At 38.3% G+C, this 72089-nt stretch overlaps 3 protein-coding genes across 3 annotated transcripts; 1 reads left to right on the top strand and 2 right to left on the bottom strand.

The window, feature by feature from the left end:
• Positions 1–38488: 38488 nt before the first annotated feature.
• Positions 38489–39691, bottom strand: LOC127130282 (uncharacterized). The gene has a single exon (XM_051059319.1). It carries the CDS (start codon positions 39689–39691, stop codon positions 38489–38491), a length of 1203 nt encoding a protein of 400 aa, XP_050915276.1.
• Positions 39692–47109: 7418 nt separating this feature from the next.
• LOC127126076 (cytochrome P450 94A1) lies at positions 47110–49128 on the bottom strand. Its single transcript, XM_051054925.1, has one exon. It carries the CDS (start codon positions 49019–49021, stop codon positions 47492–47494), a length of 1530 nt encoding a protein of 509 aa, XP_050910882.1. The 5' UTR covers positions 49022–49128; the 3' UTR covers positions 47110–47491.
• Positions 49129–54889: 5761 nt separating this feature from the next.
• Positions 54890–55617, top strand: LOC127130281 (uncharacterized). Its single transcript, XM_051059317.1, has 2 exons — positions 54890–55332; positions 55428–55617. Exons 1-2 carry the CDS (start codon positions 54890–54892, stop codon positions 55615–55617), a joined length of 633 nt encoding a protein of 210 aa, XP_050915274.1.
• Positions 55618–72089: the final 16472 nt, after the last annotated feature.

The following is a 72089-nucleotide window of genomic DNA, read 5'->3' as shown; positions in this document are numbered from 1 at the left end:
CCAATAGCATATGATGCACAATGGGATTCTCTCACAACTTCTATGGTATTAGTTCTTCAAAGTCTAAAGTACCTCTCCTAAGAATTTGTTGCTTCTTCCATTTAGAGGCAAGAGCATTTAGAAACAAAGTTGGATTTTGTTTCCAGTACTCAGGAAGTCATGGCTACTAAGAAAAAGGAGATGGATGATCATATGAATACTGTGATTGCTAGACAAGGTGACATGTGTGCTGATCTAAAAGCAATCCTGGAGCTCTTGAAGCAAAAACCTTAGGCTCTAGGATTTAGTCGCCTTTTGTTTTATCTTTTCTAAAGATGTACTTTGCATCAAACTTTTTAGCTAATGAAATTGTTTCTTTACTCTCTTTTCTTTTCCTTTTCACATATCTTTTTGTTGATGACAAAAGGGGGAGAAAGATAATGGGTATCTAAGCACATCTAAGCACCTGAATTTGATGACTACTCTTACTGCTGATTAAATGATTTATGAATATTAATGATATTGTTCCTTGAAAGGAATATAATTAACCTGGATGTGACTTATGGGGAGCTTACAAACCTCACCCTCTAGACTATTAGACTCAGGGGGAGCTTACGAACCTCAGACCCTGAAGTCGGCATGTTAATTAAATTAACAACCATTGTTCTTAAATACTTATGTTTGTCATCATAAAAAAAGGGAGATTATTGGAACAAAATTTGTTGATACCATATCCCTTAGGTTTTGATGAAAACAAAGTATTTTAAGAACAATTGGGTATTCTAACATCTTTCAAGTATGCAAGATTATATGACAAAGAACAAATGAAGAGAAGCTTGAACATTCTGAATCTGAAGTTCAGACTCTGGCTTTGAAGATCACTTTTGAAGACTCTGGCTCTAATTGAAGATCCAGACTCTGAAGAAGCCAACATCTGAAGAAAGTCAGCCTCTGGTGATCCAAACTTTGAAGCTTCAGAAGCCAAGTAGTAGACTCTAAAGACATCAGTCTCTGAAGAGTGATGTATGAAGAAAGTCAACCTCTGAAGGATCAAAACTTGAGACCTTTTTGTTAACGTGAATACTTAAGGAAAAATCTCTTCATAGTTGTCTGAGCTTCAAAGGATATTTCCCCTTGCATAAAGGTGATTTCTTGATGTGTCCAAAAAAGTACAAAGGTTATCCAACCTTAACGTCTCTTTTATTTATACCTATATAATGATCATATGTGCTTGAAGATGAATACTAATACATTGCAATACAAGACTCTGATCCTTGACATTTTAAAGAGAACTCACTTTGTAAAAATAGCTAGACTTAGAACCTCTTAACACTTTGTACATTTTAGAAGCTATTAAGTCTTAGAGTCTTTCTAAGTTGTATTTTCTCTACACCTCTGATTGTATATCAAGTGTAGTTGTTACCCAAAATCTCTTAACAGTTTGTTATAGAGTCAAAAGTCTCTTAATTGAGGGTTTGAGAATTTGCAGTCTCTTGCTTGTGTGCTTGGGCATAGTGTCGCATACGCGAAAAAACAACCGGCGGGAAAAGACACAGAGCCTCCACCGTGCGTTATTTATCCCAAAGGAGGGAAAGGAAACGCTCGAAGTAAACCTGGAAAAGGAAAGGAATGGTCTTACAACCAGAGATTGCAAGGATCGGGAGTCGGTTACGCAAGGGGAAGGTATTAGCACCCCTCACGTCCGTCGTACTCGACGGGATCCACGCTCAAGAGAATAGAATAAGGTTGTTGAATAACTGCTCAAAAAGAATGCACACACACTGGAATAAAACACAGATGGAAGGAGACGGAATCGGACTCGACAGGATGTCGCATCCTGGGCCTACGTAGTTTGTCAAAAACAAACATCAGAGTCGACGTAGTTCGGGGAAACGGGAAACGTGCTCGCTAGGACATCGCATCCTATGCATATGTATCTTCTCTAACCAGAGGAAGAATCAGAGCACTCGTAGCTCGGCTAACGCACGCCGAAACAAAACACTGAAACAAGACGCAGAGACGTCAGAGCAGACACACAACCGGAAATGGAATGCCAATCACTGGTCTTACATCCAACTCCACAAAAGAAACAGGAAACAGATAGCCAATCAATGGTCTTACACCCGACTCCGAACAAAGAAACACAAACAGGAAACCGAATGCCAATCGCTGGACTTACATCAGACTCCAAACAAACAACAAACAAACGGGAAACCGAATGCCAATCGCTGGACTTACTTCAGACTCCAGACGAACACACACGAAAAGAAGAAGGGTCTCGATTGCAACTAGGGCAAGAGAAAAGGAAGGTCTCAATCGCAACGAGGGCGAGAGACAAGGATCAAAGTTAGTTGTCAGTCAAACTCGACAAGACATCGCATCTCGTGCCTACGTATCTCATCTGGACATGAGAATCAGAGTTGCCGTAGTTCGGCTAAACTATTTCTATTTGTTTTATGTTTTTTAGGTGAACGACATTACTATGTAATCTACCGGATGCTCGACCTTGGGAGACTTACTCACCTGTAGTAGAAGGAGTTAACGTGTCCTTAAGAGGGGATAAAGTTGGTTTGTGTTTTAGGAAAGCTCACGCAAGAAAGGAAGTCCTAGACGAAGGAACCGTGCTACCTTAATTGACATGCAAACGAGAGACTATGCGAAGTCTAGCAAACCTATGGGGATACAATCACACCACACAAACACATACAGCATGAAGTAAACACACCAATAGGGGGCTCAAACATCAAGGGTGAGGCTTTAGTCAAGGGGTCATATCAACCTCGACAAACAAGCCGGCACTGGAAGGGTATCTGAGGGCTCTTAACCACTGACATTGACCGTCATGGTGAGCAGATGAAAGGTAATGAGGATAAGACCTCATAGCTCTTAACCCGGGCCTGGGTGAGCTTCAATCAATGAAAACGTGGGAGTCTAGAATGTGGGACTCTACTCCACTTGACTGACTCTATATACAAGGATCTTGGGTGTTTATTCAAATGCATCAGCACGTAGTACGAGCAAGATGAAAGACTCAACTGAATAGCAGGGGACTGACTGCTAGTCCCTTCTATCTGCCAATTGCCTCTTCACTTAGGAGGACTTGAAGTACATGGCACAAAAGTAAACAAACACAGACATTGCCTCTTAAGGAGGACTTCAGCCAAATGCCTGCCAAACATAAACGACAGGGCCTCCAGACTACATGGAGTTAGAGGATGATTACCTAGGTGGTATGCCAACCACAAGCAAAGCAAAGCAACTCAAGCAATGAGTTAAAGCGGCTAAAGTACCTGTAAGAAAGTCAAACAAGTCAATATTCACATTCAGACAAACCAACAGTCAATCAACAGTGAGACAACCAATATACACAATGCAAGTCAACAACTCAAGTGAGTTCATCACCAAGGAACCTACAACACAAGAAAGGTTAGTGGATAAAGCAAATTTGCATCTCAAGTCATGAGATTGCATCAACCACTAGAGCTAATAGCTTGAACATGAAATGCAAAACTCAAAAGATGAGTACAAACCACTAGCACCAAGGCTAGGGTCAAAGGCAAAGTAAAAAGTCAAAACAGCAACCAATATTCAACATGAAGCATATTTATTCAAGTGGGGACATGTCCTAAAAAGGACCAAGTCTAAATCAAATGGCAAAGTCATCAACCAATCATGATAAGGCAAAGGCAATCTCAAAGCACACAATTGGTCATTAAGAATGAAAATCCCATATTAAAACAGAAATGAATCAAACCATCATGGAAACTTTTATGTGCACACAACATATCAAACACAATCATCATGCCAAAAATTAGAGTCAATAGAACTCAATTGACCTAGAAATGAAAATGCACAAGCATGACATTAAATTGTGTGACACACATTGTCACACCTAAAGTTTATGTGCCTAAAACAGAGATGAAAAATGCTAAAAATGCACAACCAAGCCTCAAAAATCATGCAACATGTTAGGAATCAGCATACCAAGTTTCAAATCAATTGGCCAATGTATGAGCATTTCACAATAGAAAGAATGAAGCATGTCACATTTGCATACATGTTCAAATAACAATTCAACATCCAAAATCCTGAAATGATAAAATCATGAAATTAGCATCATAAAATAATAGACACTTCAAGGAATATGTAGGAAAAAATTGGAGGTGATTTGGATTAATTTTCAATTTGTTATGATTTTTCAAAGTTGGAAAAAATATTGAAATAAAATGGATCATGTACATGAAAATATGGAGGGAAATGGAAAAGATTGAGTAATTTGAAAAATATGCTGGAGCGGAGGATCGAATAGTGGATGAGCGCATAACATCAAAACGACTGCGTTTCACTTAAAGGAAAACAAAATGAAATAAAACAAGCGTGGCCTGAGGGAATCGAACACGGGACGTAACTGTCAAAGGCGCTTCTACAGTAACATTTGAAGAACTGAACCAGTAAAACCCTAGCAACAGTGCGCACGGCCAGGCACGGTGGTGCTACAGTAATCATCATCAATTTTTTTTGCAGAATCACATAAAATTTATACCAAACGAAAGCTTATTCCAAGCACAATCCAAATCCAGCATTGCTTAAGTCTAATTCAACATGTACATTGCAAATCGAAGCAAAACAATTATGCATTCAAAAATTCAATTCCAGATATCTCAACCAATACTCAACCATTTCAAATTCTGAAAGCATCATGATTATCAGCATGAAAGGATCTACATAAACATGTGCATAGAATCAAGAAAGGTGATAATCGAATTGTAACCTCTTGAAGAGCAGAATGATGAAATCGTGGCTTTGAGCTCTTGCAAGTATCCAAATCCAGTCCTGAGATGATATTATGAAGCTTTTTACGTGAATTGAGGCTTGAGATGGCTTGGATCTAGCTCAGATTTCAATTTCCATTGTCATGTTCTTGAGCTTGCACACCTTGATTCTGGTCCAAATTCTTCAATCAAGAGCTTGATCTATACTCAATGAAGATCATAGAACAAGAATATCCAATAAAATCAATGGCTTATGTGAAGAAAATTTGAATTATGATTGAGAGAAATTTTGGAGGGAAACTCAAATCTAGATCTAGAATGTGAAAAAAATGAAAAATTCTGTTAGGATTAGCCTTTTATATGCTGTGTTAATTACCTTGCTAATGATGCTTAGGCTTGGCTAATGAAATTTTAATGCAAAATGAGGTGTAAGGCAAAATTGGAAATTTCACCCTATGCATGGCCATTATGAACGTGAACAGTAGCATGCATGGTGTATTTTCACTTAAAATGATCTCATGAACATGATGGAATGGCTAGAAAACACACATGATCAACCAAATTTAAATTCATGATTTTCCCTCCAAAAAACACATGCATGGACCAATGATCATGTGATGCTCATTCATGCAATGCCATGAGGGTTTTGGAAAATATGAGTCATAAGGAGCATAATGCAAAAAGAGTGGCCTAAATTGGAGTTTTAGATCAAAAGTTATGGCTCTTGGAAGTTCCATGCACACTTGGCAATGATTTGATCATAACTCCTCAACCATTCATCATATGCTCATGATCTTGGACTTTTTGGAAATGGGAGAGAAAGATCTTCAACTTTCATGTTTGACAAAATTTCATTTGAAGCTTCCTTGATGTTGGAAAGTCAAGTTGAAAGTGGTCCAAAAACTTGCCATTTTTGGAAACTTGAAATTACAGGTCACTTTCTATTTTGGGAAACTTTTGATCTGGCTTCAAATTCTTCAAGGTAGATATTTGACATGATGAATAACCCTCTCTTGGACATGAATGAAGTGTCTCAAACCATTTCTCCACCTCCTAGCCCTCAGTTGACTTTCAGTTGACTTTTATGGGCCTCAGATGACTTGGCAATGCACTAATGACTTTTGAGCCTCTAACACCTGGTCAAGTTGCTTCAAAATGAACCTTGATTCATATAAGCTCTTCAAAATAATCATGTGGCTTTCATCTCAAGGAAATGCTTGGTCTCTTGCGCTGGTGAATCCTCTTGATGCCAGTTCTAGTTGCCAGGATGCAATGCAATATGCAATGTTAATGTAATGTTAATGACCTAAAAATGAAATGAATGCATGAATGTGGGGTGCAAATTTGAGGTGCTACACATAGAAGTATCTTACTTAAGGGTTAGAGAATTTTAAGTATCTTTCTTGCGTGCTTGAGCATAAAAGTATCTTACTTGAGGGTTTAAGCATTGGAAGTTTCTTGCTGGTGTGCTTGAGCATAAAAGTCTCTTACTTAAGGGTTTGAGAATTGAGAGTGTCTTGCTTGGTGCTTGAGAATTTGTAATCAATTAGGTTATAGTGAGAATCCCTTGGAAGTGCAAGGAGACTGGACTACTCTCAAGTTGTGAGAGGAACCAGGATAACTACTGTGTGTCTTTGCTTTTACTTTCCTTGTTTCTGATTTTATCATCTCGCTGCTGTAAACTCTACAACCCTGAGTCAAATTCTGGTTCAAAATCTGGTAAGGACTTTCAAAATAAAACTTATTGATTCAGACTCTGAACTAAGTGTTTAGAATCTGATTGAGATTAATCAGAAGCATATGAAGAAAATGCTTAAAGGAGAAAAGACAACATAATTCAACCCCCCTTCTTGTGTTTTTCTCACCTTTAGTATTATGGCTATCAGGAGACTGGGATATGGATTTTGGAGTTGGAGATGAATGTGTGTACTCTTTCCCACCCTTAATGGATTGGGACCCAATTAGGTCATGAACTTTCTGAGACTGGCCAACATCAGGAACTTTTTCAACTGGAGCGCCTTCTTGGTTCTCTTGTACATGATTAGAATGGTTAAAGGTGTTTGGTGTTAGAGCTTCTTCTTTAACACCAGCAGTTTGATGGTAAGGAATTAGCTCTTCAATATGAGAAATTGTTTGTTCAGACATTTGATTGTTAGGCCCTTCATACATGGATCCACCTGTGTGAGTTTCAACAGTTTCTTATACAGAATCTAAGCCACCTCCAGTTGCTTGTTCTAGCTTATTGACAACAGTTCAACCATCTCCAACGTCATTTTTTTAGTTGAACTGGTGGAGAACTAGTTGTCATAAGAGATGTCCACTTGATGTTGGAGAAAGTAGCATGGGAGCACGAATTTCCCAACTGTTCCTGCAATGGCGGAAGTTCGACATTGAGAGGCACCTCCTATAAAAAGAGTTAAATCAGTATAAGAGATCGAAGATATATCGAGTCAGGAAATGATAGAGGAAGGTAAGAAGGAACCTTAACAACTTTAAGGTTTGGACTCAAATGGGCACTTCCTGGACTCGGGGCAGGTTAGCATGGCCTTATTTGACCTTTTGTCTTCTTTATTAGGCCAAAGGATTCGTCTTCTACATGTCCTTCCTCATAAAAAACAATTGGCTCCGCTCTAAACTTTTTTGCACGATCTTAAATTTTTTTCTTATTCTTCTTCTCCTTCTTCTTCTTTTGTTGAAATCTAGAAGATTCAACAGAGGTCTTGTATTTTCCTTGATCTTTTAAACTTTCAGCTGCAACCTTGATAGTCACATCAGTAAGATGGTTTAGAGGAACATGTGAAGGATAATACATGTTTTCATCACTGTCGATGTCAAATTCAGCCTCTTTCTATGGAGACTAGGATGTTTCGGCATATGTTAATAGGATGAAAGATAAATTTAAAGGAGTGAAAAGAAACTAAGAAGGCAATACAAACCGAAATATCTTTATTAAGAGGAGTTGCAGTGTCTTTGCCTTTTTTCTCTTCTTCTTTGAAGGTCCTATAAAAGAGGAAGTGCTTCCCCTTATTTGACCCTGAAGAGGCAAAACAAAGGTTTAGAAAATTGATAAGAGATTTATAGCCTGAAAGAAAGATAAGCATTTTTGGAGAATATACATGTGAGGATTCCTTTGCTAGTTAAGATCTCCATCCTGTAGTGTTCGTTTCTTGTTGTGCATATTTTGACGATGTTGGATTGAGGGAAACACCTGAAGAAGGTCAATAGAAATAAGTGAAAAGGACAAAAAGAGAATTTTTTTCCTAATATGTCTTGCTTGTCACCTTCTAAAGCAGGTTGTAAGACTTACTTTTGCCCCTTTTTTCTAAGTTCTGCAGTAACAAAAAGGCGTCAGTTAGGCACTGAGCTATGAGACAGAAATGTTGCACGTCTTTGTAGTAAGAAGACCACCAATACTAGAATTCTTTAGTGTAGTGGAAAGAATGCGAGAATTCAAGAGGGTTGAGAAATACATCCTTTTTCTTGAAGAAAATAGTACACTTCCCAAGCCACTTTTCATTTGGTTCATCGGTAGAAACGAAGATGACATCTACATTTGGAATAAGGTATTTGGGGAGGAATTGGCTAAGACAAATTTTCCTATCTACCAAGTTTGACTGATAGGAATCCACTCTTATACCTTATTTAAAAGAGTAGAGTTTGTTCGATAGAGGGGCAGGATGGAAAAACTCTAGCAAAATGTCGTGAATCTCTCTCTCTTTCTCTCTCATTCTCTCTTTCTTCATTAGGCGAAGGATTTGGGAATGGTTTTATTGAACCAGTCAGGTCCAGAATTTTGATTGGCACCACCCTCAAAATGAGTTAAGAAAGACTTAGACCTTCGGCACCACCCTCAAAATTGGGCGAAACACTAGTTTTTAGGGAAGGTTAAAAAGTTGCATTAAACCACAATTACAGGAGCCAGAAAGGGCCAAACACCAAGAAACTTTCAGGATTTTCCTGATTCTTGAGGTCACAAGAAACTAACCCCAGAGATTCATAGATGCCACACAAGATTAGTTTTCTAAAGCAAACATTCTTCTTTTCATGAAGTTGAGTGGCCAGGGGAACAAATGTTTTGGCCCATTGAAAGGATCTAGAGAAAAAACATAGCGAGAAAGCCAATAGGTGAGGAAAGCTATGTGTTCATGGTCTCATACGTTCCTAGTCGAAGCATAATGTTCTTCTAAGCATAATGTTCTTCTAAGTAACATCATCACCTACGCTCTTGCCATTATAGATAGTGTAGTGAGGGTTCATCATGACTCGCAACATGAGGATGATTACCTAGAGTAGTACCGCATTGTATCATACCCCCACATCATCCCGCCTGTTGAGCATATGGATGATGTTGGGCCTTCCGATGCTGGGGTACCTGTCGATGATGTATCTTCGTCGCCACCTCCACCTGATGTCGATGACCAACGGTTTCTATAGATGATTACATTTATTATGGATAATCTCATGGGTTTGGTAGATCCAAATGGTGAGGTTTTTAATAGATTATTGTGGGCAACACAGATAGTATGTGAGGGGACCTATTTAGACATTATCATTATTTTTATGTATTATTTATATGTTATTTTTAACATTACTCAAACATTTTCATAACATGTTTTATTGATGGACATAACTTAACATTTGACAGGAGATCACATAACTTAGAAAACAATAATCAATAAGAAAACCTAAACACTACCATATGATTCTGGACGTACTTATAATGAATTTAGTAAATAAAGACAAGTTTGATTTTACATAAAAGATTAAACTCGAAAATATCCCAGGACCGATTTGTGCAAGAATTATATGTTTTGAGATACTTTCATAATGACCATCAATAACATTGAATGAAAAATAATGCAGTAAAATGATAGGGTAAAAAAGAAAAGTTAAAGGAAAAAGTTAACTTTATAAATGGAACACAGATACATACATGTAAAACTCGTTTCTCACTTTCACAATTGGATACTATGAGTGTGTAATGTGTAACATTGCGGGCCTTTAAAACTATAAACAAACATTGCTTATATACTAGTTATAACATAACCGTATACAATGGTCGACTTAGCAAAACTTGACACGTCTTCATCTTCATGCATCTTTCGTCTTTGACAGGTCCCCATGTGTTCTCGAATAACTGTATGATCTTATCCAACTTTCTTCAATAAAACGAGATAGTCACGTCAGCTAAAAAAAACCCAAATTTCACTAAGTCTTTTACCTCGACCAGGGTCTTAAATGGACTACTTGAACAACTTCCCAACCCATTCCACAATAAATTCTCCTTAAATGGTTAGGTGTTATTTTGGTCCAAAATGACCACTTCGACTCTAGGTGAAAATTTAAATCTCCACTATATCCAGATTCGACCCTGAATCCTCATGTTTATTACCTGTGTAAAAAAAATGAGGTAGAAAATTTCCCCCCAAAATTCCATTTTTCGACCACACAAGTGTCCAAAGAGAGAAATGTAGCATTTTTGAACACTTTTCGACATTTTTCAGACCACTCTATTGACGCCAGTGTCATCATTGCGCCTTTTCACAAATGTCTGCTCAACATGGTTTTTTGCAATAAAACCATCATGACTCCTACTTCCTAGGAGAGTGGGCAATAACTTCCCTAGCCCACTAACATTTCCACTACCTAAGAGGAACCGTCTTCAATTTCCATGCAAACGCCACTTGTTGGATGATTACCCATCCATATTCTCTATAAATATCAGTCTCAGCTTCTCATTTCAATTCTTCCAACTTCAAGCATTCACACGCATTAGTATGTTTACTCAAAGAAACCTTATTTTTTCAAAATGCTTCAAGAGAAGAAATAATGGCTACTTTTACAACCTTTGCACCAGTTAGCGGCAAGAACCCACTGGCATTTGTGATTCCAGCATCGAAGGAGGAAAATGGAAGAGATTTTGTGCCTGAACCACCACTTGCTAATGAGAAAATCTCCATATGGGTCAAACATGCACTTATTCTATTTTCCCTTTCTGATAAACTCCTTGCATTTCTAGGCTCATTTCCTACTGCTAAATTACATCATGGTAAGGTTAAAAGTTTATTTCTAAGGCAACTTTTCTGAAGATTTTTTTTTGCAAAAGACTGATGATTGGCTTCTCCAACTTGGAGGAAAACCTTGGGAAAAAATAGGTACATATCCACCAATCTCGACTACTTTCTATTCATCTTTTCAACTTCTCATATTACTTCATTGCAGGTGAAACTGAAATACAAGGAGAAGCCAATGTTGAAGGCCCATCCAATGCCAGTGAGGTCCAAAAAGAAGAAGACAACTAGAAGAAAAAAGGTATGTTTTTTCTCCAATTTGTGTGTTGGCTAATCTCAAGATGATTTTAACACGTCATTTTCCTTTCATAGTCGAAAACATGATCAAAGTTCCCCAACAACCACCAAACCCAAGAAGAAGGAGAAAACCACAACAGTTGCATCGAGCCAGGTATGTCCTCCTGATTCTCTTAGGCTTCTAGTTTCGACGATTTGGTGAAAACTAACCACTCGAACATTTCAGACTGTGCCAGAACCAACAAAGACCTTTGTCGAGGTCAAGAGCACAAACGATAGTGAAAGACCCAGATCTTTTTGAATCCTAAACCTAAGCCCTCTCCTAAGCCAGGTGTCAGTAAGACAAAAGGCACCAGTTGAAAGTAAAATCCTCCCAAGGAAAAAAAAACTTTGATTGTTGGTCCTACTGATAAAGAGGGCCAAAAGTTGTCCAAATATGATAAGGAGAAACGAGGCAAGCAACAAGAAGGCCTCCATATCATAGAGAAAAAAATGAAGGAACCTGAGGTATTATTTGCATTTCTCATTTTATGATTTTACCAAATGGAACTAATCGCTCCTCTTTTCAGGAGCATCCACATTTGAAAGAGAACGTAGTAGACAAAATTACAAGGTATTATAGGTGAAATTCTGGTATGCAAATATCAGATGTCCTAAGAAATATCGACACACTGATATCTGATCAAAACAAAATAATAAGATAACTTACAAATATGAGAATAGAAAATAACATAATACAATGTCAAGACAGATGTTAAGAGATCATCTACTGACATAATCACTTTTACCAAAATAGTAATTATGCATAAATTAAATTTCAGAAGGTAAAAGACACAATCAATTGTTAGCCCAGTTTGGTGCAACATCACCTACATCTGGGGGCTACCAAGCCAGGAAGGAAATCTACTAAAACAATATTAGTTTGAAGTTCTAAACAACCTATGGTTTTACAAACTTCTCACCTAATCACTACCCGTGGAATTTCTATGTAAGACTCTCATAGATATGAGACTCTTCTCACTTCCCTTCAATCACAAAACAATGATAACAATAGAAAAACAATCAAAGAACACTTCCAATAAACAATACTTGGTTTTGCTTAAAAGTTTCAACTAAGAACAATACTCAACTCTTTGCTTAAAGGCTAATTAGTGAGAATAATAACTTGATATACAATCACGTACAATAAGTCAACCTCTATGCTTAAAAATATACATGAGGGATGTAAAGACAAACACTAAAACCTAAGGAACTCTTAAAACTCTAAACCCTTATTTGTGCACACGGTTTCTTCAATATCAATTCCTTAACAATTTAGGTTTAGGCAGTCCTTATAAATAGACTCTTACAGTATGTGCTTGGACTCTTCAAATCAGATCCAATGTTCTCTTGTAAATCAGTTGCAAGATCTTCTCCATAATAATAGGAAGAAATCTATAATATTTCCTAAAAAGTTTCAAAAGATCCTTTTTATGAAATCAAATCAAATTTTCATTATTCCTAAAACATCCTTAATTTGTTGCGCATATAGGAGAACTAGAATCATCTAGAATCTCACATTTTAAAATTAAATCTTCAAGGATTCACACTTGCAAACCTGTATAGGTGTACTAGTGTAAGATGTCGTAACATCTGACATGACATCAGTCTGCAAGGAACAAAAGCAGCACATGTTACACAATTGATCAAGATGTCATGACACCTTGTTCAACATTAGGTTGTGATACATGTTTTCCCAAAAAATTTGTTGTAAGACCCCAGTTTTGACCCTAAGATCCCTCATGTAATTCCATCATAAGCATTCACATTGGGATCATACCTTGGTATCCTCCTTACCCCTCCTTCATTGGGTTTGTTTTTGGAGAGATCACCAAGCACTTTGTGATTATATCATACTTGTATTTTATCATTTCACTAACCAAAATATCAAAAATATGTCTTTGCATTTGCCTAACTCTTTTCTAGGAAGGGCATGATTCCATTGATTCATCAAGTTCACATCTAGGGTTTAAGACCCTCATGAACAAAGAGCACAACCAAGAATTGATTTAATAATGGTTATGAACATCATATATGAGTCCCAATGTTACCTACATGTTATATTTATCAAGTTTTCTTCAAGAGTTTGAGGGTGATTTGCCTTGGAAACCCTAGTTTGACTGTGTATCTTGAGTAACTTCTCCAATAAGCTATCTCACCAATTGATCAAATTTCTCAAGGGAAACTTCAAAACTTATCATCTTATGCATATATGATCTACCATGAGCCAAGAAAGTCAAGAGAATTGGAAGTTAGCAAGTTGGTTGATGGTGGTTGGCCAGATGAATTCATCTGATCAAAACTGGGTCTCCCTAGACCCTATCTCCTACAATTTTCACCATATGAAAATGATTCCAAGAGTAAATTTACTCTAAATGACATTCCAAACAACTTTCATGTTGATACCTAGAGCTAGTTTTGCTTGTAAAATCATTTTCTATGTTGAAACATTACAGGTCATTTTGTCTAAACCCTAATTTGAAAGTCAACTTTCCAAGGCCATAACTTGCTCAAGTTTTATGATATGAAAGATTTCCAAATTGAAAAATCAAATTAAATGTGTCTACTTCAACTTTGATGTTTGGAGTGGGAGCTAATTCAACTTTTTTGAGCATGTGATATGAGGTTACATTATAGGTCACTTTTGACCTATACCATTGATCAAGTGATTTTTCCAAACTTCAAAAATGCATAACTCTATCATTTCAAATCCAAATGACATGAAATTGGTGACAATTTTGAAGGTCTTTGAGAGAGATACAACTTTGATGAAGACACTTTTCTCATTTGAAACTCATATAAAAAGTTAAGCAAGGTGGAATATTGAGACCTATGGCTTGACACTTAGAAAAAATTTGATATGTCAAAAATTTCCAAATTTTCACCTCAAATTTCACCAAGTTCCAAGATCCAAATGAAAAAGTGTTGAACATGAAAGTTGTTCCTCTTGATCCCACCTTTCCAAAGAGCTCAAATTCATTCATTTTGGACAAGGAATGCATAGGCTGCGCATGGCATGAACATGGTGTCATCACTTGGCAAGGATCAAACTTCAAATCCAAATGCACACTTGCCTTGCAATCTAAGCTAAATTCAGACTATCTAACATTCATTTGTGGACTTATGGAAATGATTTTATGGGCCTATGCACGCCCATTCACCCATGCATCATCAATGACCAAATTTGGAAAGTGATTTCAAGTGTGCAAATATCAATGGTTTCAGCTATAAATAGAGTCTCATATGCTCAGCAATGAAGACATATTCGCGCCAGCTTTGATCCCCCATCTCAAACCCTCACTTTGCAAAGGATAAACCTGAGAAATTCATTTGAATTTAAGGTTGAATTTCCACTATTTTGAAATTCAAATCTCCAGGAATCCACAACCTTGTAAGCATCCAATCCTTCTTCTGCAAGTAAGTGGAGTGAGATCAAGCACAAGCAAGATCAAGATCAGTTGAATCTAGACCTCCATTGAAGGTATTTTCCAGAAATTTTGGTCTCTTCGATTCTCTCAAATTCTTGCTCAATTCTATTGATTCTTTGGTTGTCTAAAGTCCTACCATTGTAGGCAAGAAGATTGAGTTGCTTTGAGGCCAAATCGAAGCAACTCAGTTCATGTACCTCAAATTTCAACTCCATGTATCTCTCAATATACTTGGAGTTAGAGTGAATTGAGGCCAGATTCGAGCTCATTGCCATTTTTACTTTGAAATCATGTCCTTGTTTTTAATTTTGGTGATGGTTGATGGTGGACCAGTCCGGTGAGGTCCACCGGAGAAGAAGACCGGAGCTACAGCTCCGACCATGCGCTGGCATGTCTCACAGCCACATGATCCTCTTGTTTTGTTTTAATCACGATCGTCCCTTATAAACACCATGCCTATTGCGCGCTGACTCATGTGCACGGTGGAACGCGTGTTCTTAGCCACTTGATCTACCACCTCAATTAATGAGGGAGATCAAGTGGTCCACGTTTTTTTTGATATTTTAATTTTCATTTTTATTGCATTATTTTCAATAATTCATATTAAATTCAATATTGATCCAAAAAATATGGGACTTTCACCAAAAAATTTCAAATATTTTTATCTTTCATATTCTGAATTAAAACTATTTTTTGGATCATTATTAATATTTTTCATGAATTGATTGATTTTGTATTTGTTTTTAATTGTTTAAAAATATTTTTAAATGTCCAAAAATTATGAAATTTTTTCTCCAAGGTCCTTTGACCTTGTTTGACCTATGATAAATCTCATGGTCATTTCTTTGATGTTTCGATAAGATTTTAGGAATTGGACAAACCATATTTAATTTAAATGCACTATTTTAGTATTTTCAATTTGAATAAATGCCAAATAAATTTGTTGACCAATTGTGATGACTTGTTTATGTTTGACTCTTGTTGTTGGGCCTTGGTCAAAGTTGATTTAAATTTGTCAAATTAATATCATTGGATTTAGGGGATTGATGGAATGTACATTTCATCTCCCAAAATGAATGGATGATATTAATATAGTAAAAGTCCTCCTTTGACCAATTTGTGTTTTGATTCATTCCCCTCCGCCTTCATCTTATTCCCTTTCTTCATTCACTCATTCCATTTGGTCTATGACATCTCAAAGTCCTAATGCTAGTTGATTGAAAAATTGACATGAGTATGGATGAGATTGGGCCACACCTTTTGCATATTCTTTTTGTGTGTGGTATGTTTCATGAGCATAGTCCATTATACTATGTCTCTAACATGCATTAACACCAAAATTCTATTGCCCGGCCTCAAATAGTTGTGACTTCTATATAAGTCCAATTACGATTGCTTAACATAGCGCTAAATTTGTGACATAAAAGGCATAAGCATTCTAGTTAGTGAGATTGTAAGTCTCCCCTCTTTCATGGTATTGTGTGGAAACTTGGCCTTTTTTCCTTCCTTTGGAAGATGTTTTGGCTCAAGGATTCATGCTTGTGATAAGTGGGTTGAGTGTTCTCCAAAGAATGTCTTGAAATGAAAAGCAAAAGCAAAAAATACTAACTTCTAACCAATTAACTACTAACTTTTAATCTCAAACTTTTACTTTAATGCAATTTACTTTTAGCACTTTATTTCATTTTCCATTGTTCATATTATTCTAATTGTTTATGTTAATGCAATTTTCACTTTGTCCATTTGGACCATATTGTGTGATATATTTTGTTTATGTATACTTTGCTTGTTTGTGTGGTCTTTGACCATTAATGTACATAATAACAACAAAAAACCCTAAAAAGACTTTTGTGTGGACTGTTGGCTTGATCTTGGACGAATGGACTTAGAATCTAGGCAACCTTCCTATGCTAAAGGACTTGGCCAATGCCAAATTATTGAGAAATCATGTGCTTGCAATTTGAAATTCATTTGATACATCTTTGAAGACCTCTCTAAGATTCATCTGCAACATGATCATTGTGAAGCTGTTATTTTGAACCTGTGACTTGTGGAATTCATCTGTTAAATGGGCTATTTTGAAGAAGATCATGGAATGGATAAGCTTGGATGTGACCATCTTTATTTGATGCCTTTCTCTTCAAGATAATATAATTGTGCATTTGTGTGTTGCTTGATTCTAAATGTCAAAGGGAATTCTGGGTTTCTGTTGACACTCTTGTTTATTGGATTGCTACCCACTTGGTCAGATCTTTTCAACTCTTAACTTTTAATTTGGTGCATAGGATAGTCTCTTCATCTTCTCCCCATTTATTTAATTTCAAAATCTCTCCCTCTATTTTTTCAAAATCTTCTTTGTGTGAACTACTTTTGTTCAAAACTTTGACCACTTTTGCAAAAAAGATAGAAACTTTGGCCTTATGCCATTGCATTTTCAAACTTCTTTTCTTAAATCAAACTTGTAAATAGACTTAACTATACTTAACTTAAACTTTCAAAAAGCTAAAAAGAACTAACTCATTCAAACCATTTTTAGGTCTTTGTGTCTTTCAAACTTAAATTTTGTTAAAAGCAATGCATCTATTTTGAAATTTGTATCACGAACTACGAGGTTTTGATCCCTCATTTTTATGTTGGTACGTAGGCACAAGACCGAAGGTCTTGTCAAACACAAAAATATAATTAATGAATTTTTTTATCATCCTCCCATTATATTTGTTTGTAAAGATCACTTTGTGCAAAATACATATGCATACAAAAAGGGCTCCCTAGGAGTACCTAGGACACTTTGGGTGCTAACACCTTCCCTCTGTGTAACCAACGCCCTTACTTGTGATCTCTGACTTTTTATTAGTTTTGATTTGAAAACTTCTTAATTTTGGGTTTTGTTCATACTTTTTCCCTTTTCCCTTGGAAACAATAAAAGCGCGGTGGAGACTCTTTTTATTTGATCTCTAGCTTGTCAATAGCTTGATGATCATGAATTTCCCGCTACAGAAATTAAGTGGCAGCTCTGCTAGGGAGTAGTCTCCAGTGGGTTTAGCCTACTTTTTGTGTGAATATATATTTGTATATATGTGATGTTTGTATATATGTATGCGTGGTATAATCTGCTTGTTGTGCTTGGTGATCTTTGAGTGGTGAGATAAGTTCTAACCCGAACTTGAGTGAAATTAAGATAGGAGGATGGTATAGTCATGTTCGACTTGTGTGGAGTAGTCCTTAACAATTTGGCTTGAGATCCATCTGCTCAGTGGAGACTCTTTTGGATTTGGAAATGTCACACAAGTATTTGTGGTTAGGCATTACTATTTTTAATTGGGTCCGAGAAGCTGAGGACCTTAGAACATTTAACCCATCTTGGCCTATTTAGGATGTAGTGCGAAAGTTGTTCAAGTGTAGACTTGATAACAGTTGTTACGCGATACTACACTCAGACGAGTTTCTCTTGAGAATATTATGGGTCGATGAGTCAGTCATCTTAACCTGTAATATCCGATAGATGGAATTAAGACTCTGGGAACTTTTTAGAACATGATCTACAGGTTTTTATCCTTAGTTCACTCCTTTGGGATGGTTCTTACCCAGACTCCATGCTCGTGACTTACAACAAACCCTTGATTCTTGGTTGATCCAATCAAGTCTTGTCAATATTAATGGAACTTGGGTGTTGATAAGGTGAAAGCCATAATCCACCAAAATGGATGATTGATCTTGACAATGACTTTATTCATCCCTTGACCTTTGTTTTCCTTGTGTGTGATCCCTTATTTGTGATTGTTGCATTCATGCATTCATGCACATCATAACATTCATCACACGAAAATTTCAAGGAACTAAGGTATCATTTGCAAATTTTTCCAGACCATGGATTGTGGATGAAGGAATACTAAGAAGTACAGTTTCAGATGTCCCGACTTGAAAGAGTTAAGGAAGCTAGCATCTTTTGTATTAGATCCCTTGGACTTCAAACAACGTCATGGGAAGCTTCTGTCTATCTTGTCTGCTGATGTGGTTGAAGGACTTTTGAGTGTGCTAGTGCAGTTCTATGATCCTCTCTACCATTGTTTCGCTTTCCCAGATTTTCAACTTGTGCCTAGATTGGAGGAGTATTCTCATATTTTGGGGATACCTGTTTCTAGTAGAGTGCCTTTTAATGGATTGGAGGAGATTCCCCGATATAGTATTATTGCTGAAGCTCTTCACTTGAAGAAGTCTGAGATAGAGGTTCATTGGGTTAAGAAAGGAGGATTATTTGGGTTGCCATCTGATTTCCTCATAAAGGAAGCTACTACTTTTGCTCAAGCTGGTAGTATGGATGCTTTTGAAGCTATCTTTGTGTTGCTCATCTATGGATTAGCTTTGTTCCCTAACATTGGCGGTTTTGTTGAAGTTAACGCCATTAGACTTTTCTTGATTGGGAATCTTGTGTCTACTTTGTTGGGTGATATGTATTTCTCTTTGCATCTAAGGAATTGTAAGGGTGGTGGAACGATTTTCTGTTGCATTCCTCTTCTGTACAAGTGGTTTATTTCGCACTAGCCTCAGATACCTGCTTTTGTGGAGAACAAACAATGTCTAAGGTGGTCTCAGAGACTTATGTCTCTCACTAATGATGATATAGTTTGGTATGATATGTCCTTAAGCAGTTTGGAGATTATTGATAGTTGTGGTGAATTCTCTAATGTGCCTCTCATTGGTACACAAGGAGGAATTAACTACAACCCTGCTTTGGCTCGTCATCAACTTGGGTTCCCCTTGAGAGACAAACCTCATAACACTTTGTTAGAAGGTCTTTTCTATCAAGAGGGTAAAGATCCCCAACATTTGAAGCAGAAGATTATGCATGCTTGGCATAATGTGCATAGGAAAGGAAGATCCGAGCTTGGTCCGCGCAATTGTGTAGCTTTGGAAGCTTACACTCTTTGGGTGAAGAAGAGAGCTATGGAGTTGAAGATGCCTTATCCTTGTGAAAGACCTATGTCTATGGTTGTGGTTGAGCCATTAACTCTCCCTAACCAAGATGTATAGGAGTTGGAAGACGCGCTCGCCAAGATGAAGCAAGAGAAGGATATGTGGGAAGAGCGTTTCTGTGCTTTGAGTAAGAAGCATGAAGAGTTGCAGTTGGAGTCTAAAGACAAAGATGCACTTATCAAACTACTTGAAGACGGGGTGACGAAGAGACAGAGAGAGCCAGAGGTTTCATCTTCTAGCATGCCTCAGCCTTCCGTTGCTTGGAAGAAGATTGTTGATCAGCTTGTCCTCGAGAAGACTCAGATGAAGGCTTCTTTTGAGACCGAGATCCGTCGCATTCGAAGGAAGCATGCACCTACAGCCATATCTTCTGACATTGTTGTTAGGGATCCTTAGGATGACTAGTCTCCTTTTCTCTTGTATTTTTCATTTGGTTTCTGAAATTGTACTCAGTGTAATCCTTCCAATTTACATAAATAAAAAGAGATTTTTGGTCATATCAAATTGTTGCAATTGCCATTTAAATATTCTATATTTGCAAATGATATAGTAAGTTCCTTGAAAACAAAAATAAAAATAATCAAGCATTGCATTTCATGCATCATTTGTATAAGCAGGTTTTTGCCAGATGTTTGATTGGTGTTTCTTTTGTGCTTTAGCTAAGCTGACTCACCGGTACAATAACCAAGCCAATCATCAGAAAATCATGGAACATTTGGAGCAAGAGAACAGAGAGCTAAAGGACGAGATCGCCCGCCTGACTGCTATGATGGAGTTAGTTCTTGCTGCTCAGAACCAAGCTTCTCCAACGCCTGCAACTCCTCCCTCGAGAATTGTTACTTCAAAGGTGATTACCTCTATCGTGCCTGCTGCTACCGGCCACTTCGCGCTGAGTATGCCTATCGGATTCCTGTGGGGAATTCCGCCCAACTATGTGCCTGAAGGCTTTGCGCCTACATTTGCTTCCATGCTGGCATCTAGCTCGGTCATGTCCGTGCCACCTCCCGTTGTGCACACTTTGCCTCGCATAGAGGATATCATCTATCATTCTGAGCCGTCTAAGGGTCCGGATGTTTATGAGAAGATGGACGAGATGAAAGATCAGTTTCTTGAGCTGCACAAGGAATTGAAGACGCTGAGAGGTAAAGATCTGTTTAGGAAGAGTGCTGTCGAGTTGTGTTTGGTGCCTAATGTCAAGATCCCGGTGAAGTTCAAAGTGCCTAACTTTGAAAAGTATAAGGGGAATTCTTGTCCGCTCAGTCATCTTGTGATGTATGCCCGCAAGATGTCTACTCAGACTGACAATGATCAATTGCTTATTCACTACTTCCAAGATAGTTTAACTGGTGCTGCACTCCGTTGGTACATGAGGTTGGATAGTGCAAGCATTCGCACTTTCAACGACTTGGGAGAGGCTTTTGTGAAGTAATACAAATATAATATGGACATGGCACCAGATAGAGACCAGTTGAGGTCTATGTCTCAGAAAGACAAAGAGACACTTAAAGAGTACGCGCAAAAATTGAGGGAGTTGGCTGCCCAGATCACTCCTCCTTTGGAGGAGAAAGAAATGACAAAAATCTTCTTGAAGACCCTGAGTTCATTTTACTATGAATACATGATCGCTAGTGCCCCCAGTGATTTTACCGAAATGGTAAATATGGGGATGGGATTTGAGGAAGGAGTCTGTGAGGGACGGTTGTCAAGATATGAGGCGTCAACAAGTAAGAGATATGGTAGCAGCTTTGGTAAGAAGAAGGATAGTGAGACCAACCCAGTAATCAGTGGGAGGCAGAGGAGGCCTCAAATCAGAAGAAATCCACCATCCCGTCAACATCATCATCATCATCAAGTGTCATCAGTAATTCCGATATTTTCTAATCAACAAGCAACACCAATACAACAACAACAATAACCGCAACAAAGAACGAACACCTACAACAATAATAATACCAACAACAATCATCATCAGCAAAACTTTGAGAGGAAGAAGGTCTCTTTTGACCCAATTCCTATTTCGTATGCAGAGCTGTATCCCTCACTAGTTCTCAAGAACTTGATCCAACTGAGGAACCCACCGCAGATCCCAGAACCACTTCCCTAGGTGGTATAAACCTGAACTCCGTTGTGCTTTTCACTAAGGAGCACCCGGACACGATATTGAAAACTGCTATCCATTGAAGTATGAGGTTCAAAATCTTATGAAGAGTGGTATGGTGTCCTTTGAGGACCGCGCGCCAAATGTGAAAGCGAACCCTTTACCCGTTCATGGGAACTCTTCAGTGAATATGGTGGACGGTTGTCCTAGAGAATTCAAGGTTTTTGACGTCCGGTTTATCCGAAGATCTTTGGTGCAGATGCATAAGGATATCTGTATGGTGAGTGACTGTGAACATGACCATGATGGTTGTGTTATTTGTAGTGTGAACCCAAAAGGGTGTGATGTAGTGAAAAGGGACATCCAACGCCTGATGGATGAAGGCATGATCCAAATTGTTCAATCCCGTCATGTAGATGACGACGTCAATGTCATAGTGCTCGTTTTCAAACAACAAGAGTGGTTGGTAATCCAATATGATAGCAGCAATAATAATGTCAGTCAAAGATCAGTATCGCCGTTCGTAATACGGTTAGCGGGCCCAGTCCCATATTCATATGATAAGGCTGTACCGTACCAGTACAATGCTACAATGATAAAGAATGGTCAAGAGGTCCCGTTACCTACAACTAGTTCAGTAGTGAGCATTGCTGATATGACGAAGATGACCCGCAGTGGTCGAGTGTTTAGGCCGGTGTTCCCAGAAAACAAAGAAGAAACGATTGTTGGTAAGAAGGCGGAGGTGCCTAATGTAGATCCAATTGGTTGTTCAAAATATAAGTCTGGTGAATCCAGCAACTTGAAAGCCAATGATGATTATGAGGTACTCCTATTAATAAAGAGGAGCGAGTTTAATGTGGTTGAGCAGCTGCTCTAGACCCCCTCAAAAATCTCAATGTTGTCTCTGCTTTTGAATTCCAAAGCACACAGAGAAGCACTACAGAGAGTTCTTGAACAAGCATATGTAGAGCATGATGTTACTGTGGATCAATTTGATCACATCGTGGCTAACATCACTTCATGCAATAATTTGAGCTTCTGCGATGAAGAACTCCCTGAGGAGGGAAGAAATCATAACCTGGCTTTGCATATTTCAATGAACTGTAAGGAAGATGCTTTGTCAAATGTCCTTGTTGACACCGGTTCATCACTAAATGTGCTTCCGAAGTCAACTTTGTCAAAGCTATCTTACCAAGGAGCGCCTATGAGGTACAGTGGTGTAATTGTCAAAGCCTTTGATGGTTCGCGCAAGATAGTAATTGGTGAAGTGCACCTTACAGTCAAGATAGGTTCGAGTGATTTTCAGATTACTTTTCAAGTAATAGATATCCACCTGGCCTATAGCTGTTTATGGGGAAAGCCATGGATTCATGAGGCAGGAGCTGTTACCTCCACTCTGCATCAGAAATTGAAATTTGTGAAGAATGGTAAGCTAGTGATTGTTGGTGGAGAGAAGGCGTTGTTGGTTAGCCATCTGTCATCTTTCTTGTATCTTGAAGCTAAGGATGAGGTTGGAACTCCGTTTCAATCCTTATCTATTGCTGCTGAGAAGAGAGTGGGGGAACCTATGTCCTCGTTGAAAGATGCTCAGAAAATTGTTGAAGAAGGTGTTGTTGATCAGTGGGGGCGCATGGTAGAGGTCTCTGACAACAAGGGCAAAACTGGTTTGGGGTTCTAGAAAGGCTCATCAATTTCAAGATCTGAAGATATGCAACTCAGCTTCCGTAGCGGAGGGTTCATTCATGACAATGAACAACACTTAGTTGTTGTGCTAGAGGATAGCAAAGAGGAAGACTGTACCAACTTTGTAACGCATGGAAAGACATGCAACAATTGGATTGCTGTTGATATTCCTGTTATTTTGCATCGATCTAAGTAATTTCTTTTTAATTTTAAAATCCTTCACCTATTGATGTGTGGTATTCGCAAGTATACGAACACGTCAGAGTAATATAAAAGATTGTAGAATCCACAGAGACCAAATGTCAATCTATCGTTATCTATTGTTACAGTGTTTATCTAAGGTAATCGAAACAGGGTTTTTGAGAGTGCACAATGAAAAATAAAGTATTAAATTAAATTTAATTAATAAAGACATGTTCGAATGTAATTCACATAATCAATTAATAATCCAAGTACTTGATAATAGAATTACTTATGGGCAGTGTTTCCTACTTTGAAAAGAACCAATTTGACGGGAACTGTCGCTTTCACGTATTCAGAACCGAGTTGTACTCCCTAATCAAACCCTCTTATTGTCACTTATAAAAAGGCGCGCATTACGTTAGAGTAGTAAACCTATTTTTAAGAAATATAATACCTTGACTAAGTTGAAAATTACTTTGACCTGGATTTCTTAACCAAAAGAGGTTCTCACGAACCAGACTCTAAAATTATAAACGCGTCCGAAAATAGTTTTAAAGTCACTTTTCTTTTTAAGTTAAAAACTCCTAATGAACTAAACAAAGCGCTTTCGTTGTATTTGAAATAGTTAAAAACAACTAAGTTTAAACAGACGTTGGACGACTTTCGATCTTACCCAACAGAAATTAAGTGCGGGAAAACTTAGGTTGAAAGTCAAAATAGCCCTTAAGTGTTTCTACGAACAATTGTACGGATTATCGGTTCAAATATGATCCTTACATTCTAACCTTTTTAGGTTTAGCTAGACACGGTAAAGTAAAGATGCATTTTAATTTAAATAAAAGTAGTGCGAGTGCGGGAAATTAAATAAAAGTAGTGCAGTACGGAAAATAAACGAAGTAAAGGCGGTATGGGAAAGTAAACAAAGTAAAGGCAGTGCGGGAAATAAATAAAGTAAAGTGAGAGTGCGGGAAAGTAAACAAAGTAAAAGGCAGTGCGGGAAATAAATAAAGTAAAGTGCGAGTGCGGGAAAGTAAACAAAGTAAAGGCAGTGCGGGAAATAAATAAAGTAAAGTGTGAGTGCGGGAAAATAAAGTAGACAAAGGTAAAGCAATAAAACCTGCTCCAATCGGAGGGTCGAATAAAGTGCGTAACAGAAATAAAAATGGTGGTAGGATTAACTTCCTTCCAAAGTGCTCCAAACTCGATTACACAGTGTGGCAACACTCCGATGTGAAGCGATGACCACTTTTACAATACTGATATATGCCTAGTTGTAACTAAGTTTGGATCAAGAAACAAATGAAATCAAGGCTCTATTTATAGGTAAGGAAAATAATGGAAATGACAAGGATTCCCCTAAGTTTGAATTTGGGAGGGAAACATCTTTGTTCTTGTGGCGCCCACCACCACATCATGGCGCCAGCCATAGGAGTAAATTATGGTGCCCAAGTGGAGATAGTGGGAGATGTGGCAGTTGAGGAGAATTTGAATTGGGACACGTCATGGCTGGACCTATGGCGCCAGCCACAGTGGGAGCCACAAGTGTAAAATGCTGATTTTTAGGCTTTTTAGCTCATTTTCACTCCTTTTCTCGACCGGGGCTCCGATTAGACTGAAAATCTGAAAACAAAGAAAAACATAGTAATAACATAACAAAATAACAATAAAACAACTAAAACGCATGCGAAATCGGATTCGAAAATATGGTGAATTTAAGTGTCATCAAATTCTCCCACACTTAAACCCTTGCTTGTCCTCAAGAAAAACACTTAAAAGCTCAAGGAAGAAAAAACCGGTGTCAACGAGTGATTCGGGCTAGAAAGGCTTCTAAGTTCAAGTTGGGATGCAGTGATAGGTACTAACCGAGTGAACTAAGGGTATCGTGATGACACTTATCCACTGACACGGACATAAACTCCATTCCTATATTAACCAACCCATATTGTCCCACAATACCTAGGCCTACCTCTTCATCTCTTTTTGGGTCCTTTTCATTCAGGCGCAATCACATTAAGCCCGTTATCCGTACATGCTTCATAGAAGAGTGACCGGTTAGTGATTCTGATCCTAAACATGGGGTTTCTGGCACATAAATTTGTGTAAACCCTTTTATTTGACCCAAATGCATTTGTGGGAGATCGGATCGTAATCCTTCCTACCGAGTTCATCGTCAGATACCTCTGAACCAACTAACAACGGGTGAGTTTTTCTTTTTCTTTTGCAGCAAATTTTTATGGTGATGTAATGCTGCATGGGCATGCATAGGCCCATGAAATGATTGTTAGAGGTCCACAAATGAACATCAGATGCTCTAAAGAAAGCTTGGATTGCAAGGCAAATGTACATTGATGTTTGAAGTTTCATCCATGCCAAGTGATGTCACCCTGTTTAAGCCATGCGCAGCCTATGCATTTCTTGGCCAAAATGAATGAATTTGAGCTCTTTGGAAAGGGGAGATCAAGAGGAACAACTTTCATATTCTACACTTTTTCATTTGGAGTTTGGAACTTGTAGAAATTTGAGGTGGAAGTTTGGAAATTTTTGACATATCAAAATTTTTCTAAGTGTCAAGCCATATGTCTAAATATTCCACCTTGCTTAACTTTTTACATGAGCTTCAAATGATAAAAGTGTCTTCATAAAAGTGGTATCTCTCTCAAAGACCTTGAACATGGTCATCAATTTCATGTCATTTGGATTTGTAATGATAGAGTTATGCATTTTTGAAGTTTGGAAAAATCACTTGATCAATGGTATAGGTCAAAAGTGACCTATAATGTAGCCTCATATCACATGCTCAAAAAAGTTGAATTAGCTCCCACTATAAACATCAAGGTTGACGTAGACTCGTTGAATTTGATTTTGCAACTTGGAAATATTTCATCTTATAAAAATTGAGCAAGTTATGGCCTTGGGAAGTTGACTTTCAAATTAGGGTTTAGACAAAATGACCTATAATGTTTCAACGTAGAAAATGATTTTTGAAGCAAAACTAGCTCTAGGTCTCAACCTTAAAGTTGTTTATAATGTCATTTAGAGTAAGTTTTATCTTGGAATCATTTTTATATGGTGAAAAGTTTAGGAGATAAGGTCCAGGGAGACCCTGTTTTGATCAAATAAATCCATTTGGCCAACCACCACCAACCAACTTGCTAATTTCCAATTCTCTTGACTTTATTGGCTCATGGTAGATCATATATGCATAAGATGATGATATTTGAAGTGTCCCTTGAGAAATTTGATCAATTGGTGAGATAGCTTGTTGGAGAAGTTACTAAAGATACCCAATCAAACTGGGGTTTCCAAGGCAAATCACCCTCAAACTCTTGAAGAAAACTTGATCAATATAACATGTAGAAATCATTGGAACCAATATATGATACTTATAACCATTATTGAATCAAGTCTTGGTTGTGCTCTTTGTTTATGAGGGTCTCAAACCCTAGATGTGAGCTTGATGAATCAATGAGATCATGCCCTTCCTACAAAAGAGTTAGGCAAATACAAAGACATATTTTTGGTATTTTAGTTAGTAAAATGATGATATACAAGTATGATATAATCACAAAGTGTTTGGTGATCTCTCCCAAAATAAACCCAATGATGGAGGGGTAAGGAGGATGCCAAGATATGATCCCAATGCTAATGCTTATGATGGAATTGCATGAGGAATCTTAGGGTCAAAATTGGGGTCTTACAACATGCATTTCATCATTAATAATATCTAAAATATCAGTTGGAATAAATTCTTGAAAATACAAACAATTTGGTTAAATCATTCCTCAAGTACGTGCAAAATCAACAGATAAAAAGTTTCGAAATCAAACTTGCAGACGTCAGTGTTAGAAATCTATTGTTCACGTAGTTTAACCTGATGTACTCGTTATATTTTTCAACGACTTTTTCAGTCGTATTTTAATCCATCTAAGCCTTTTAACCGGTGAAAATTTATTTCAAAATTAAAAGAAACGCTGTATATTTTCAATATGTATATTTCGTGCTGATCATTTTAGTGCGTCCGATTTAATTTTTTGAGCAAATTTTCGCCCGACTTTTATTCATTTCTAGTCGTTTTAATTTTATTCTTTTGCCAAAATATTAAGAAAAAATAAATAGAATTTTCTATGTCCTTATTTTATTTTTATCATATTTATTTAGAGAGTTGTCAATTTTATTTGATTTAATTAATTTAAATTATTTAAATCAATTAAATCATCTAGAAAGGGCATTTTAGGCAGTTCAAATTATTTAAAGAGATGTGTTTCTTTGTATGCTTATTTGATTCGATCCCGATCATCGATTCAAAATAATCAATGGTCTATGTTAAGCAATCCATGTTTTTCCTATTCATCCAATCAAAAATTAGAAATTACATAAATAGGAGTATAAAAAAAATCAGCTAAAAAATATCTTCTGAGAACTAAACGCCAGCTAGCGTCCAAAAACTCTCTCTCTCATTTTCTTTTTGACAGTTTGCAAGTGGAATGATCACTAATACTCCCTCCACTCACCATCCGAAACGGAAGACAAAAAAGCTCTCTCAACGGTTCACATAAAAAAAAGAGAAAGAAAAAAGACGGACGAGAGATTGGGGATTTTTCTCTCTTAAAAGAAAAAGTCTCTTCCTTTCCCAGGAGGTGACGCCTAAAAAAACCAGACCCACCATTCTTCTTCTCCCTAACCACCACCATCATCTTCTTCCTCCAACCCACCTCCATCGCTGGTAACCACCCTTCATTTCCACTGTCACGGATTCTCCTCCGTCCACCTCCTTCGATTCACCGCCAAACCCCATCGCCAAACAAAACTGATCCTTCACACTGCCGCGCCAGCACCACCAAACGTCGACGAAACCTTCCTCTTCACATTCCGCCTCCCGTCGAAAACCGGCCACGAACAACAACTCACCTTCCACTCGCTACGAAATTGACAGCAACAAACCGCAAATCCTTCCTCTTCACGCACACCACAAAACCTTCTTTTTCTTTAACCACTCATAAACGCCACCAATAAAACAACCGTGTGAAACACCGGCGCACCACCATAACCACGAAACCCACACCGACCGCCGCTACAACCCCCGGCAAACCCAACCTCCTGCCGCATCAAACTTTTTCATGGTCAGATTTCGACTACGATTATAACTTGCACGCGTATGGTCAGATTTTGTTCACTTCCATTTTGTTTGTTTAACTTTGTTGAGCATGGTGTATTGTTTAGTTTAAAGTGAATCCTAGTTTCTTATGGCTAAACTACTATTAGTCAGCAGGCTATTTGTTTTACATTCCTAATTGTTTTGGTTGGACAATTTATTTATTTAGTTAATATTGTGGTAAAGATATGTTTATCGTCTTTTGTACTGGTTAGAAGTATATTATTTTGTTAGTAATAAGAAAAACAATTTTTTATCATGCTTGTGTATTTTCTTTGGTTATTGGTCCCAAATATGAGAAATGTGTCTTTTGCTTTCAATATAAACAATACAATGTTTGGTAGGTGTTCTTTCTATGTATTGTGGTGACTAAATCGAACATGACCGCGAGATCTGCATTATTAATATGTTATTATATTAGTGATGTGTTAATATGAGAACGCTACTGTTGGTAGTCTGTGAACTTTTTTTTTGGTATGATTGTCATTTTTTCTATTACTTTAATTTCAATATTATTGGATGGCACTTGTCTACATATTCTTTTGATATTCGTAACAGTTTGATCTTCAATAGGCCAACTGTTTTGGTCTTCGTAATGGTTTGATTTTCAATAATCTGATTATTTCAATCTTTGTAATGTTTTTTTTAATGTCATTGGACTACTTGTTTTTTATATATATTGTTGTAAGACCCTAATTTTGACCTTAAGATCCCTCATGGCATCATAATATTGCACAAATGCATTGCCTCAAGGATCATAACATGTTTGGCTCCTTAACCCTGGGGTTGAGACTTGTTTGAGTGACTTGAGATCACCAAGCATGCTTGTATTGTATGTTATTGCTTTTATTATTTGATTACTAACCAAAAGCATAAAAATATGTCACTAACTCTTTTTGTTTTGAAACTCAAGTGATCATGTGCTCCACAATGCTCCTAGGAGGCTCCTACGCCCAATGCAATGGCTAGATGAAGAAGAGAAAAAGCATGAAAATGGTCCAAAAAGTTCCTAATCATCATATATGTCTCCCAAGTATCTCAATTTGCCAATTTGATCAATATAACCCAAAGGGCTTGAAGATTGTTTCCCAAGGAAACCCTAGTTTCACTGTGCTTTGACTGTGCCTTACCCATGAAGCAATCTCAACCTCTGATCAAATTTAATCAAGTTAAGTTATTTCATTTATCATTTTATGAATATATGAGCCTATTTGAGGCCCCTCAATCATTTATTCATCAATATTGGAAGTTTGACCTTGAAAAGTTGACCAGTCAAGTCATCTGACTAAGCTAAGGTTCAATGAGCTATACTTTTTGATGTGTTTGTCAAATGAAGAGGACCTAAAAATAAAACATGTCCCTAAGAACCATATGAATAACTTTCATGTTCATCAAAAATCCATTTGAATCTTAGAAGGTCATCACTCATTTCAAAACATTATAGGTCATTTTGACTGAAACCCTAATTTTAGGTCAACTTGCCAAGTGTATAACTTTCTCAATTTTTATGATTTTGAGGTGGGACCAAAGTTATTGGAAATCTTGAGATGTCTAATTCAAATTTTATGTTGGACAAAATTTCATAATCCTAAAGTAAATACATGCGCCATTGCAAAACATTATAGGTCATCTTTGACCTAATTCATTGAATTTGAAAAAGTACCCAACTTCAAATGCCCATAACTTTGTCATAGAAAATCCAAATGATACAAAATTTGAGTCTACATTTACTATCTTGAAAATATCTACAACGTTTATGTTGGATATGTTTTCATTTGAAGCTTGTATCATGAGGAAAGATGGGTTTAACCAAGCTTACTTTTGGGTGACTTTTTCAAAATGGAACATGTTTTACACTTGAACTTTCCAAACCAGTTTTGATCAATTTGCACATGCCAAATGGTTTTTTTCCCAACATGACTTTTGTTCCTTATTTCAAAAGCTTTCCAACCATTACTCATAATAGTCATTTGAATCTACCATTTGGGAGATTCAAATTTCTTTTCATTTATGTGCACTCTTGATATTTTATGTTAAAGCTTGAAGTGCTAGCATTTTCCATTCCATGTGCACGACTACATGCTTCCCATATGGTCTCAGCAAGCTCCCTTAGCCATTCATGGGCCTCTCACACGTCCACAAAGGCCCATGCATTCAAAACTTCAATTCCCATGCACATGAGCAAAGTGTGAATTCAGAAGCATTCACCTATAAATAAGGGCTTCCTCTCTTTCATTTGATAACCTTTTGGAGATCCCACATGCTGCAGAACTGAAACCATAACCCTCACCAAAGGAATCATTCACCATTTTTCAATATTTTCGAGCTTGAAATTCAGCATCATTAGTTGAGTTTCAAAGCCAGATTCCTTAGCCAGTCATCTCCCCTACATTCAGAGATCAAAGAGAAGTAAAAAGCTTGAAGGATTCGTGGCCAGAAGCTCACCATTTTGAAGGTATAAACTCAAACTGTTTGGATCTGAAACTCACAATTCAATGTAGTATTCTTGTGTTTTTATGGTTCTCTGAAGTCCTCATACTTGAGGCAAGCTTTTGGTGCATTCAATTTTCCATTTCCAGAACAATCCGTGTGGACACCATGATTTTCTCCTTCATATTTCTCTCAATATAGGAAGAATGAAAGGAATATAATGGTACAGTGATGATCTACATCACATGAGCTTCATTTCCATGCCCTTGTTTTTCATTTTTGATAAGATCCATTTTCCTGCAACTTCTAGTCGGAATCTGTTGGTTGATCGGAGAAGATGGTGGTTTCCACCACCACCACCACGTGTGTTAACCATAACCTTGGATCTCTCCCTCACGATCTAATCTTGTGCGTTCATTTCAATTACTTGTTTTAATGCATTATGTTGCGCTGTTGACTTGAGTCCACCATGCATCTTCAGATCCAGACCGTGTACTAGTGCCACGTCAATTAATGAATTGGATCTGGTGGCTCAATTTTTTTCGCTTATTTCATTTTTCTCTTTATTTTCTTTTAATTCATTTCATTTTCAATAATTCATAAAAAAATCATATGAGGTCAGAAAAATATGAGACCAACTCTAAAAATTTTCTTGAAAAATCTAGTTTCATATTATGATTTTTAATTATTTTTGTGACTTCATTTGATATTTTTCATAAATTATTTAGCTTTTAATGCTTTTAATTCTTTTTAAAATGCTTTCTGACTTTTAAAAAATACAAAAATATTTTATAGCATCTATGGATCATGATAAGTCAATGAAAAATAGTCTCAACAATTTCTTGTCTGTTTTGAGATTATTTGAGATTTTAATTCATATTATGCTATTTTTGGTTGTTTTTAATTGATTTTAATTGCTTTCTGACTTTAAAAATTTGTGAGAAAATTAGTCAAAGTTTGTTTGACTATGTTGAACCTATGAAAATTTAATTGGACTTATTGAAGTTGTTTTGAATTGAATTGGAGGTTCAACTTTGTTTGTTTATTTTTTATTTGAATTTTCTTTTAATTCAAAAATTACCAAAAAAATATTATTGGCTTCTTGACTTGTTATCTTCATTCCTCTTCTGTTTGGTGCTGATCAAGGTTGAATTGATTCAACTTTGATCAAATTCATTGGATCTTGTGGTTTGAGAATCCTTAAGGATCATCACCTAGAGAGATGAATGAATTTGATCAAGGATGAGTTATCCCTTGATCAATTGGGATTGGTTGTTGTCTTCTTACCCCCTTCCCTTTCATCTTTATCCATTTCTTTCCCTCAATGGCCAATGAGTTAAAGTCTTGAGGTTAGTCTTGACAAATAGGCGTTTAATCTTCTTTGATCCAAACCAAACTCAACTTAATCCATGATCAAGTGAGTTATTTTGTGTCAAAGATAGGTTACTTCTTGGTCAAGCAAATAACCAAAAGTCAATACAAGGTCATTCCCCTTTTGTTTGTCACGGCAAGTTTATGGAGCTTGGCTTACTAGTCATGACCTCTAACTTGTGTTCTTTGCCTATATTCTTATTGACTGACCTCAAATAGGTGTGACTACTACATTAGTCCACTTACGATTGCTTAACATAGCGCTACATTGTCTTATGACAAGCTAACATAACTCTACTAACTACTAAGTCTAATTTGAGCTTTAAAATTCTTGTCATTTACTTTTAATGTCATTTATTTCTTGCTCATTATTCATCTTGATTTTCATTTTGCTCACTTGAGCACATATTTTATGTTTATGTCATTTTTCTTTTGCTCATTTGAGCCCATTATTGTATATAAATATATTGCTATTTTGTGTTGTTTTGTGTTTGTTTTGATGTGAACCAAAATGCAAAAGGAGAAAGGACTTAGAATTAGGATTCACCCATGCTTAAAGGAGTTCAAGAGCAACTAGGCCTCATGCCTTTAGAATGCAAAATGTGTTGAAGATCAACTAGGCCTCATGCCTTTAGAATGCAAAATATGTTGAAGAGCAACTAGGCCTCATGCCTTTAGAATGCTAAAATTCAAAGTTGACCTCAAAGGACTTCTCCTCAAACTCATTCTTTGTCCATTCCCTTTATTATGTTGTGAGCTTTTTGATGTGTGCTTTTGTGTGATAGGAACCTCATCTTAAGATTTGGAAAAGAGGACCATTGTCATGAGTAGCCAAGTTAAGAGCCAAGCCAAATGGAGATCATAGGAGCTTGAATTCAAATTATTGATTGTTTGTTTTGTGTGCTAAATCCAAAGGAAAGGAGCATCTTGAGTCATCTTTATGACTCTAAGAAAAGGAACTCCAAGGGTTATCTCTCCCCTCTTATCTTTGTATGCCCTAGGAATAGCCTTTCTCTTCTCTCCCCTCTCTAGCCAAGCCAAAAATCATTTTCAAAACTTTGACTTTATTTCAAATTAGAAACATAGGCCTTAGGCCTTTGACTTTTCAAAACCATTTTCATAAATACTCATTGTAAATAAACTTTAATTCAACTTTGACACCGTTTTGTAAATAAATTTAACTTGTAAATATAACCCATTTTAAGTTGTTTTAGTGGCTCCAATGGCCACTTGTTAAACTCTTTTCAAAAACATTAGTCATATATTTGAGTTATCATAGTGGTTGATGTAAATCTCACCTCATCCTTAGTGTTGGGTTATAAGCCTTCCATGCTTATTATAGGGTTAACCCCTCACTAGCATGTTGAAGCCTTCCTCACATGGTGGATTGTTGGTTTAGGTTGAGTTTTCTCCCTTTGATAACAAAAGACCTTGAGGCTTTTGATTAAAATCAATTCACCAATCTTTGAAGTTTTTACCACGAACTACGAGGTTTTGATCCTCCTTTGTGATGGTACGTAGGCAATGGGTTCATCCATTCAAACAACAAAATTTGTAAATATAATCTATTCTCTTCTCATCCCTCCAATCTTTTGCATAAATCTTTCACAAATACCAACCTACAACACATATTTGCAAAAAAAAAAAGTTCCCTTAGAGTACTAAGGATGTTTTGGGTGCGTAAAACCTTCCCATTTCATAACCAACCCCCTTACCTAGATCTTTGACATTTTTATTAGTTTTTGATTTGAAAAACTTCTTACTTGGCTTTTGTTCACTTTTTAGCCTTTCCTTTGGACAAATAAAAGTGTGGTGGCGACTCGAATTGTATGTTGACTTTTGGTTTAGTCAATAAACCTAAAGGTAACGAAAACCCCACTACAATTGTCTTGATCATTGTAAATAACATTGTAAATATTGCAGAAGTTGTTGTTCGTAAACTTCATTGCACTTTTAATTATTATGGATTCGGTAATTTCATGCCGATATACCACCAAAATATTAAATACATCAACGGAATATTTCACCGTGTTTCGATCCTTGCATACGACACACCAAGTCCATTGTCGCTATGTACAAACCGATTTATGAGCACACTGGCCGATTCAAAATCGATTATTTTATATTCAATATCGTCACCTATTCAATTAATTAATTAAAATTTTGATTAATTTAGAAAATTTTGTTAACTAATTTTAATTAACCTAATTATTTGATTATATTAATTTTTAATCCAACAATTTTGATAATTAATTTTTATTACCTTAAACTAGACAACTTAACCAAATTTTAACAAATTAATTTTTCTAATTAGAAGTTGATCGATTTCTCACACTATCACAATTTCACCATTTTTGCATAATACAAACTCGATGCCATTCAATTTGATCATCAATTCAAAACCATGATAAAACCATTAAATTCACACAATTCTCGATTCAATCGAGCCAATTTTTCAAATACCCTTGGAAGTCGATCGCTTTTAGCATCGCTATCAACCTCACTTAGCTTACTTTTGGGCTTTCTTACAATGAGACCTATTCGATTTTGAATAATCGATTAGATGATTGATCCACTAACTAAAATCCGATTTATTCGCAAACACAAATTTAAAACCTCGATCCAATGTCGAGTATTTTTATTCAAATCAAATTAAAATACCTAATCACAATCAAATACTATTTCATTTAGAAATCAAAAGGGGGATGGTTTTGAGTTTTCAACTCCTCTCCTCGATTATTTGGATACGAGTTATCTTACTCGGTTAGTCAGATAATTGTCATTTCTAACTCGCCTAAGCACAATCAAAACAGATTATTTCCATAATAACGAAATGAAAAAGGGGATGGTTTTAAGCCTTTAACTCCTCCCCCCGATTGTTTGAATACAAGTTTTCTTACTCGGCCAGTTAAACACTCGTCATTTCTTTACAAACCTCTAACCAGATTAAATCAAACTATTTCATAATAATGAGATGAAAAAAGGGGATGGTTTTGAGCCTTCAACTCCTCTCCTCAATTGTTCGAATACAAGTTCTTTTACTCGGTTAGTCAAACAATTGTAATTTTTCCACAAACATATAACTTAATCAAATCATTTTCACAATAATCTATATGAAAAGAGAGATGGTCTTGAGTCTTCGATTCCTCTCCTCAAATGCTTGGATATGAGTTGTTTTACTTAGTCATTCGAGTACTTGTCGTTTATCCTAAAATACATCAACCATACATAAACCTATTTTCATAATCACTCAGATGAAAAAGAAAGTGGTCTAGAGTTTTCTATTCTCTTTTCCGATTATTAGGATACGAGTTGTCTTACTTGACTGTCCGAGTAATTGTCATCCAACCAAAAATATCTTAACACATCAAATCTATCTGTCCTCGCCCCCCGGGCGATTGATAACCCAAAACTATTTTCAGAAAGAACACTGTTTAATCCTTTCTAATGCGCACAACAAACTAGTGCTTAAGCCTCCGCCGAGAGTAGACAAACCCGCGTTTAGCCTTTAGAACGTTACCTAAATAGTCGTTCACTAAAAGACACCAACAAACCATAGTTCCCCGAACTACGAATGCTCTGATTCCCTTATTGCACCATAAGGATACGTAGGCACGAGATTGCGAGATCTTGGCGAGCACATTAATAAAAAACCTCCCTTTCCCCTCTTCTGAGGTTTCCATCCATCTCTTTTCAATATTCTCATGACTCAAAGAAAACAAACAACATTTAGCTAACATTCAAATTACAAATTCAACTAAAAGGTTCCCGTTGAGTACAATGGACGTGAGGGGTGCTAATACCTTCCCCTTGCATAATCGACTCCCGAACCCGAATATGGTTGCGACGACCATTATTCTATTTTTCTAAAGGTTTTATCGATATTTTCCTATTCCTTTATTGGGATAAATAAAGTTTGCTGACGACTCTGTTCGAACTAAATTTTTCCGTGACCATCACGAGGAATCGTATTTTTTGTGATGCAGCACCTGGGACAGGTGGAATCAGAATAGGAGGCTCTTGCAAGTATTGTCTGATTTTCTCAAAAGTTATTTGACAATCATAGTTCCATTCAATTACTTCATCTTTTCGAAGCAACTTGAAAATAGGCTCACATATGGTCGTCATATGTGAGATAAACCTTTAGATGTAATTCAAACGTCCAAAGAAACCTCTGACTTCTCGCTCGGTGCGTGAAGCAGGCATTTCTTGTATAACTCTTACCTTGTCAGGATCAACCTTAATTCCTCGTTGACTAACTACAAAACCAAGCAACTTCCCAGAGCGGACACCAAACGTGCATTTTACAGGGTTTAATCATATTATAAACTTTCTGAGGCATTCAAACAACTTCTTCAGATGACCCATATGATCTTCTTCATTCTGAGATTTAGCGATCATGTCATCGATATAAACCTTTATTTCCTTGTGCATCATATCATGAAAAAGAGTGACCATAGCTCTTTGGTAAGTTTCTACGGCATTTTTGTGACCGAAAGGCATCACCTTGTAGCAAAAAGTTCCCCAAGGGGTGATAAATGTAGTCTTCTGCATATCATTTGGAACCATCTTGATTTGATTGTATCCAGAAAATCCATCCATAAAGGAGAAAACAGTGAAACTTGCAGTGTTGTACACTAGAGTATCAATGTGTGGCCGAGGAAAATCATCCTTCGAACTAGATTTTATTAGATCCCTATAGTTAACACACATTCTCACCTTACAATCCTTCTTAGGAACATGTACAATATTAGCTACCCATTGTGGGTACTTCGCCACTGCGAGAAAACTGGTGTCAAATTGTTGCTTGACTTCTTCACGAATCTTCAGAGCCATATTTGGTCTTGTTCTTCGGAGTTTCTGTTTTATTGGAGGACAATCTGGCTGAAGCAAAAGCTTGTGTATAATAATGTCAATGTCTAGGCCTGGCATATCCTGGTATAACCATACGAATACATCCACATATTCTTGTAGCAGCTTGACCAATCTCTCTTTGACACTTGATTCAAGTGTGTCCCCGACCATGACTTCCTTCTTCTCTTCCTCTGTTCCAAGGTTGATTTTCTCCACGAGTTATTGATATGGATAAAGGGCTTTGGACTCGTGCTCGAGCAACCTTGCCATGTCGTTAGGGATGTTACAATCTTCCTCACCCTCTTCTTCCGCTTGGTAGATAGGGGAGTCAAAGTTATGAGAGGGGGTAAAGTCATTGGATTCAATGGGGTTATCATTTATTTTGCATGTTTGAATGATTTATTTTTTTAGAAAAGTAAAAATAAAATATGCACAAATGGAAAAAAGTTTTTTTTTAAATATTGCCATTTTCTAAAATGAAAGCAAGCAAATAAATAATAAGAATTTAACAAAATTCATTTTATTCACTGATAATGATTATTTTAAAATGAAAAGGGGCTCTAAAACATCATCCATTAGCCTTGGGCAGAGCTAAGGATTTGAAAAGGAAAAACAACAATTATTACTTTGAAAAATGAAAAATCACAGGGATCTCCATCGATTTCTAGTTGTTCAAAGTTGTCTCACACCGATAAACAAGGCATGGCATATCTTCGTCTTTGGTGTCATCTTCAATTCCAATTACTTGATCTCCATATATGAATCATGTACTGAGGAAAACTTCATGGATGCTTCAGTTGTTGTCCTTTGCATGGACCAGGGCTCCTTTTGTAATGAAAGACACATATCCCAGACCGAAAGGAGCATGCTTCTCACGAACACCAATAAGTTGACCCTGATCTTCAGGGTTTCCACCTTCAATGCTAGACTTTGCACTTTTAAGAGAAGTGAAATATGAATAATCCTTCTCAACAAGGTCCTTCATTTCCACAAAAGTGGCGTTGGCTATTTCAATAGTTTGGAAAGAAGTTTCCAAGGTGTCTTCATCAACCTCAATATATCTGAAGGATGAAAGGTGACTGACCACAAATTCCTCCACTCCAGAAATGATGATAAGTTGATTATCTACCGCAAACTTCATTTTCTGATGTAAAGTGGAGGTAACTACCCCTGCAACATGGATCTAGGGATGCCCCAACAAGCAATTATATGTCGGATTAATATTCATAACTTGGGCCAATCAATATGGGCAGTTCTACCTCTCCAATCACGGTTTTCCGAGAACCATAAAAAGCTTTCACTACCAAGGCACTAGGCTTCATGGCGGGTCCTTGATAAAATAATTTAGCAAGTGTTCTCTTCGACATCACATTTAAAGAAGATCCAATATCAACCAAAACTCTTGCCAATGCATCATCTTTGCACTTTACTGAGATGTGGAGAGCATGATTATGATTTTTCCCTTCTTCAGGTAGTTCTTCTCCACTGAAGCTTAAAGTATTGCGAGTGGTGATGTTTGCAACCATCCCATCAAACTGGTCTACTGTTATGCTTTGTGCTACATGGGCTTGAGAAAGCACCTTCAATAAATCCTCCATATAAGCTTGGGAGTTCAAAAGCAGAGATAGAATAGAGATTTTAGACAGTGTTTGATGCAGATGATCCACGACTTTGTAATCACTTATCTTGATTAACTTCAAGAATTCAACCGCATCTTCAGACTGGACAACTTTAGGTTCTTCGGCAGGAACCATAATTGTAGCTTCCTTAGTTGGTATTTGAGGAGTCATATTGAATTCAGGTGTATAAATTTGACCACTATGGGTCATTCTGCTCATTCCTGCAATATTGGTGACATCTTCATTCACAGCTTCTAAACCTTTACCATCTTCACTTCCTTCAAAGATCTTATCCACCGCATTAATATCATATTTCCAAGGCACAACCTTGGTGTTCTCATATGGAAACGACATAGGCATGTAAATCACAATGGGTGACAGATGACTATCTGAAGGAACAAATCCCTTACTATTGTAAGGGATTTCAACTGGCTCAGGTAAATTGAAATAAGGTTCAATTACTGACACATCTTCATTTCTTGCAATGTTGGAGATTTGCAGTACTCCTTGGTTTATCAAGTCTTGGATATTATCATGTACCATCCGACTTCCTCTTGGATGTATGGCACAATCTTCACAATTGTTATGACGAATATCAATCAAGCCAGCTTCCACTAATCGGGCATGGAATACTGCCAAAGGAGTTTTAACATCATCAACCTTCTCAACCACAAAGTCATCAGAGACATCTTCAATTGCATTCACTGCAGGGTTTATATGGACGGGAAGAGGATTATTCTTCACGTTAGGTCTCATATCTCTAAAAGACAGAATATTGCTATCAATCAACTCAGAAACCATATGCTTCGAAGCATATCAACCTTCTAGGTCATGCCCGGGGGCACCTTCGTGGAAAGGACAATATGAGCAAATGAATAAAGATACATGGACTTAAAACTACTACTATCTAGCCCAATCAATAATTTAATTAAAATAAGCATATATATATATATATATATATATATATATATATATATATATATATATATATATATATATATATATATATATATTAAATTGCACAACAAAATCCAAACAATAAAAGGTAGATATAAGGAGAAGTCAGCGCCCCCTCTTTCCACTCATTAATTCATTTTTCTCTAAAACCCACAGACAACCAAATAGGAAGCAACATGTGGCATGGAAAAGGAAAACACCGAAAAACACCACGAAGTGTTATTATTCTCATCGTTCTTCCCCTATCTTGATACATAAACATAACAACCCAAAACAAAAGTTGAAAAACCAAAGCTTATGATGATAAAACAAAATCAACAGCAATACTAGGAATTTATTTACAAAGTAATATCAATACCAATTTATTGCAAAACTCCAACCGCAACAGAACCGGAAAAAAAAAGAACTTGGACACACCGAAAATTGAATCAAAACCTCAAAGTTGTAATGTTATTGGAGTCAAAATGCAAACAGCAGCAGAAATGTTACAAAACAGCAGCACACATGTCTGATACTCGCAATATTACAAACAAATCACAACAATTCTTTTTTTTCCAAAAAAAAACTAATATAAATATAAAGCAGACTAAAATGTGATTATCCAAACCAAATAGAAACAAGTTTCAACTTTTATCAATCGAAGTCCAAATCTTTACAGAGAACACAAACAAGCTTTAAACAAACTCTAACATATATAAACTCTATCAAAATTGAATCGTTATTGAGGGTGAATTGCAATTTTGCTGCCAAACTCGAGTTGCAAATGTTGTTGATGATTGAGATGGGACGAAAACAAATTGTGATGTTGTGGGTTTGTACCAGGAAGCGTATTATTGAGGAAGAAGGGATTCCTTGGTTGAAGAAGAACGAGTGAAATGAAGGTTCTTGATGGTGGCGTCATTCAGTTTACAACCGTTGTTAGTGTTGAAGTGATGGAAATCCGATGAGGAAACATAGGTTATGTAAGGGAAGAAAAATGGATTTGTCGTGCTACTGAGTAGGGGGTTGATGTTTGAGTCATCGGAAAATGGCACGGCGGAGAGAGGTCGATAGGGTGAGCGATTTGAAAGGGTATAGGGTGGTGGTTCGAAATCAAAGATCGTGATGAATAGTGGTTGGGGAAGGCTTTGTTTTTGCGGCTTATGAAAAAAATAGACCGAGAGAAAGAGAGACTCCAAAGTTTTTAATTTTTGTCACTTAGGACGCGTGGTGCTGGCTTGTTGGATGAAATGAAGATAATTTTTTTCTTCTGATTTTTAATCACTCATTATTTTATAATTATTTTGAATTGTAAAAAATAAGATTTGAAAAATTAAATTAAAACAGCACACACAACATAAATTCAAACTAAAAACATCATTAATCCTAAATAGTCGTCTCGATTATTTTGACTAAAAAACGGAAATACACGGATAAAAAATGATTAAAATTAGGCATAAAAATAATCGAAAAATTAAATTGACTGCATCATAATGATCAGTGTGAAATAAACGACTCGAAAGCATACAGGTTTTTGGCCAAATTTTGAAATGGAAAAAGCCCGATTAGAACTCTCAGACAAATCAAAATATGTCCAAAAAATTAGCCGAAAAATAAATCAAGTACACTCGGTTAAACTATGCGAAACATAGATTAATAAAACTAATGTTTGCAAGCTTAATTTGGAAATTTTCCGTTTGTTGATTTGACGCACATTTGACAATTAATTCAACTGGTCTTCCTGTAGATTCGCAAATTTATTTCGACTGACATTCTAGGCATTATGCGTTATGAAATGCATGTTATGCTATACAGAGATGCAATAGCTATGATGAATGTATTGAATCGGCGATTTATGGTCAAATTCAGGGTGTGACAGTATTCACCTGGCAACACTGAGATTATGCCATAGTTAATCTGTAAGTTATATTCAAACCCTTCTTTGAAGTTATCTTCGACTATTTCATGATATGATTAGGGTGTGTACTCCGGATATTTATCCTATGACCGAGGAGTGTAGTGGGGCTCCTCCTCCTCAAAATGGATAATGTATTATGGAGTTTCATCCTCAGACTGTGGAGAGTATTCGGGCATCTTTACCCTCACATTTGGTGCCCCTTTGCCCATGCGGGATTCCACCAAAGATGGCCTTTGAGTGGCTGTCATCTTGTCCTCCTCGTTGAATCTCTTCAAGTAAGCCTTCCTTTGAGCCTTTGACGCATTTGTATTATGCTTCGCCTCTATGGCATTGCACTTTGTAGTGAAGACTTCCCTTTCAGCTTTCTTTTTTCGTTGATGACGCCTCCATTGGGTGCATGTCATGGGATTGTTGCCCTTGTAGGTCAGAGGGACATGAGATTTCCCCTTAGAAACTTTCTTCCCATTGTGATTTTGCATCCCCACCTTGGGGTCGACCTCATTCCATTTGGGGTGATTTTCCCCTTTCTGATATAAAGGCTTCACCCATTTCTCCTTAGGTTCACTTCCTGGTGGTCAGAAAGTCCTCTATTAAGGCTGTTGAAATTTCCTTCTATATTATTTGTTTCTAAGAGGTTTACCCCCATTGTTTGGGGCAAGCCTAGCATCTTGACTCCCACCATGTCCTCTTCTGGTGTCGAATCTCCTTGTACCCTCTATCTTCTTTGTTGCTTCTTCATCAAACACGACACTACAAGATGGACAAAGCATCATCTTGGGATCATTGAGCTTGTAGCGCTCAAGGAAATCAATCAACCCCTCTTCAAATTGGGGGTACATTGTTTACATGTCAGAATCGACGACAACAGAGATTTGTTCACCCTTGTCAACTTCCATGTTGAAGCCCTCAACAGCTTCAACCATCAGAATCTCCACGGACACAACATAGTGAGCATCTTTTGTATGCATAAGATTTGAGTCCACCTTCATTGACGACTTTGGCTTTTCACCAAATTGTAACCTTTCATCTTTCAGAGCTTTCTAAAATAAATCCCAAAAAAGCATACATTGAGAAGTTTTATGACCTAGAAAATTATGGTACTTACAAAAATCTTTCTTCTTTATTTTTCTAAATGAGGAGTTTTTAGGCCAGGAGGCACTATAATTTGTCCATCTGTAACCAACAAGTCAAATATTTGGTCACATTTTGTAATATCAAACGTATAAGTTCTAGTGGCGAACTTCTCATTTTTGCTGGTCTCGATAGGGTTTTTCCATTCAATGGTTTCAGAAATTTACACACATAAAGGGGTCCTGGATTAAGTTCAGCCACATTGACCTTTCCCTCTTCAGAACAATCATCGCATACATCAGAGATATAATCAGTTGCTTCTATATAAGCGACCTTTTCCTTTTTATGGTATTTATTTGTTGCTTTTTTCAGCTTTCAAGCGTTCGATCTGGCGAACCCTATTTTCCAATTATGCCATGTCCCTAAGATATTGAGTATCTAATTTCTTCCTAATTGAATAGTCTAGGGCACCAGCGATAGTCCAGGCCACCAACGATTATTTCGACCAACTCATGTTCAGGCACCTAGGTGAAACACCTTGCCTTGATAAGTCTAAATCTATTCAAATAGTCATATATCGACTCAGGCATTGTTCGCCTAACACTAGCCAACTCTTTCAAACTGATTTTCGATTGTCCCATGTAAAATTATTCATGGAACTATCTCTCCAATTGACTCCATGATTGGACAGAGTGTGGAGGAAGAGTTGTAAACCAAGTGAAAGCATTCTTAGTTAGAGAGTTAGGGAAATATTTCATCTTTAAATTCTTATTATTAGTAATTTCTCCAGCCTTAGTTTGGTACCGGGCGACGTGTTCAACTGTCAACTCATTGGTGTCTCCGACGAATTTGGTAAACTTTGGAACTTTCCATCCCTTGAATAACTCCATTTATCGAACGTATTCTGATAAAGGGGATATAAAATTAGGTTTGTGGAGTCCCACATTGAGGCCGTTCCAAGACAACATTTTCTCGACCACATTTATTATGTTATTGTGTCCCCTAAAATTATTTTGCTGGACATGCCTAAGCACTTGGTCAGCATTCTAATTTCTATGGGCCATCAACGACCTAAGGTCATTTTGTTCTATTTATTCTACATTTTCCCTATTTATAGGAGGATCAGGTAGTTGGAATCCTTGGTTTTGTTCTACAGTGGCTTGTGGTATTCCATTCTTAGGGCCGACCTGCCTAATATTTGATATTTTAGGGGTAGGTCGCACATGTACTAGAGGTGTGCCAAAGAAATTAGTAATTCACCCCATTTTATTTGGAAATACTTCATAGGTTTGATTTGTATTTGATATCAAAGGGTTAAAATGGTTCCCATTTGTTGGGTAAGAGTATTGACTAGTTCTAAGTTACTCTCGTGCATTTGTTGCCTCATAGCCATCATAGAGGTCAAATTAAAGATGGTGTACTTTGAGGCGTGTAACGTATCCCTCTTGGTCGCGCCATATTATTAATGGTTGATATTGAGGCATTATAGGGATTGTATAATGGCGTTGTGGCCACTGCATTGTCACTAAAGGTTGACATATTCGTCTGAAGGTTATCCATCATCGACGTTGGCATACCATAGGGGTAGTCTCTTCCCCTCGGTGGCATTGAAAACCCAAATAAAGGTCTCACAATTGCAGGGTTAATAAGGTGATTCCCTTATTACTGTGGGGGAGTTTCTCCATGTGGCAATATTGGTGCGGTTGGCGTCGATGACACCACCAGGGTCGTTGTCCTAATAGGGGTTGAGGCAACAAGCTCTTCAACCGTTGACATGACTGGTTGTTGTACTACATTTTGAGACTTATTTTGGGGATTAACATTATCTACAGAAGGACGTGACGACAAAGATACTCCACTTCTTAATCGCATGCAAACTACCTAGAAAGTTTCATGAATATATAACAAGTTTATAAGATAAAAATATGGATATATGTGAAAGATATGTAATTTAGCACATGTACCATTGGGCATGCCAACTTGTTTACACGGAAAATTGGTAAGCAATTGCTAGTCTCTTAATTAAAGGTTACTTGCAAGATCAACTAGTGAATCCTAGGACATATTTCCAAAATACCTGCTTTGTAGTTTTCCTTTGGTAAACAGTCGACTTTCGACTTGGTCGAAATAATGATTTAAGGAATGTGAAAGATGCAGACTTCGACAGTTTTGAAAATGTAAAAAAAGTAACAAGAATTGAAAGTATAAAAGCAACGCAATTGAATGAAACTAAAAACAAACAAGTAAGACAAAGTAAAGTGAATTTTAAAGACTTTGCATTGAAGGTAAAATACAGTGTTTCATTGTTCATACATTCTTTCAGCCATGACTCTTTTCTCTAGACGCTAGTACTTCGAGTTTTAAGCGAGATTTTTGTAGTAAAATGAACACGCCGAATTCTACAAATGAACTCCTATATACACTAGTACGGAAATAATTGCTCATAATGTTCCTATCTTTAGTGTTCTCCACGTGAAGACTTGCATTCATCCCGCCTCCGCACTCTCTCCACGTGTCCTTTAGAAAGAAACACCCGGGTAGTTATTCATATTTGAATGTAACATCTGCGCGCCCAAATAACCGCTTCTTCGACTCTCTTGATGCTATCTAAACTCCACGCGATCGAAATGTTCCTACAACATTTCAAAAATACTAAATCCTAAATCTCTTCAACCCAAGACTCCTCTTAGGTACACATCATCGGTGTATCTGTAGCTTTGCCCTTTGCTGAGATTTTTTTCCCTGACGAAAATCCCAGCTAACAACAGGGAGTGTCGTAAACCACGTGAAGGAATTTCTTGTGAGGGAATTAGGGAAATATCTCATTCTTATATTCTTGTTGTTTTCTATATGCCTTGCTTTAGTCAAATATCAAGTAATATGTTTGACTATGAAGTCACTAGTGTCACCAACAAATTTGGTGAACTTAGGGACTTTCTAACTCCTTGGGAGTTATGTCTATATTATTTATTTCGATATAGGGGAAGTATAATTAGGCCTATGTAGTCTTATGTTCAAACCATTTTGGGCCATGATTCTTTCGACCATGGTTGCAAGGTTATTTTGACCAGTCATATTTTCTTGCTGGGCTTGATGGACTATTTGGTCAGCATCCTAATTTCTATTGACCCACAAAACGGGTGGGTTCCTTTGTACAACACCCACAGGTATCTATTGTTCGACAACTTAAGGCACAAATTGCTGACCTTAGTTCACTATGTTTTCCTTGTTTATTATTCCTACATTCTTATTTTGCCTCACTATCTGGGGTCATCCTTGACCCTGAGGGGCACCAAAGAAATCAGCGGTTTGAGACATTTGAGTCGCTAACTATTGATAACTATGATTCGTATTCTGAATCAATGGGTTAAACACAACACCTACTTATCGGGTGAGCATGTTAACTATTTCATGGTTAGTCTCGTCCATTTTTTGTCTCATAACCATCCTGGAATTTGTGGTTACTGGTGGCATCACAGAAAGGACGAAGTCTTCCCTTAGTTGTGATTGTAGATTTCGACTGGGATTGCTTATAGCAGACCCTAATGCCAAATGAGGATTAATAGGTGACAACACGATTGTGTTATTGTCAAAAGTTTATGTATTCGAGTGCAAACCCTCCATCATCGTTGTTGGCATACCATAAGATTGTTCTCGATTAAACACAAGCAATGTTAGACTTAGGACATAGGGACTAAATTCACTTGCCATAAATTGTGTAACCCCTGGTGTTGTGGGGATACTTGACGCTATTGGCGGGGGAATTATTACTCCATCTTACGCAATCGAAGGCGCAACCATCTTACTTATTATGGAGGCGCTTGATCCAATCAAAGAAGCAGCGGCCATATAGATGTTGTGTCATCCGGAAGCCTAATTCTACAGGAGGTGTACCTCCGTTGAAGTACACTTATGCCTTAATCGAAAATTGAGGAAGAGACATTTTGAGATGTTTTTCTCAATAACACATGACTCCTATTTATACAACTTTGAATTTATTCTGGACCACACAAAACGGTCGATAAAATCTTAATCATTGAATATCTTATAAAATCGAACTATCAAAAATTTCATATTGATTAAAATTTTCGATATAACATAATATTTTTAAAAATATCGATAAAATTTCAAACGTATCAAATATTTTTGAAAATTCCAATATAAATTTAAATACACTATCAAAAAATTTGGTTGTATCAAAATTTTTGATTTACCTTCAGAAAATATCATTTAAGAAGAGATATTTTTAAAATTATAAAATTAAGTGGGATTTCAGATAAAAGAGATAATGACATGTTAAATCCTCCAGAGTTGTTTATCAAACTTCAATTGAAGTATTATTTACCATAAAACATCACGTATGCTATTAAATAAGCAACTTACATTACATTATACCTATCCCACAGGCAAAACATCCGTCGAAACCGACAACCGAAAAACAAAATACAACGCGCTATATATCATACAGTATGTACGGCACATAGTCAATCCTAAAATTCAAACCTCTAGATTCTTGAATAATCTAAACATTAAAGCAAACAAACAAGTCAACTTTACATGGTGACAGGAAATTCACCTTCCATCTGCGAAGTCAATCAATCAACTTTATTTCTTTATTCTTTTATCAATTCCTATTACTCCACCTTCCACCTTCCATCTGCCAAGTCATGAATCAATCAAGTAACCTTCTGAATAGTGACAGGAAATCCACCTTCCATCTGCGAAGTCAAAAAAGAAATGAAACCAGGATGATCACCCATATTCCCCTCAGGAACCACCTTAAACTTCCCAACAATCCCACCAACAATCCTCTTCATTTGCATAAAAGCCATTTCCTTCCCCAAACAAACCCTAGGCCCAGCCTGAAAAACCGGATAAGAATACATATCTCTCCCCACAAAACCCCACTTCCCATTCACCTCATCTCTCTCCAACCACCTCTCCGGCCTAAACTCAGCCCAATCATCCCCCCACAAACTCTTCATCCTCCCCATCGCATACACATGATAAGTCACTATCGTCCCTTTCTTCACAACCCTCCCATCCGGTAAAACATCGTCGTTTATAGCTTCCTTACTATCCAACGGCACAGGTGGATACAATCTCATACTCTCACTCAACGCAGCATGCGTATAAACCATTTCCTTCACTTCATCATAAACCAACGACTCAGATTTTTCATTCACTTCCTTCACAATCTCTTCCTCAACACGTGGATTCTTCCATAATAGCCAGAAAAACCACGTTAATGCAGCTGAACTTGAATCTTTTCCCGCTAAAATAAAACTTATTACCATATCAGTAACAAACTCTTCTTCGAAATGACCCGAACTTAAGAAACGCGATAACATGTCATCTGTTTGAAGCAATGATGTTTCTTCTAGCTCTCGTTTTTTATCTCGAACTATTTTTTTCGCGAATTCTCGTACTTCTGTTACTGCTTCTTTGAGACGCTTTTCCGAACCTATGTTGAAGTATTTTTTTATTTTCCATATGATTGGTAACGGTACACGGAAACGTTTTGAGCTTATTTCCACTGCGTCTTCGTATGCTAGCGCGAATTTCGTTCGGTTAGCTGACGGAGTTAGATACTCTGGGTCGAAACCAAACGCGATTTTGCAGATGTTGTCGAAAGTGAAACGTTGGAGAATGTCTTGGAAGTCGAGGATTTGGTTTGTTTGGGTTGATGAATTGAGGATTGGGATTAAACGGTTGGTGAGTTCTGTGTCGACTATGTGTTCTACGAAGTTACGGATTGATTTCGTGTTGAACTCGTGGCTTGCGACTTGTCTTTGAAACTTCCAGTTTTGGCCGTCTGTGTTGAAGATTCCTGTCCCTAGGAAATCGGAGAGGGTATTTGTGAAGGATGTGCCTTTTTGGTAATTGGAAAATTGGTTTTTGAGAATGTGTTGAACGGTGGATGGGTTTCCGGTGATGATTTGGTGTTTACCTAAGGCGCCGCCGAGTTGGAAAGTGGCGGAGGGAGAGATTTGGACGATGTCAGAGAGCCATTCGATGCGGCGGTGTAAGTTGTTTCTGTAAGATAAGTAAGCACCGATAAGTGGGTATGATTTCGGGATGGTGATGTTGTTGTTGGTTGAAGATGAAGAAAATGGTCTTTGTTTTGTTAAGAAGAAGAGTACTATGGGTAGGATTAACAAGAGAACGGGTAAGACATACAGAAAAAGCACATCGAGTTGAAACATTGTTCTAAAGATTCTGAGTTCAAAATGAAAGAAAACAGAAGAAATGAATATTCAATTTTGGTAAGCAGAAAAGTTACGGTTCTATGAGTTTTGATGTTAAATTGAGACTAAATATATACGGGTAGAAATTATGTGAATTATAAGTAATTATAACTGAATAGAAGGAAAAATGAAAATGGATTAAAAGTAAGAGTACGTCATCAGATATGTCACGAAACAATTGTTCAACACCTTTTCTTCTCCATGTACCCAAACTTTTTCTCCACCGACTCTGTTTGAATTTTGAACAAGGTGATATCTAGATTGATACCACATTTGAATGTGACTATGGTGGTGTTTGGGTAAAAAAAACATGTTAACATGTGTCATTCCAGTTTTAATAATAGATATTCAATTTACCATTTCACATTTATATTAAAAAAATGTAAAAATAAAATAGAATCTATATTTTTATTAAAGTACTCATTATTAAGGATGGACACTGGTGTAAATTGAAATTGATTATTCATTTTGGTGCACTTTATTTTTTTAATTGAACATTTTTACTGAATTTTTCCTTTTGTTACTTCGCTTGCACACAATATTCACAAATTTTAATAGTTATGATGATCAATGGTAGCTTCATTATCATTTTGTTCTTTTACAAGACATTGAGATCTCAGAAACTAAGATGCCCAAACCGATAGTACCATATCCACTCTTCTCGACTATCTGTTGTAGCAAGACACTTATGCTTCATAATCTTCAACTCAACCTTGAAGTTCTATTGGCAACCATAAGAGCTTTTAGGTTTAAAACTCTGTTTGCGTTCATAACGCATAGCGCCTTGTTCTCCATGTGAATCTTGTAACTGATCGCGACTTTATGAGTCGAATTTGGGGTACAAACTGCAAGTGCACAGTTCTATCGCGTAGTTTTAAAAGATATCGATCCCACAGGGACTTATGAATCGATATACCGTTATCTAAGGTTACTTCGTAAAGCTAAGGCGGATGATACTTTGATTGTTCGAGGAAAAAGTTAAAACTAAAATAAGATATAGATTAAATATCAATTAAGCGGATATCGGTATGTAGTTCGTCGTAATTAGGGAATCAAATCTTCGTTGGTTTCTTGGTTTTTTAAAATAAATCTTTTCAGTAAATACTATTGATTAAAAGTCTTTTCTCAAACTCTCGCTCTGTTGAATAGACTATGACTTTATATTAACGCAGCTGTCACTTATTGGTTAAGTCCAAAATCACTTTTTGAAAACAACAGAATCTATAGAAACTCTTTTTAAGAAAACACTAATCGTTTAAACACCCTCGTCTCAAACTCTCGCTCTGTTGACTTAGATTATATAATTAAATTTAAATGCTTAACTCTCGTCCTCACATTTAACTTTTAAAAATACTTTTTGAAAACGATCAGAATTTAATTAACTTTAAAAATTGCTTTCGCCCTGATCTAGAATTAATGCTCAATTTACTATGTCCAGTTAAAAACTCAAACTCTCGTTCTATTGAATTCGGAAAGTTCCCCTACCTTTATTCATGGGACACTTTCCCATCACCTTCTTGTCTCTCTCATTGAAATGGGCTTACAAAGCTATCTCCATCTTTTCCTTTTCAACATTCATTTCTTCCATTATCTACTCATCTTCCTCAAGAGAGCTTTGCAACTTCTCTTTGCTCATTGTCGTAAGATCCTTCGATTCCTCAATCAATACGACTATGTTATCAAATCTTGTCGTTAAAGAACGCAAGATTTTCGCGACAACATACTGCTATGTGATCATTTTTCCACATGTTTTTACTTGGTTCACCAACCGAGCGGTTATTGTCGTAAAATCGTTGATGGTCTCATTCTCCTCCAATTGAATCAATTCAAGTTGATGTTTGTGAGTTTGTAACCTCACCACATTCGCCTTGTCAGCCCCTATGTATGCTTTCTCCAAGATTTCCCATGCTTGCTTCGATGATTCGCAATCACCAACTTTCTCGAAATTATTTATATTAGTTGCACCTTCGACAAGAGGATTCACACCATTCTTGATATCTTCAAGAACATCTTGGTAGCCAAACAACACATTCATTTGCTTACACCATTTGTCGTAATTCTTCATGTAACACCCCAGTTTTTATTTTTGTCTGAAGTAATAAAATTATTATAATTCTTTGTGTGTTTGTGCAATTTTTAATTATTTTGTTGAATTATAGAAATAGGATTATAGGGTATGTGTCCTTGAGATGGAAGAATAATTAAGGGGTTGTGACCACAGGATTAATCTAGAATAATTTAGAGTTATTTTAAATAATTAAAATAATAATGATTTAATTGATTATTTAATTAAATGAGAAAAATAAGGATTTCGGGTCAAAAATGGAATTTTAAAGGAATAGGAGGGAGCAAAGAGTAAGAAGAAATTAGTGGTGGGGTTAAGTTCTAATTTTAGAAAGACAGGAACCTAACAATTTAAATTTAAAATAGTCAAGGTTAGAGTTTTTTTGTTAGATCGTACAAACTTGGGAAAATAGACAAAAAAGGCAAGGCAAGAGGTTGAACTTGAAGATTTAGGAAGGAAGAACACATCAAAACCAGAATTTTATGCTAAGGATTGAGGTAAGAGTGGGAAATTGTTTCAATAATATGGGGTATTTGTTATTCTTTTGATTGATGATGATAATACTATTTTTATATGCAATAATATGAATTATAACCATGTGTATTGACATGTAGATGGAAATTTGATAATTTAGAGATGATGAATATGATAGTATTGTTGTAATGTGTTGTTGATCCATGAACCCATAAAATAATATATGAGTTTAGGGTGTGATAGCAGTAGGAATTCAGATTAATATGATAGATTTTCGTAAAATAACTTGTTGTTATATAAGGTAGTGTTTGGATTATTAAAAATTGGATTTTAGACAAAAACTAAAGTATGTGTCGACCTATGTAAGTCATGTGCCGACCTGTATAGGTCATGAGTCGACTTGTATAGGTCATGAGTTGACACATGCAGTCGACACGTCAAACATAAGCTATGGGCTTTAAAAATGAGGTATATGAGCCGACCTGTAACTCGTATGTGTCGGCACATAGGAAAAAATTTCTTTTATGTGTCGACCTATAGAACGTATGTGTCGGCACATAGACTGTTTTTCTCTTAAAAGCTTATTTTTCATGCATGGAAACTTTTCTAACTCATTTCAAAATATTTTTATGCTTCCTAATGCTAAGTGCACTCACAATAGTCAATTATCTACCGTAGAGATGTTTGTGATGACTTGTATGATTGGTTAGTGAATTGTTATGTTTATACGATGATGTGTTGTTGTTTTTCTGAAGTAACATGAATGAATGCCTATGGAATCATGTTTGATGAGTTATTGTTGTTTGTTGATGTTATTAACGTTGTAACCTGAATTGATTGTTGCACATGATGAATGATGTGATGCATAAATTGTGAGATATGTATGGGAATCCTTTTGGTGAATCTTGTTGTGATAATGCATGTTGTTGAAAGTCATACATCATGGTGTACGAGCTTTGGTCCATTTTTGATGTGCTTTGGTCCTATAGTGGGGATCAGTAGCGAGTAGTCGATTTTAGGTGGGAATCGATGTAGCGTTAATTATGGTGGTGATAACGATTTGGTGTGCTATGGTCCTAAGGTAGGGATCATGAGCGAGATAAACTTGAGTGTTCATGAATGGTACCTCATGCATATGAGTCGTTATCGTTGTTATGAGTCGTATGGCATGAATGAAATGTATGTGTGAAATATGACTATGTGTGATGATAATGTTGTTACGTATGATATTGATGATAATTGAGATGTTATGGTGCATGATGTAGATGATGATTTGAGTGTGAGAATGTGATATGTTATTGTGCATGATTGTGTAGATGATGTACTATATTTTACATTTTATACTGTTTGTTGTTAAAATGAATTCTCACCCCTTATGTTTGAATGTTTCCTTTACATGGGCTCGTACAGATACTCAGGAGTAGATCTCACGGAAGCGAGTGGAAGCTAGCTCCTGAAGTTACTTCTTAGTTTATCATTTTAATTAGAAGTGTCTTTCTCTGATTATGTAACATTAGGTTGGGAATGCTTGTTTAGCTTCTTATTTCATGTTTATGTTGAAGTATTATGACCGATATGGTTATTGAGCTGATTTATTTAAACTCTTTTACTTTTTATGAAAGTTGAAGTTGAGAGTAAATGGTATGAGTGCACTATGGTTTTTAATTGCTTTAATTATGTTTCTGTTGCGATAGTACCGAATGAGTTGGATGTTGTGTAAACATCCTAAGTTCAAATGTATGCATTAAAATGTTTTGTTGTAACCCGTGTTATGGAGTAGAATGTGTTTGTGATGTGTGTGACACCCTTGCGGTTGTGATTTTAATTAAAATATATGATAAATGTATGTGGAGTTTAGAAGGGGTTACATTAGTGGTACCAGAGTTGGTCGGTCCGTCCGTCCAGGTTTTGTAAGGTAGTCGAGTCCCTAGTATGCGACATGTGGGTGTACATTGTCGATGCATTGTTTCTTCTATATCTGATGATGTGCAGAATGGCTAGAAGAAACGATCATGTTATTAATGATGCTTTAGAGCCATTGGCTCAGGCACTACACTGACGAAAAAATCAGGCAAGTGATGAGTTTTGTGGTTTGGAAAATTTTTAGAGGAATAATCCGCCAATGTTCAAGGGAAGGTATGATCCGGAGGGTACTTAGGTGTGGCTCAAATGATCGAGAAGATCGTTCGGTTAATGTCATATACTGAAGAGTAGAAGGTATTGTTTGGTACTAACATTTTGTCTGAGGAAGCTGAGGATTTGTGGGATAACACTCGCCAGAGACTAGAAGTTGTTGGGTGATGATATCACTTGGGTTGTGTTCAAGGTGAAGTTACTTGAGAAGTACTTTCCTAAAGATGTGCATAGAAAGAAGGAGATTGAATTTATTGAGCTTAAGCAAGGAAACATGACAGTTGTTGAGTATGCCGCAAAGTTTGAGGAACTAGTGAAGTCCTTCCCTCATTACAATGGTGCAGCTGTGGAGGGATCCAAGTGAATTAAGTTTAAGAACATATTGCAACCTAAGATTAAGCAGGCTATTGGCTACCAAGAGATTCGCAGGTTTCCTACTCTAGTGAACAAGTGTCGGATTTATGATGAGGACTGCAAGGCTCGTTCCGTTCACTTAAGCATGGCAACATAACCCGTACCTGTGGGTACCCACCCGAACCCTCCCCGAAATTGACGGAGAAAACCCGCTTTGACTGGATTTGGGTTCGGGTTTGGGTTTTCCCCGATTATAAAATATGGGGATGGGTTGGGTAATGGGGATACTAGTACTCACCCCGAATCCGTTCCTGAACCCACCCCGTTTATTTCATTATGTACATTATTATTTATTTTTGATAATTTAGAATATTAAATATGTGGTCAATGTTTTGATATTTGAATTTGAATTTATTATTTAAAATATTTGAAATATATATATATGGAAATTTTTTTAGATTGTTTTATTTTATTATTTGTAATGTAACTTTATTTTGAAAAAAATAAATATTTCTATTTAAAAAATTGATTTCACTAAATGAATGGTGGCAGAGCGGGGATACTCGAACCAAATCGGAACCCGTTTGGGATGGGTTTGGGTTTTGATTCTCCATCCCCATTTGGGTTTGGGGCGGGGAAGAGGGACTGTTTGGGTTTGGGGGAGGTAAAAATCATTCTTGACCCGCCCCATTGCCATGCTTACGCTCACTACAAGAGTGTTAGTGAGAGGAAGGGAAATAATCAGTTTAGGGGGAAACCATATAGTGATATAGCTGACAAAGGAAAGTAGAGGGCTACAAATGAGGAAAAGCCAAGCGGGGGGGAGGACTCTCGCTTCTGTCAAGTGTTTTAAGTGTGACGAGTCGGGCCACTATGCTAATAAGTGCAAGAATAATGTTATGAGGTGCTTTACATGTGGTAAGACAGGTCATCGTGTTGTGGATTGTATGAGTGATGGACTTATTTGTTATAACTGCGGCAAAAATGGTCATATCATTACCAATTGTCAGAATCCGGAGAAAGCACAGTCGGGAGGGAAAGTCTTTACTTTGTTTGGGATAGAGACTACCAGTATTGACTATTTGATTCGAGGTACATGTTTTATAAATGGTATCTCTTTGATTGTTATTATTGACACGGGTGCAACATATTTGTTTGTTTCGCTTGATTATGCTGAGAAGTTAGGTTTGAAATTGTCTTATATGGATGGGAACATGATTGTTGATACCCGACTATGGGTCTGGTAATCACTTCGTGGGCTTGTTTGAATTATCTGCTTACTATGTATGGTAAGAATTTTTCTATGGATTTAGTGTATCTACCTTTGAGGAATCTCAGTGTTATCCTTGGAATGAACTTGTTGGAGTTCGATCATGTCATTATCAACTATTTTGCCAAGATGGTGTCATTTCCAAAGTTTGATACTAGTGATGAGTTGTTCGTGTCGGCTAAGCTAGTGAATGAGTTCGTGAAGGACGGTGCTGCAACGTTTATATATGATATTAGCTTCTATAAAGGCAGAGACTAAAGTTGTATTGGACGGGCTACCTATGGTGAGTGATTTTTCAGAAGTGCTTCCAGATGATATTAGTGATTTGCCTCCAGAGCGCAAGGTGGATTTCTCTATAGACTTAGTACCTGGTACTAGTATGATGTCGATGAATCCTTATAGGTTGTCTTCTTCAGAGATGGGTGAATTGAAGACACAACTAGAAGATCTGCTTAAGAAGAAGTTTGTTCGTCCGAGTGTATCATCGTGGGGTGTGTCGGTGTTATTAGTGAAGAATAAGGACAATGATATGCGGCTATGTATGGACTACCAACAGCTGAATGAGGTGACTATCGAGAAAAAATATCCACTTGTTGTTTGCTCAACAATCTCCAGCCTTCCTATAAGAGGGTTACTTGCAGGACCGGCTACAAAGTCCCGGACTTAGTGTTTGAGTGTATGGTTTGTTGGTAAGCAATGTTTTTGAAAGGTTTAAAAGGTGTAAACACAACTCTTGATGAGTTGGGAGCGTGATAAACGTAAGGCGAAAAGGGAACGTATAACCGATAAAGCAAAAAAGACAAAAGGTAAATTTGGTAAGATTAAATGACTTCTAAATGTAAAATGGAGGCAAGGTACATTTTTGTGAGGAGATTGACTCTTTTCTCGTAAATGCTTTGATACTTCAAGCTTTACCCCTACTGCAAATGTTCAAAATGCAACCTCTAGAATCTCACCTAACACTGGCTTAAATACTAGTTGAAAATAACCGTCTGGAGGTTACAAAACCATCTCATGATGCCACGCATCGGTCCACTTCCCCCATTTTGACAAATAACTACCCACGATTTCTTTGAGTGCCCGCGATCTCCTTCACCGCTCAAACCCTTCGACTTCGATCAAGGCTTACAAATTTCAGCCTATGGACGCATCCACCATCCTGTCGAGGGTGCTCCGACAAGTTCCCTAGTCTAAATTGGCTTTCTCCCCTGTCCGAAATTGGTCAGCTAACAGATTTTCCCCTGAAAAGGCTGACTTCAACATGAGCACCTCAATAGAGAAGCTGGCCTTTCAACGTTCCATATTTCGGCTAGATGTCTCATCATTACTCATGAATTCATATGTGATTATGACTTTTTTCGGCCGCACGATTTCCAAGACACTCTATCGTCATTAGCAGTTACCCTAGGTCGTGGGATCCCAACCAAAACCCACTAACTCTTCTTATTACTTCCTAGCTAATCACTTGTCAGTCACCTAGTGCTCAACTGTTCACCTCATTGGCCTATAAATAGTCTTTTCTCCTTCTTCACACACTCTTCTGCTTCCATATTCACGTATTTTCTTGCTCAAAACTTCAGACACATTTCTGCATTGCAATTTCTCACCCAGCATCTCAAAAACTCCAAACCTCTGCTTCATCTTACAATGGCTTCCTCTTCTAATGCCAAAGAAAACATTTCCTATGGTACTGGCCATAATCCCATTGTCTTCAAACTTACTACTAAAGAGGGTATGAATCGCATTCCTCAACCCACCTCTTCTGATGAAGATGTTATCAAGAACTGGAAACGCCAGATGGTGATACCTTTTGTGGTTGATAAAAAGTTGCTAGCGTTCCATGGACCTCTTTCTGACCACAAGTCTTCTCTAAAGACCGCTGCACCCTTTTTTCCTTAGTACAAACCTGCTTCTCCTCCTACTTTCGACATATCTGTCATACTCGACGTTAGATTCATGGAGGCGAAAGCCATGGTTTTTTTATCGATGCCTACTCATAGCAACAAGGAATACCTGGCGTGGCTTAATAAGGTCCAACGAAAGCGTCAAGACCAATGGCGGAGTGCATGGATCTTCGACATTATTCAAGTCTCAAGGTACACCCACCGTGTCAATCCTTGCATGTTGTTGGCGGCCCTATACTTCTGGGAAGGCTCGACTAACATGTTCCAGATGCCTTATGGGATGTTGACACCCACCCTTTTCGACGTGGCGGCAATCGCCGGCCTTTCTCCCCTGGGGGAAACCTTTGATCCAACCCTTTCGACGGAGAACACTTTCACGTTTGGTCGGGCCAGCCTTCTGAACTACATCGAAGACCACCACAACAAGGACTCCGTCGAAGTGTCCGACGAGGAGCATATAGCCTTCCTCACTTTGTGGCTCTCATACTACGTTTTTTGTCCTGGTTCTTTACAGATAGCAAAAAGCTATATTGCTTTGGAGATCCAGATTCATGAGGGTCGATAGGTATCTTTAGGCAAATTATTATTGGCTTCCTTGTATCAGGCTCTAGGGCTGGCAACTATGAAACTGAAGCTTCTTGCCAACATTCCCAAAGCCCTGAACTTGTCGGGTCCTTTGTGTCTCTTACAACATTGGTTAAATGCTACCTTTGAGTATCCGTTGGGATACACAGTATCGGAGCGTCTTATGCGACTGAACGAAGATCGACCGATCGAAGGAGCCAGACTAGCTTTGACGACCTATCAGGAGACTCCAAACACCAGTATATTCATGAAATATTTGAATATGTTCATCGAAGCGGACAAATTTTCTCCTGGTATGGCACCACTTGCTGACAGAACCTTCAGCCCCAAATGGTCCAAAGATCCCTTTCCCGGTAGCTCTCCAAAAATTGCAACTCATTCAAATGCGATATGGAGGGCTTTCCTGACTCCTACCTTGCTATCATACAGGATTGAACCAGGGTCGAAGGGGTTCGGTATCATGAGCTACCAACCGAACCTTGTGGCTCATCAATTTGACCTAAGCCAGATGGTCTCGAAGCCTTTAGTATCTCATGACACCGACATTTTCTGGTCCGATCGATCGTTAACAGTTGATGATCACAAGGCTTGCGTCCATTTTTGTAGATATACTAACCGTTACGAACTCCAAATCTTTAGGTTTCAACAACCTTTCCTAACAACCATTGATTTTGACGAATGGTGGAACTCCTACTATAGTCATGCTTTCCCAAGTGACTAGTTTCTTCAAAACATGGTCGATGTACTTTCCACTCTCGCCGGTGATATACTGCCTCACCTCCGTCCTTTAATGCCCCTGACCCAAAAATCCAAAATCCTAAGGCGATGAAGCCCCTAAAAAGGTACATGTAAACTGGTTTAGTTTCTTCTTTTCTTGGTGTCATACCAAACTGACAGTTTTTGCTAACAGGGTCGAAAGAGGATCGCCCCCTTTGCTGAACCGACTTTGGAGAAGCCTTTGAAGAAGCAACGAGAGCCTTCGACCCCGCCTCCACAGGTATTACCTATTCATCTTTTGAACAAGTTTTTTACTAAGACTTTTTTATCACCTCTTCACACATCTCAACATTCAGGTACCCAAAGAAGTGCTTGTGGTGGAGGATGAGGATTCCGATGGGAGGTGATTTTGATGGAGAAAAAATGTGTGAGTGCAAGAATTATCAAGCAAAGGAACCATGTTGATGCCTTAAGAAAGTTGCAACAAATTTGTCGCTTGTCGACTGGCGCGCCGCCTCTACCTTCTACCATCGATGCTTCCTCAGAGCTTCATGCGGAGGTTGTTTTTATTCTTCAGCAACTGAAAGCATCACTCTTTGATGGCGAATTTCTAGGCACTCTTGAAAGAGAAGGGGAGATTGCTCGTGATATTTTTAAATTTCTCGACTCTCTTTCTCTCCATGATCTTCCTGCCTCGATGGTTAAGTACTTCGTTGAGTTTGAGGCCTTCTTTACTCAATCCGTCAAGGACCTCAACCTTCAACAAAATGCTAACCTTCAAATAAAAATGAAACTTAATGAGGCAAAGATCGATGGGACTCCAGTGAGGCTTGTGAGCGGGAACTCGGTGAATTTGAACACAAGAAGGAAGAGTGTCTTCATCAGGGGGAAGCCTTTAATCAGTAGATCTCCGAATACCAAGCCCAGATTGATGAACTGAATAAAAATATTGCTGAGGTAGAAGCGCATAAAGCTTCTTTGGAGACGGTTGAAGGAATTCCTGTGCAAGAGGCAATCGACAATGAGGTCTTGAGGGGAATATCTCATCGAGAAAGAGCCCTTAAGATTGAGGCTGGAATCAAATTCTTATGTGGGAAGAAGTTCACTCTAGACAATAGGATTAGTCACGAGATAACCTCGTTTGGGGATTAAGTCTAGATTCCTAATTTACATTCTTTCTGTATTTCTCTTGTAGGTCTGTCGACCATATTTTGTAATGCCCTTTTGGGACATTTTTAAAGAATCAATGAATCTTATGTTTGGATCTGGATCTCTTATAGCATAGGTGTAATACCCCAAAATTTACCCTTCATTTTTCCTGGAAAAAAAAAACGAAAAAAAAAACGAAAAAAAACGAAAAAAAAAAAACGAAAAAAAACGAAAAAAAAAAATTTAATTAATTAATTAATTAATTAATTAATTAAATAAATAAATAAAATAAATAAATAAAATATAACAAATTATTTTGGACTTGGGTCTCCCTCATTTGAGCCCATTACCCACGAAAATCAGTCTATAAATACTGAAGTTTCAGTAGAGGAAAACACACTTGGAGTTACACTGGGAGATTCACTGGAGAAAGAAGGAAGAGAAGCAAAACCCTGAGGAAAAGATAGTGAGAGAAAAGCCAACAGAGTTCAGAGCAACCTCCAAACCCTGAAAGGAACTCAACTTGTAAACCTCACGGGCGCAACTCAATCAAGCTCTCCAATCAGGTTTGCCCTATATCCATCATCTTTATGCCTTTTATTTGAATGCTCTAAATGTATGAGGTATTATGGGTGAATTTGATACCTTTTTGTGAGCCTTTTGTGAATTTTGATGGAATTATTCATGTGGTTACATTTTGATTTAGGGGCAACTCTGGGTTACCCTATTTTGTTTATTCTAACCTGTCTTGTGTTTCCATGGCATTGTTTTCTCTTGATTTCATCCTACTACTCTAACCCTTTGTCGAGTTTTGTGAGGGCTCACATGGCTTTCGCAGAGACACTCGTGTGGTTTCCCACTTTATTTGTGGGATACCCCCTGGAGTTTTATTCTGATTATTCGTGTTGACTGATTTCCTTTGACGGTCCAGCTGGAGACATTTCAGGGTTTCTTGCCCCTTTAGCTGCTATAGCTTCGGATCTTTATCCGTGTGGTAATTTTTTCCCTTTCTCATACTTTATCGCTTTCTTAGCTGGAAGACCTCGATAGGAGGCAATGTTTGAGCCCCTTGGTGGCATTTTACTTTGAGATACATGTTTTGTGTTTTGTATTCATATCCCTGCAGGTAGCGCGGTTCCTTCGTCAAGGACTGCCTTTTTGCCCTCGAACATCCCAAACCCTAAAACCCAAAGCAACACGTTTACTCCTTCTACTACAGGCGAGTAAGTCTCCAAAGGTCGAGCATCCGGTAGATTGCGTAGTAACGTTGTTCGTCCAAAACCCAATCCATAACCCCGTAGTTAGCCGAACTACGGCTTGCTCTGATTCTCATTCCAGATGAGATACGTAGGCATAAGACGCGATGTCTTAGCGAGCACACATCCCCCCAACTCATAGGTCAGCCGAGCTACGAAGACTCTGATTCTCATATTCAGATGAGATACGTATGCAGTGGATGCGACATCCGCGCGAGTCATTTCTCTTAACCTTTTTAGTAAATAAACACGTTAGGTAAACCCACACCCTTTAGACAAAAACTACAAAAGTGGATCCCGTAGAGTACTACGGATGCGTAGGGGTGCTAATACCTTCCCTTCGCATAACCGACTCCCGAACCCAAGATTTGGTTGCGAGACCGTCTTGTCCTTTCCTTTTTTCAGGTTTACTTCGAGCGTTTCCTTTCCCTCCTTTGGGATGAATAACGCACGGTGGCGACTCTCCTGTCATTCTCTTTCGCCGGTTGTTTTTTCGCACACTGTATTTTTCAGGTTGCGACAGCTGGCGACTCTGCTGGGGATTTTAAGAAGTTGACCTCTTGCTGGTCCATCTTCCCTAAGCGAGTCCCTCCTAGCTTTTGTAGTTTGTTTGTTTATTGGGTGTTCATGCTTTTGTACAGTTATTTATTTACCTGCTTTACCTTATTACATTGTATACATATCATTGTTGTATCTGTTTCTGTTGGCTGGCTGCTTGGTGATCTTTGTGAGATGAGTTCTATACCCGAACTCGAGTGCACTTAAGATAGGAGAATGGCATAGTCCTGTCAACTTGTGTGGAGTATTCCTTAGCGAGTTGACTTGCAAGCCCATTCACTTGGTGGAGGTCATGTTGAGATCAATAATGTCACATAAGTAAGTTGTGGTTAGACATTACTTGTTCCAATATAGACCTAAGAAGCCAAGGACCTTAGTTTACCTAACCCATCTTGGCCTATTCGTAGGACGTAGTGCGAAAGTCGTTCAAATGTAAGATTTGATACGATTGTTACGCGATACTACACTCATAAGAGTCTCTCTTGAGAATATTGTTGGAATACGAGTAGTCGTTCCTCTGATAATATCCGAAAGATGGGATTATGACTATGGGAACCTTTTGTAGAACATGTTTGGCAGGTTTAAACCTTAGTACACTCCTTTTGGGTGGTTCTTAACCTAAACTCCATGCTCGTGACTTGCGACAAACCCTTGATTCATGGTTGATCTGATCAGGTATCCTTAATATCAATGAAACTCGGGTATTGATAAGGTGTAAACCATAATCCGCCAAAATGGGTGGTTGATATTAAGGATAACATGATCCATCCCATGACCTTTGTTTGGTGTACTCTTAATTTCTCTCCAGACAGTGCAACCTGACAGATGTTCAAGCAGATACAGCAATCCTGATTGACATGCCACTGCATTGCATTCACATCGTTGCATCACATCATTTTGCATTCATAATCATTCACACATGTTTATCTATTTCTGTGGGGTTTATATCTTCCACTTGATTCTAGTTGGAATTTTCTTGGTTCTCATCAACGGCTTAGTCTTTTCTTACACTGTTTATCAAATGTGAGACTGGAATCAAGGGGGTAGAATACTTTTGGAATTGATAAACATGTCATTGCATTTGCATATTCATTAGCATGTCTTGCATAACAGGTACTGCCGCAGGGGTGACCATTCCAGCTGCAGCACCACTACAACAACAACAATCACAACGTCAACCAGCTCAGTATCAACAGCAGCAACAACCGGGTAACAGACCCGCTTATCAACAGAGGCAAAGGATGATGGACCGGCGTTTCGACACCCTTCCAATATCGTACGCTCAGATGCTTTCTAGTCTTCAACAACTACAGCTTGTGCAACTGCGCACTCTGGCTCCTCCTGTTGGTAGACTTCCGGTGGGTTACGACGCCAACGCTAGGTGTAGCTTCCACTCTGGGGCACCTGGCCACAATATTGAGAACTGCAAAGCTTTTAAGCACGTAGTTCAGGATCTCATAGATTCAAAGGCCATCGACCTTGCACCAGCTCCGAATGTCGTCAACAATCCCATGCCCCAGCATGGTGGTGCGAACGTTAATTTGGTAGAGGGAGAAGCCAAGTCCATTAAGGATGTGTTGAAGTTGAAGACTCCATTGTTGGATATCAAAGGATGCTTGCTGAAGGCCGATGTCTTCCCCGGTTGTGGGAAGGGTTGTTTGGATTGTGCTACTCAGGGCGGAGGTTGTTTGAAGCTACAGCAGGGTATCCAGGCCTTGCTCGACAAAGGTATCCTCCAGGTTGAAGATTTGTCTGTCCAAGAGTCTCTGGAAGAGGTTAAAGCGGGTGCCTCTATCTCATCCTTTAAGCAGGCACGGGCCGTGGTGGATTCAGGTGTTGCTCCCGGTTGGGGGCGTCTGTTGGAATTACCAGTGAAAGAAGATAAGTTCGGGATTGGATATCAGCCAGCTTTGACTTCTACAACACTTCAGGGGCCGATCACTTTCTCCAGTGCTGGCATCATTCAGTATGGTCAAGTCTCTGCAGTCAACGAAGAAGAGGGGGATAGTGATTGTGACATTGACAATTGGGTGCGTCCGAAGATCCCGGGTGAAGTCATCAACAATTAGTCTTCTGAAGAGATTATCCAAGTCACTCTTCTTGAAGAGTAATTTTCTTTGTTTATTCATGCATATCCAAGTCTTACGTTCCGCCCAGGGCGTAATGACTCATTGTAGGGCCCATCTATGTGACAATTGCATTTTTATCATAAATAAAGGACGTCTTTTTGCATTCAAATATTTCGTTCCCTGTCTTTCTATTTTTGCAGTTTTTCAAAATAAAAAAAATGGCAATGTTTTGTTTAGTTTTCACTTCTTGTTCACACTCATAAGCACATACCATCACTCATGCAGATGCACAACACCGGATCCTATTGATAACGGTTCTGCTATGGCTCGCTTCGACTTTGAAAATCCAATCTTTCAAGCTGAAGAAGAGGGTGATGAAGACTGTGAACTCCCTGAAGAGCTTACCAGGTTATTAAAACAAGAGGAAAGGGTTATTCAACCGCATCAAGAGTCTGTTGAAGTGATTAATCTCGGCACCGAGGACGCCAAGAGAGAAATCAAGATAGGGGCTGCTTTAGAAGACAATGTGAAGAAAGGGCTGATTGAATTGCTGCAAAAATATGTTGACATCTTCGCCTGGTCTTATCAGGACATGCCTGGGCTGGACACAGACATCGTGGTGCACCGCTTGCCTCTCAAAGAAGGTTGTCCTCCGGTCAAGCAGAAGCTCAGAAGAACAAGACCAGAGATGGCTGTCAAGATAAAGGAAGAAGTGCAAAAGCAGTTGGATGCAGGGTTTCTAGCAGTCACCAATTATCCGCTATGGGTTGCAAACATCGTCCCAGTACCTAAGAAGGACGGAAAGGTACGGATGTGTGTCGACTACTGGGATCTGAACAGAGCTAGCCCTAAAGATGATTTCCCATTACCTCACATCGATGTTTTGGTGGATAATACAGCTCAGTTCCCGGTATTCTCCTTCATGGATGGCTTTTCTGGCTATAACCAAATCAAGATGGCACCAGAAGACATGGAAAAGACAACTTTCATAACCCCATGGGGCACCTTCTGCTACAAGGTGATGCCGTTTGGTCTGAAAAATGCCGGAGCAACATATCAGCGAGCAATGGTGACTCTGTTCCATGATATGATTCATCATGAAATCGAGGTTTATGTGGACGATATGATTGCCAAATCTCAGACAGAAGAAGAACATTTGTTGAATTTGTAGAAACTGTTTGAGCGTTTGAGGAAATTCAAACTGAGACTTAATCCGAATAAGTGCACTTTCGGGGTGAGATCGGGAAAATTGCTGAGTTTTATTGTTAGCGGAAAAGGGATTGAGGTGGATCCTGACAAAGTAAAAGCAATACAGGAAATGTCTGAGCCAAGAACAGAGAAGCAAGTCCATAGTTTCTTAGGGAGGTTGAACTACATTGCAAGGTTCATCTCTCACCTAACAACCACGTGTGAGCCAATTTTCAAATTGCTGAGGAAGGATCAGGCTATCAGGTGGAATGAAGATTGTCAAAGGGCTTTCGAGAAGATAAAAGAGTATCTACAGAAACCTCCGATCCTTATACCTCCAGTTCCTGGGAGACCTCTGATAATGTACCTATCAGTGACCGAGAACTCGATGGGGTGTGTATTGGGACAACATGACGAGTCTGGTCGAAAAGAGCATGCCATATACTACCTTAGCAAAAAGTTTACCGACTGTAAAATCAAATATTCGCAGCCTGAGAAAACTTGCTGTGCTTTGGCCTGGGCTGCTCGCCGACTGAGACAGTATATGTTGAACCATACTACCTTGTTGATTTCTAAGATGGATCCAGTGAAATACATATTCGAGAAGCCAGCTCTCACCGGAAGGGTCGCTCGTTGGCAAATGATTTTAACAGAGTATGATATTCAGTACACGTCACAGAAGGCCATCAAAGGGAGTATTCTGTCAGACTACCTTGCCGAGCAACCGATTGATGATTATGAGCCAATGAAGTTTGAATTCCCTGATGAAGACATCATGTTCCTCAAGATGAAAGATTGTGAAGAGCCAGTTGTTGAGGAGGGACCTGATCCAAACGAAAAGTGGACTTTGTTGTTTGATGGGGCTGTCAATGCTAGAGGTAGTGGAATTGGCGCTGTCATTACTACTCCGAAGGGTGCCCACATGCCTTTCACCGCTCGTTTGAATTTTGAGTGCACAAATAATGAAGCTGAGTACGAGGCATGTATCTTGGGTATTGAGCAAGCCATTGATCTGAGAATCAAGACTCTGGACATCTTCGGAGATTCAGCTCTGGTGATCAATCAAGTGAATGGTGATTGGAATACTCTCCAGCCCACTCTGGTCCCCTACAGAGATTACACGAGAAGACTTTTGACTTTCTTCACAACGGTAAAATTGTATCATATACCTCGTGATGAGAACCAGATGGCAGACGCACTTGCTACTCTATCCTCCATGATCAAGGTAATTCGTTGGAACCATGCTCCCAGGATCGATGTGATGCGCCTTGACAGGGCTGCGTATGTGTTTGCTGCTGAACTGGTAGTCGATGACAAGCCCTGGTATCACGATATCAAGTGCTTTCTGAAGAATCAAGAGTACCCTGCAGGGGCATCCAACAATGACAGAAAGACTTTGAGAAGATTGGCAGGCAGTTTCTTCTTGAACAAAGACGATGTGCTGTATAAGAGGAACTTCGACATGGTTTTGCTCAGATGCGTGGACAGACACAAGGCGGACATGTTAATGCAGGAAGTTCATGAAGGTTCCTTCGGTACTCATGCCGGTGGACATGCAATGGCTAAGAAATTGTTGAGAGCGGGTTATTATTGGATGACCATGGAATCAGATTGTTTCAAGTATGCTCGGAAGTGTCATAAATGCCAGATTTATGCTGATAAGGTGCATGTACCGCCGAATCCTCTGAATGTGATGTCTTCGCCGTGGCCGTCTTCCATGTGGGGCATTGACATGATTGGAAAGATTGAGCCGACTGCTTCCAATGGGCATCGCTTCATCCTTGTTGCCATCGACTATTTCACCAAGTGGGTCGAGGCAGCGTCGTTCGCGAATGTCACCAGACATGTGGTTGCCCGTTTCATCAAGAAAGAAATCATTTGTCGCTATGGGATTCCCGAAAGAATCATTACTGATAATGGTTCTAATCTCAAACAACAAAATGATGAAGGAGTTGTGTCAGAACTTCAACATTCAGCATCACAATTCTTCCCCTTACCGCCCTAAGATGAACGGCGCTGTTGAGGCGACAAATAAGAACATAAAGAAGATTGTGCAGAAGATGGTCGTCACGTACAGAGATTGGCATGAGATGCTACCTTTCGCCTTGCATGGGTACCGTACTTCAGTACGTACATCGACCAGGGCAACCCCCTACTCCCTTGTGTATGGTATGGAAGCAGTCCTACCTGTTGAAGTGGAGATCCCTTCTCTAAGAGTCTTGTTGGATATCAAGCTAGACGAAGCTGAATGGATTCGGACAAGGTTCAATGAGTTGAGTCTTATCGAAGAGAAGCGAATGGCAGCCATTTGTCATGGGCAGTTGTATCAGAGTCGGATGAAGAGAGCCTTTGATCAGAAAGTGCGTCGTCGTTGTTTCCAAGTCGGAGATTTAGTTTTGAAAAGGATCCTTCCTCCTCAGACAGATCGCAGGGGCAAGTGGACTCCTAACTATGATGGACCGTATATCGTCACCAAGGTTTTTGATGGTGGGGCTTTAATGCTTGCAACTATGGATGGTGAAAACTTCACTTCCCCTGTGAACTCAGACGCAGTTAAAAAATACTTCGCATAAAATAGACCCGCTGGATAGTAAAAAGAGTAGTCCAGGCAAAAATGGGCATCCCGACGAACCAAGAAAATGAAAAGGTTCAGGCAAAAATTAGGGATTAAAAATGAAAAGATCGTACACCCGGTAAGTTGAAAACCTGAAAAGGCAACTTAGGCAAAAATGGGTATCCCGGTGGATTGAAAACCCGAAAAGGGCGATCCAGGCAAAAGTTAGGGATTAAGCGAATGACTGCGTTCTGAGTAGTTCTAAATCTCATCTCGTGCCAATGACTAGAAATTTTTGAAGGATAAGAAACAATCCAATCACTCTTTCAGAAGGCTGATTATCTGGAGGATCTTGAAGACGAGCAAGTCATAGCAGAATTGGAACCCAATAGAAATCCATTTCACATTGCCATTAGATTAATTTCTGTTTTTATCTATTGTGCGATTACCTCTTTCCAGGGATTGCTTCCTAATGTAAATGCCTATTCAGAGGCCATTCAATCAATAAAATCATGTTATTCAGTATATCTCTGTTTTCATTTTCATTTTACTGTTTTGTTTGCAAAAATGACGTTCGAATTTTTGATAAACATTGCATCATGACACATAAGGGCTTTACAGGTACAGGCTTAATAAACATTTAAAATTGCTGTAAATTTTAAGTGCTTTGGATCGTCTATTCAGAACAGATACCCTCGGGGCATTTCCTTAAAATCTCCTGCAGATGGTCGTGAATATCTTCCCCAGTGAAGTCGCCAACAGACGAATTCAGTGTCTTGACCCTGCAGAGCTGATCAGAGCGTTGGATTCTTCAATCCTCAGCAGTTTCTCACCACCGTCCTTCCCCAAGCGGTTGTTTCAAGACATACACTCCCCAGTAGAGTTGACAGTGTCAGACTATATATCCCCAGCGGAGTTGACAGTGCCAGACTGTATCTTCCCAGCAGAAGTGGCTGCTCCTTAGAGTTCGATGCCAGATCGATAATCCCAATGCCAGATCCATGGTTTCTTTCCTTGAAGCAGAACCTCGGTACCGTATCAGTGTTTGCTCCCCCTGCTGAGTCATCTCTCACAAATCGTGGTTGCCAGAACCATTGTAGCTTTCCTCAGCAGCAGGCTTCCAATGCCATTCTTTTCCCGATCAGAGTCTCGGTATGGCCAGAACACCGCATGGCTAGTCATCTCCCCACAGAGTTCTTTGCGCTGTGCATCTCCAACAGCCTGGCCAGAGCCCAGAGGATGATAATCATTTCCCCAGCAGATCCCATTGCCTCGGCTTGGCATTTTACCCAGCATTTCGCATCCCTGCATGTAGAATCATATTGCATTGCATCCTTCCAAATCGCGTAGCATTTCATGGAGCATTACGCCATTGAAAAATTCAAACATACGCATGTAAGCATAAAACATTCTCGGTATCCCAAGTGATAAGCTAGAAGTTGTTTCCAGTACTCAGACTGAAGATTGTTCATGACTTACCTTTGTTATCCCCAGCAAGTGTCATTGGCCCATGTGCCGCCTCTATTATCATTTCCTATTTCTGCCAAAGCTGACAGACATGAAGTTTTACCGGTATCCAGACCGAAGTGGCGTTCAGGCCAGTTTTCCCGGTATCCAGACCGAAGTGGCATTCAGGCCAGTTTTCCGGTATCTAGACCGAAGTGGCATTCAGACCAGTTTCCCGGTATCCAGACCGAAGTGGCATTCAGACCAGTGTTCCGATGTTCAGATCGAAGAAGTTTCCGACGTTCAGGTCGATGCAACTTGTGGCATTCAGGCCAGTTTTCCGGTATTCAGATCGAAGTGGCATTCAGGCCAATTTTCCGATATTCAGATCGAAGTGGCATTCAGGCCAATTTTCCGATGTTCAGATCGAAGAAGGTTCCGACGTTCAGGTCGATGCGACTTGTGGCATTCAGGCCCATTTTCCGATGTTCAGATCGAAATCCTTTCCAGTATTCAGACTGATGAGCGGCATTCAAGCCATGGTTATTTCTGTGTTACCATTTATTTTGGTATCCAGTTTAACATTCTTTTTCGATATTCAAACTGACTCTCACCGTACCAGACGAATTCTTCTTTCAAGACCACCTCTTTGCTGATTCTGACAGACATTGTTACTTCACTTCACTTCAGTGCAAATTTTTGGGCTTTTATTGTATTCAATCCCTTGATACCTCGAAAGTACGAAAGCAACTGCCATCTTCTTTCCGGGTCTCCAGTTGATTGAATAGGGGCAGCTGTAATACCCCAAAATTTACCCTTCATTTTTCCTGGAAAAAAAAAAAAACGAAAAAAAAAAAACGAGAAAAAAAAAACGAAAAAAAAATAATAATTTAATTAATTAATTAATTAATTAATTAATTAATTAATTAATTAAATAAATAAATAAAATAAATAAATAAAATATAACAAATTATTTTGGACTTGGGTCTCCCTCATTTGAGCCCATTACCCACGAAAATCAGTCTATAAATACTGAAGTTTCAGTAGAGGAAAACACACTTGGAGTTACACTGGGAGATTCACTGGAGAAAGAAGGAAGAGAAGCAAAACCCTGAGGAAAAGATAGTGAGAGAAAAGCCAACAGAGTTCAGAGCAACCTCCAAACCCTGAAAGGAACTCAACTTGTAAACCTCACGGGCGCAACTCAATCAAGCTCTCCAATCAGGTTTGCCCTATATCCATCATCTTTATGCCTTTTATTTGAATGCTCTAAATGTATGAGGTATTATGGGTGAATTTGATACCTTTTTGTGAGCCTTTTGTGAATTTTGATGGAATTATTCATGTGGTTACATTTTGATTTAGGGGCAACTCTGGGTTACCCTATTTTGTTTATTCTAACCTGTCTTGTGTTTCCATGGCATTGTTTTCTCTTGATTTCATCCTACTACTCTAACCCTTTGTCGAGTTTTGTGAGGGCTCACATGGCTTTCGCAGAGACACTCGCGTGGTTTCCCACTTTATTTGTGGGATACCCCCTGGAGTTTTATTCTGATTATTCGTGTTGACTGATTTCCTTTGACGGTCCAGCTGGAGACATTTCAGGGTTTCTTGCCCCTTTAGCTGCTATAGCTTCGGATCTTTATCCGTGTGGTAATTTTTTCCCTTTCTCATACTTTATCGCTTTCTTAGCTGGAAGACCTCGATAGGAGGCAATGTTTGAGCCCCTTGGTGACATTTTACTTTGAGATACATGTTTTGTGTTTTGTATTCATATCCCTGCAGGTAGCGCGGTTCCTTCGTCAAGGACTGCCTTTTTGCCCTCGAGCATCCCAAACCCTAAAACCCAAAGCAACACGTTTACTCCTTCTACTACAGGCGAGTAAGTCTCCAAAGGTCGAGCATCCGGTAGATTGCGTAGTAACGTTGTTCGTCCAAAACCCAATCCATAACCCCGTAGTTAGCCGAACTACGGCTTGCTCTGATTCTCATTCCAGATGAGATACGTAGGCATAAGACGCGATGTCTTAGCGAGCACACATCCCCCCAACTCATAGGTCAGCCGAGCTACGAAGACTCTGATTCTCATATTTAGATGAGATGCGTATGCAGTGGATGCGACATCCGCGCGAGTCATTTCTCTTAACCTTTTTAGTAAATAAACACGTTAGGTAAACCCACACCCTTTAGACAAAAACTACAAAAGTGGATCCCGTAGAGTACTACGGATGCGTAGGGGTGCTAATACCTTCCCTTCGCATAACCGACTCCCGAACCCAAGATTTGGTTGCGAGACCGTCTTGTCCTTTCCTTTTTTCAGGTTTACTTCGAGCGTTTCCTTTCCCTCCTTTGGGATGAATAACGCACGGTGGCGACTCTCCTGTCATTCTCTTTCGCCGGTTGTTTTTTCGCACACTGTATTTTTCAGGTTGCGACAATAGGTTTATATTTCTTTAAGTATTTTCCATTCACCCTTAAGACCCTTTGATCCCCACCAAGTTCTTTGATCGCATATGCATTGTTAGTGTATGTTCGAGTTACTTGAAATGGTTCTTCCCACTTCGGAGACTATTTACCTAAGGTTCGATCTCGATGATCCATAGGCAAGATTACTTTCCAAACGTAATCATCATCAGCAAAGTTTTTTCCCTTACCTTTCTATTGTATACCTTGGCTACACGTTCCTTCTGTCGAATCAGCATTTCGGTCGCAACCAATCTTTCTTCGTCCAAATCACCCAATTCGTTGAACATCATGTTCTAGTACTGTTCCGACTGAAGGTCGTTCTGAAGTTGCACTCTGACGGACTGTAAGCAGATCTCTACTGGAAATATGGCATTGTGACCAAATGTCAGTTGAAAAGGCGTCGAATTTGTTATCTCTTTTGGGGATGTTCGACAGGCCCATAGAATTTGGTCCAAATTTTTGTGCCAGTTCTTTGGTTTTTTGGAAACATGTTTCCTAATCAAGCTTATTATTACTTTGTTGGCCGCTTCTACTTGGCCATTTGCTTGTGCATAGTAAGGTGTAGAGGTAACCAACCTGAACCCTGTCTCGCCAACGAACTCCTGCATCTTTTGTCCCATAAACGTTGACCCTTGATCTGTGGTAATGGTCTCTGGGATGCCAAACCTATACACAATATGTTTTTGGATGAATTCAATCATCGCGTCTTGATCCACCTTCACTAGAGGGACAACTTCGACCCACTTGGTGAAGTAATCTATCCCTACTAGGATAAACTTCTGTTGCTTCGACGAGGCTGGTCGAATTTCTCCAATGGCATCTAATGCCCACCCCTTAT

This window comes from Lathyrus oleraceus, chromosome 3, assembly GCF_024323335.1.
Source record: "Lathyrus oleraceus cultivar Zhongwan6 chromosome 3, CAAS_Psat_ZW6_1.0, whole genome shotgun sequence".
Lineage (NCBI taxonomy): Eukaryota > Viridiplantae > Streptophyta > Magnoliopsida > Fabales > Fabaceae > Lathyrus > Lathyrus oleraceus.
This window is presented reverse-complemented; position numbering and strand designations above follow the sequence as displayed.

Excerpts from the sequence above, each read along its gene's own strand:
- LOC127130282 (XM_051059319.1), bottom strand. The coding sequence starts at position 39,691 with ATGGTTTCTGAGTTGATTGATAGCAATATTCTGTCTTTTAGAGATATG.
- LOC127126076 (XM_051054925.1), bottom strand. The coding sequence starts at position 49,021 with ATGTTTCAACTCGATGTGCTTTTTCTGTATGTCTTACCCGTTCTCTTG.
- LOC127130281 (XM_051059317.1), top strand. The coding sequence starts at position 54,890 with ATGAGGAAAAGCCAAGCGGGGGGGAGGACTCTCGCTTCTGTCAAGTGT. Across the intron at positions 55,333-55,427 it reads GATACCCGACTATGGGTCTG|TGTTATCCTTGGAATGAACT; the intron begins GTAATCACTTCG and ends GAGGAATCTCAG.